The sequence below is a fragment of the Saimiri boliviensis genome, chromosome 2 (assembly GCF_048565385.1).
Source record: "Saimiri boliviensis isolate mSaiBol1 chromosome 2, mSaiBol1.pri, whole genome shotgun sequence".
In the NCBI taxonomy this organism is placed as follows: Eukaryota; Metazoa; Chordata; class Mammalia; order Primates; family Cebidae; genus Saimiri; species Saimiri boliviensis.
The window spans coordinates 72,203,329-72,275,417 of record NC_133450.1 but is presented as its reverse complement, the minus strand read 5'-3'; the positions used below and the strand labels follow the sequence as shown (position 1 = coordinate 72,275,417).

Genomic DNA, 72,089 nt, shown 5'->3' with positions numbered 1-72,089 from the left:
GTGGTCCAGCCCTCCCTGGATCCTACGTACCTGATCAAAGCCAAACAGCTGAGGAATGGTGTTTGACTTTCTGAGCCAGTGCAGATATGAATCAAGGTGGGATCTCGGCACAGATACACAGAACGGTCTGAGTGGGGAGCAAGTGCAGTGGAGACTTCTTCCTGTTCACCGCTGTATCTCCAGGGCCTGTACGAAGGCCTGGCACCTACCAGGTGCCCGTAAATATCTACTGCTTGAAGGACTGAATGAATTTAAAATGAACAAAGCTTAGACATTGCCTAGTTTAATGGACACTAAGTGTCTTTGAGACTCTGGAAATCTCACAAAAGTTGTGAACACTCTATTTTGAAAAATGCACATCCACTTCAATTTGACATGCAATTTAGTGGGTTCACAGCCCTCTCTCTCTCTCTCTCTAAAAGACTAGAAAGCTCCTGGATCCAGATTAAGAGCCTCATTCAGCCCCTCTTCAGGGTCTAGATGAAGAAACTCAGATATAAGAAGAGAAAGAGAGTGGCCCAAGCTTTCAGGATTCCCAAATGTCTCTGCATGGGGACTTGTCCCGCTTCCCATCTCACTTCTGTCTCCCCCGAATAAATACCACTCAAGTCCTCCTTCTCCTGCGCTCCCAGAATGCATAATCAGCCCTTCAGTTTGGCCAGGTGGTTGAGCATTTCATTCAACTTATATTAAAAGTTCTGATTTTAATTTTTCTAATATTCCAATTAATAACGTCTGTTTAAGCCATCAGCTGGTTGCCCAATGTTAAAATGTCTTTGAAACAGAAAATGAATGCAAATAATTAAAAGAAAAAAGTCTGAGAGAAGCTATCCATTTGTCAGGTTTGGAATAAAAAATGTCTTGAAATGCAGGGTTTGGGATAATAAAATATCTGAAGTTTTTTTTTTTTTTTTAAATAAATGAATTCCAGTAATCATCGTGTCAGTTTATGCAAGTTCCATCATTCTTTCTGGAAGCACCATGACAAATCTTTCATGTGCACAAAGACCTCTATTGAGCTACTGAGTGTCTACTCTGTGTCAAAATCCAGTCTGGGCAGGTACTGAGAAAACAGATGTGAATGAAAGATGCCTCAGCCCTCAGAAGGGTCCCAGTCCAATTAGCAAAAAAAAAAAAAAAACTACAAGACTTCAAAGAGGCATGGTCTGTGCCATGAGAGAGGGACACTCGGGGCTGGGTTCTGAAGCTCAAATCATCCCCCCACAGCCTCAAGTCAACATGCAAGTAGAACAAGGGCTTTGGACATGCTGTGGGTAGTCTCCAGTGGCCAGAGCTGAGAATATCACAGGATTTGTTGGACACAAGAAGGCTGGAAAGTTAGACAGGGCTAGTTTAAGGAACAGTCAGTGAACCTACCTGGACACGTTTCTAAGAGATAGCATGATGCCATGTGCTGAGCACAGAGACAGCACTTGGGAGAGGAGCTGATGGGGGCAGAGAAGGGGCAGGGGCTTTTCAGTAATATTCTACAGAGGAGATGAATGTGGAAGGTGCAGTAGGAGGGACCTGGCGAGGCCCCGGAGGGGCAGTGTCCAGCCCTCAGTACAACCCTGGCACTGTGAAGGTTGAGTCCCAACCACCCACTGTGACTTTGTTTCCTTTTGAGACAGCAGGACTATGGTTAATGCAACCATGCACTCCACAGGTATTTATAAAGGGCCGACTAAGTGCCAGATGCTCTTCCACAATCAGCCACCGCTCTCCTATTTTTCAAAGAAAGAGAAGAGATGGTCAGAACGTAAGCCTCTGTCTAGCAGTGGACAGTGTGGGAGACTGGTGGAGTTTCTGCAGTTGAATTGCAGAAGCCCATAGCTCCAAGTAGAGGCCGTGGACCCAGCTCGAAGGGAGATTTGCCCCACAGGGGAAAAGAAAGTCTGTGAGATGAAAGGGAGACATGCCCCTGTTAATAAGTTGCAAATCTCTTCTCCATTCCTGCCCCTACAGCCAGCCATGGGCTCATGCCTGCCTCAACCTAGGTGCCCCCAGCATCACATCCACACATAAATATTCACACATGTATGTGCGCTTCTGCACACACTCCTACACATGGACATGCATGCTTACACACTGACACACATGCAAACATTCAAGTACACTCATTGGCCCACACTTACATATCCATATGCACCCTCACACACACAGTATGTGCATACACTCAGCACACACACACAGGTACACACACAGATACACGTTCATATATTCAAACACACACTCAGCATGCACACAGATGTGCACACACACTCACACATGGATATGCTCTCACTTTCACCCATGTGCACACACACAATCACACACAGGCATGCACATATTCATACACACTCATGCACACACACATACACACACAAACACTCCTGCTCATGTGTTCAAGCACACACTTAACATGCACGCATATGTCCATGTACACTCACTCTCACACATGGATGTGCGCTCTCACACCCTCATTCATATGTACGCACACATTCACACTCACATGCATGCACACATTCAAACACACTCAGCATGCACACACACATACTTCCATTCACACTCCCATACTCTGACACATGTGTACACCCTCATACACACACATGTGCACACATATATTCACATAGTCACATACCTGCACACATCCAAACACACTCAACATGCACACACACATACTTGCATACCTACTCCCATGGGTATGTACTCTCGTACACTCACACACATGCACACATATAATCACATAGTCACATACCTGCACACATTCAAACATACTCAGCATGCCCATGCAGGTGCACACACACATACACGCACACTCATGTATGCCCCTGATGCTGCTTCTAATCCCTTGCTTGGTCAATCCTTTCTACAAAGCCTTCTCAGACCAGCCCCTGCCCTCTCCTGGGCTAGCATCCCTCCTCCGAGCTCCACTCCAACTTGGGCAAACCTTCGTGACACGCACCACCATTTGCCTGCCTGCATGTCTGTCTCCCACACCAAACTCTGAGCTCCTTGGAGGCATGCTTTGCTTGCAGCTAGTTAGTAGGCAGTAGGCAAATAATAACTGAGTAAACCAGTGACTGAAGGGTAAGGCCATAGCCAGGTTCACCAGGATTTTCAGTGAAGGGGCTGGAGCATCCAAATTCCCCTAAACTTATGCATGGTGACTAGCGTAGGACCAACCATGTTAAAAACTCATTATACAGGGAGACAGTTAGTTACTAAGGGAGCTGGTGCTACAAAAACCCTTCTATTTGGAAATCACAGAAATGTACCATTTTGTTGAATTGCAGAAGCCCTTTGTGTTGCCCGAAGCTCGGTGCCTCGCACCCTCACACCAGAGCCAGGCATTCAGGTGATCCTCAACGGACTCTCTCCAGTTCTTGCTCCTTTTCTCTGCTGATTTTCCCTTTTTGTGGTCGATAGCATAAAACGCAAAGGTGACTGACTGCCTGCAGTCCCCAGGTCGCTCTCTCCATCTCAGCAGCTAAGAGAGGTATTTGCCCAGGCCCTGAAGCAGGCTTGCATTAGCCAGAAAAGCCAGCATTATCAAGCCTGAAATACCTAAATGTGCTTTCTTTTTTTCTTTTTTTCCCTTGCCTTCACATTTGCATGGAACAAGTGAAGCTTTTAGCCTCCGTGGCTCAGGCAAATGCATTAAAAAGATGAACATTTTAGTTAATGTTCTAAGAAGATTTCCAAAAGCAGTTTTGATTGTGTACTATTAGCATTAATTAATTTCCAGACTGGGACCAGCCACTCTATTAGGGGAATGCATATTTTAATCAATTTATCAGTGCTGCTCCGTGCTGGTTAAAGGTAATTCAGTGAGCTTTGTCTGCTCTATCCCTTTCATTTAACCCAATGCACTATAGATGCCCTGAGGCTTATAAATGCAAGGTGCAAAGGCAAAGCTGACCACAAGACAAGAAGTCACTTATGAAGAGTTACTGGGAGCCAAATGGCTTTCTTCTGGGATGCGAGCACCTGTTTCTACACGAGGGCCTGGCTGAGGTATCTTGGACAAGATTAGTGACTGTGCTTCCCTTAGCCCATAGGGTAACTTTATGCAAATTAGAAGCCCCCAATATGCCTTTTCGTCTTAAGCAGTGCAGTCCCACATCAAGTGAATGGATTGAAAGGTAGAGAGAAGATTTGATGTTGGTCTAGCGCCCTTGCACAGTGAATTCCCTGTGCAACTGTATGTGGCAGCCTTGGTTGGTAAACAGGGCCTTTTTCCCTGACCTCTGATAGGATGCTGTCCCAGAAAACTCCAATCACCTTTCCAGGAGGATGTTCATCTGAAGCTTTGTGTCGTGCTTTATATTGGTTTCAGTGTTTCTTAGATGACCATGTGTTCTCTCTTTTTTTTCTTCCCCTTGGAAATTGTAAATTCCTTCAGACTCCAACCCCACATCAAATACCACTTAGAATAGCTAGTACGTTTTACACAGATCATAGGTAAACTACTATTCCCTGAGGGTAAAGCCCAAATTGTTTTTTATGCATGACACTATGTAACCTGTAGACCTCCACCACTTCTCCTTTCCTTCAGTCTGTGTGTGTACAAAAGAGATGCAAATGTATGCAGGCAACTGTGTGTTAGCACATGAGCAGATACACATTTGAATCTAGCAGAGAAAGAGACATGGGCATATACATATGTATTTAGGCAGGCATGTGTGTTTCATGTGCCTGTCTTGTATGCTTCTGTAGATCTGTACGTTTATGTTGAAATATATACACTTCAACAAACAAAAAAAGTACCAATCATACATATATATGAGGTAACATCTGTGTGTGCACATATATGACCATGGACATGCTTATGTGATGTGCAGAAGTGTGCTTACACATACAAAGGCCCGTGTGTTACAGATGTGTGGGTACATTCACAAGGCACCCTAGTGTTAAGAGGGTAGCATGTCACTTTCCCAATGGGAAGAAGGAGGAAATACAAGGGTGCAAGGGGGTGCATGCCAGTTGAGTCAACTCATCTTAAAAAGAGCACTCACAAAAGCTTTACACCACAGCCTCTGCGCACGTGCCATTAACTTCGAAGCTGCTCCATGAGCTCTCCCAGCCAAAAGAGAGCCTGGGAAAGGTAAGGCTATTCCTATTCCAAATGAATCAGAGAATATTCTCACTACAGGAGGCAGTGGAAAGAGACTTTGAGTGAGCAGCTAACAATCTGGCCAGACCCACTCTGTATCTCTCCACAGGACAAAATCAGATATCGTAGGAAACCTATGTATCCAGGGTCCTTCCAGAGGGCTGCACAGTGTCATTTATCATGCCTAGATTTTGATAAGGATTGGGAAGGCAACAGGATGAGGTCGTGTGCCCTGGAGAGGCTTGGAAGTCTCCGCTGTGACTCGGGTACAGAGTGTTCTGTTCATGTCTTTCTGTGGGTGGTGGCTTATCAATTTGTACACGTGTGTTTTTCTCTGTCACATTTTTCAAGGAAAAAAAAATCGCGTCCTAAGCTCCTCTGCATTGTCTTCTTCCCTCCACTGTCTGTGGTCATGGGTATTGCAGGGAAGACGCCCCGGGAAGAGCAGACTGCTCGGCTGGGCTTTCCCGTGTCTTCTCTCCAACCCCAGCAGGACCCAAAGCCAGGAGATAAAAGTGAAGAAAGAAGCAAGGCTGGGGCAGGGGTGGAAAGGAGACATAACCCAAACAAACCAACCAAAGCCAGACAGCGGCCTGCTTAATGCTTCCTCGCACCACTCCAGCTGCCCACACACATTTCCTGACCAACCGCTCCCACCAGAGCCTATTATTCATTTCACAAATCCATTATTTAACAGTATACTTAGGAGAGAAGGAGAGACAGGAAAAGTGAAACCAAAGTGTCTCACAGGCTCTATTTGAAATTGTAAGCAAATTTACTTCTTGGAAAGGTTGCAGATGGGTACCCAGAGACTAAATCCCTCAGCTTGTCCACAAAAAAAAAAAAAAAAAAAAAAAGGAAATGGCAAGCAAAGCTACTTACAAATGGCAGCACCCACAACCACTAACAGGGGGATGCCTTGTGGTTTGGGTAAACCTAGTTGAATCTCCAGGCAGCTTCACCAAGGAGTGCCTTCGTTCCCAACAGTAATGAGATTGTCCATGTAAGCTGTTCATGTATGAAGATCACACACAAAAAGGTCTTCCCCGCTATGACAGTTAATCTTATGTGTCAACTTGGCTGGGTCAGGGTGCCCAAATGTTTGCTCAAACATTGTTCTGGATCTTTCTGTGAGAGTGTTTTCGGATGACATTCTCATTTAAATTGGTGAACTTTGAATAAAGCAGATGGCCTGCCCAGTGAGTTTTATTCAGTTCTTTGAAATCTGGAATAGGATGAAGACTGACCTCCTCTATGCAAGAGGGAATTCTGCCAACAGGCAAACTTTGGACTTGAACTGCAGCCCTTCCCCGGGTGTCTAGCCTGCCCACCTACCCTGAATATTTAGGACTTGTGCCTACACAGTCACGTGAGCTAATTCCTTGAAATAGATCTCTTTCTATACACATATCCTGTTGGCTCTGTTTCACTGGGGAATCCTAATACACCTACAGACTGAAGTCAGATTCAGAAGTAGCTTCAGTTGTCCATGGAGTGAATGCTTCTTGAATGCCTATCAAGTGACTCACTAAAATACAGAAATGAAAGGGGTGGCTTCTGATCTTAAAGAATTCCCACTCTGCTGGGAAGGGAGGTGAGAGAGTCCTGAATCCTGTGGCAACGTGAAAAGATGATGTCATGGAGGGCAGGGATGTGATGCTAAGAAAGCTTAAGAGAGGGACCTGAACCCAGCTCAGGAGAAACAGCTGAGCTAAGCCTAACACTGTTGGTGCAAGTGTAAATTAGTTCAACCATTGTGGAAGGCAGTGTGATGATTCCTTAAGGACCTAGAAATCGAAATTCCATTTGACCCAGCAATCCCATTACTGGGTATATATCCAAAGGATTATAAATCATTCTACTATAAGGACACATGCACACGAATGTTCATTGCAGCACAGTTTACAATAGCAAAGACCTGGAACCAACCCAAATGCCCACTTATGATAGACTGGACAGGGAAAATGTGGTACATATACACCATGGAATACTATGCAGCCATAAAAAACGATGAGTTCGTGTCCTTTGTAGGGACATGGATGAACCTGGAAACCATCATTCTCAGCAAACTGATCCAAGAACAGAAAATCAAACACCGCATGTTCTCACTCATAGGTGGGTGTTGAACAAAGAGAACACATGGACACAGGGAGGGGAGCATCACACACTGGGGTCTGTTGGGGGGAAATAGGGGAGGGACAGTGGAGTGGGGAGTTGGGGAGAGATAGCATGGGGAGAAGTGCCAGATAATAGGTGATGGAGAGGAAGGCAGCAAATCACACTGCCATGTGTGTACCTATGCAACAATCTTGCATGTTCTTCACATGTACCCCAAAACCTAAAATGCAATTAAAAAAAGATTTAAGACAAAAAAAAGTAAGTCAAAGATGCCCAGGTTATAACGTGGCTCACAGGGAAGTGAACAGCACCAGCTAAGTGTTGAGGCCATGTTATTCTTTCCACGAGATAGACAATGGGAGAGTGACAGCTGAGGATTGGAGTGGAGTAGACTGGCCCATAGAAGCTGTCAGTGCTGCTGAGCATGTGGCTCATTTTCAGGTACTGGACGAATGATTCTCTCAGTGCCGAAGCTGGCTGAGTGTTGGGGGCTGAATTGTGTGAACCTCAAATTTGCATGTTGAAGACCTAACCCCCAGTACTTCAGAATGCAATTGCATTTAGAGATCGAATTTTTAAAGAGGCAACTAAGTTAAGAGGTGGTCATTCGGGTAGACCTCAACTCAATATCACTACTGTCCTTTTAAGAAGAAAAGGTTGGGGCCGGGCACGGGGTGGCTCACCCCTGTAATCCCAGCCCTCTGGGAGGCGGAGGCGGGCGGATCACCTGAGGTTGGGAGTTTAAGACCAGCCTGATCAACATGGAGAAACTCGTCTCTACTAAAAATGCAAAATTAACCAAGTGTGGTGGTGCACGCCCATAATCCCAGCTACTCAGGGGGCTGAGTCAGGAGAATGGCTTAAACTCGGGAGGCAGAGGTTGTGGTGAGCCGAGATCGTGCCATTGCACTCCAGCCTGGGCAACAAGAGTGAAACTTCGTCTCAAAAAGTTTAAAAAAAAATTTAAAAACAAGAGAAGATTGGGACACAGACAGGCACAGAAGAAAGACCTCAGGAAGACACTGGGAGAAGGTGGCCATCAACAAGCCAAGGAGAGAGGCGGCAGGAGACGCCAACACAGCCGGCACCTTGATCTCGGGCTTGCAGCCTCCAGAACTGTGAGGAAATGAATTTCGCATCTTTAAGCCCCGCCGTCTGTGAGATGCTCTTACAGCAGCCCAAGCAGACTGAGTGTGCCTGTCCTAACCAGCCACGCAGTTATGAAATATTTTCTGAGCATCTACTTGATGCCAAGCCTGAGCTGAGCAGCAGTGGGGAAGACTGGCATGGTCCTTTGCCTCCAGGAGCTTGTGTTCTAGTCAGAGAGAAAGACAGAAAGAAAGAGAGCTGCTGAAGAGCAGATGATTTCAGATGGCAGCAATGGCTGAGAACTAGGAGGAAGAGGATGACGCAATGGAGGAAGACGTGGGGAGGGAGCTGCTGTAGCCAGGAGCATCAGGCAAGGCTTTGATGATGAGAAGACTGTGGATCTGAGAGCTACGGGACAATATGGGGCCACCAGGTGCAGATCCACGGGCACAGAGATCCTGGGAGATAGAAGAGGACTTCAACGGGGAATGATCTTCATGTGTTTCGGTCACTGGAAGTCTAAGATGGTGAGAGCATAGTGAATGAAGAGTAGAGGGGTCACTTGTAGACTCTAGATCTCCTCCAGTTGAAAAAACAGTGGCTCATTTGTCTTTGTGTCCCTTTCCCTTGGGTCAGTGAAGAAAAGAAAGAAAAGGGGAGGGGAGGAAAGGAAGGCAAGATGGAAAGAGAAAAGAAAGGAAGGAATGGAAGAAGAAAAGATGGAAGGAAAGGAAACTTACTTAAAGGATAAAGTGCTTTAAGTGGGGTCAGATTAAAGAATACCTAAATCACAGGGTAAGTTTGTTTTTCTGAGTTGTAAAGACCAGGGAAAAACAAAAGAGAAAGGAGCAATGAGACTTTGTAAGAGAAATGCAAAAGCATCCCCCTCCTGGTACAGCCTGGGGGTTGTCTAATGAGGGCTCAGCCAATGCAATATCATGCACCAATCTGGTATTTATTAATAAGGCAAGTCATGATTTTTTTTTTTTTGAGACGGAGTTTCGCTCTTGTTGCCCAGGCTGGAGTGCAATGGCGCGATCTCGGCTCACCGCAACCTCTGCCTCCTGGGTTCAGGCAATTCTCCTGCCTCAGCCTCCTGAGTAGCTGGGATTACAGGCACACGCCACCATGCCCAGCTAATTTTTAGTATTTTTAGTAGAGACGGGGTTTCACCATGTTGACCAGGATGGTCTCGATCTCTTGACCTGGTGATCCACCCGCCTCGGCCTCCCAAAGTGCTGGGATTACAGGCTTGAGCCACCGCGCCCGGCGATTTTTAACTGATTATGGTGCACAGACTACTCCCATCATTAATATAAATGAAATAGGGGGAATGGTGCCAAATGTTGCAAATGGGGACTGCCAGGAGACTTTATGGTGTAATTAGTTGAAAACACTAAGTATATCAAAGAACTGGTCTGTGAGTAGAACGGTTCAGTGTGTCAGGAAGGAAGCAGACGTGTTTATTGTAAGGAGACTAGACACGGAAGAAAGTCAGCTTAGAAGGTGCTAATAGTGGGCCGGGCATGGTGGCTCACACCTGTAATCCCAGCACTTTGGGAGGCTGAGGCAGGCGGATCACAAGGTCAGGAGTTCGAGACCATCCTGGCTAACATGGTGAAACTCTGTCTCTACTAAAAATACAAAAATTAGCCAGGCATGGTGGGGCGCGCCTGTAATCCTAGCTACTCGGGAGGCTGAGATAGGAGAACTGCCTGAACCTGGGAGGCAGAGGTTGCGGTGAGCTGAGATCACACCACTGCACTCCAGCCTGGGCAATAGAGTGAGACTCCATCTCCAAAAAGAAGGACAAAGAAAGTGCTAGCAGTGTGGGGCTCGCACGTTCAACTCAGAGGAAACAGCTAAGGCCACCGTGTTATCTAGAATATTTTAGATATCACAGAGTAGACTGTGTCCCTAATGAGGTATATTCACAGACATATTCTACCTGGGTTGCAAAGAAGGACACATTAGTTGTTGCGTGACTGTTAGTTTGGAAGGAAATACCCTTCACATTTATTGAGCAATTACTATTTGATAGGTGCTCTACATGTGCAACTCATTTACTCCTCTTACATTACTAAAGTACATTTTACAGATGAAAAACAATGCTCAGGAAGTTCCAGGAGCTTGGCTCAAGACCAGGTTTCAAACGCAGGAGTGCCTAAATTCAATGTCTGGTTCCCTTCCTCCAGGCCACACTGCCTCTGTAAAGACTCTGCTATGTGAAGCTTAAAAAGCACCCTAAAAAGTCTGCAGTGGAAAGAGACCTCACCCAGCATCAGAAAGCAAGATTGCAAGGTCAGGCATGGCTACCGAGACCTGTGTGATTGCATCTTTAAGCAGGATATTGACAAACAAAGGTGAGGACTGACTGTTTTCTGTGGCGAGGCTGTCTTCTAAAGAGTCTACATGTCTTAGCACATTTCAGCATCCAGTTATTTTTCACATGGACAGACAGCAACACTGCCCTCCATTTTAAAGACAAAGAAACTGAGGCATTCTGTGACCCACTCATACTAGCTCATGTCAAATATAAAATCTTCAGAAATTTTACAGTCCAGTTGTTAAATACAGATGTTATTTAAAATTAAATTATATAAGCTTATGTTTAAATAATCTGCTTTAAAAACAGAGATAATAAGCATGCCAGACATAACACTTCCTAATTATTTTACTACAGTTCACTATTAGCACTGCCCTTGAAGATGTTTGTATCTGTTGTGTGTAATGTACCATTGTCTACCTCTTTCTAACTTCCTGTTCAGTGACATGACATTGAAGTCTTGGAATCAGCCACAATGTGAGCATTTACACTATGGAAATTATCAAATCATACATATCAGGGATTTTTTTTTTTTTTTTGGAGAATCAGTTGTTACACATTATCCAGCACACTGCTGAGATAGACCATTCAAGGTCAAATCCATATAGGAAGTATGTCAGTTCGACTAATTCAAGTCACGTTTGGGTCATCTTGGTGGAAGGAAGTTCCTTATGAAGATGTACAAGAAAGGAATAATAGAATAAATGTTACATATTAAGTAAAAATTAACGATTATTCTTAATAGAGAAGAAGCGTGATTTATTATCTCATCTTCCAGACTCAACCTGAACATAGACAAGATATATTTCCTAAACTTTTCCTTATGTTCAATTAATTATATTTTTCATCCTAAGTATTGATTTCTCTTATCAAAGGAACAACAATGTCTTCTCTGTTCCTACAGGCCTTTGATGTGGGGGAAGACTATTGTCTTTACTACTGACGCCTCCAAAGAAGATAAGGCCATTGTCTATTCTCTCCATGTTTTTGAGCATCAGGGATGCAATCTGAAGTGGTGAGACCTCAGCCATGCTGCACTTTCAGCAAGGTTAAACAGCTATGACTCTTTCTGAACCATGATCATTTTTACACCATTCTGTGGCTGTAATTGTAGTAATTGTAGTTGGTGGTGGTGGAGGACTGTGAACAAACACATATCATACAGGTGATGAAGGAAGGACAGGGAAAGTCATAGCAGGTTGGGTCTCCCACTGATGACTGTTCCTTTGCAAGTGTACAGCTAGGGTACTCACTGGTGGTCAAACTGATCTCTCAGGCATGTTAACCTTCAGGAATTTGTTTCCTGTGTAACTCTCATTAGAAAAGCTTTCTTCTAATGGTTTTATAAAAGCATTTTGGCATGTGCATAAGGAATGGCATGGTGCCAGTGCATCACAGCAGGCAGAGTCTGTAATGAAAATGTCTGGGAACAAGGTACCGAATGATGGAGCCCCAGCCGATGAACCAACACCAGGTCCAAGCACATTATCTTTTCAGCAGGGGCCAGGAGAGCTACCTCTTCAGTAATGGATTTGAACGCTTAGGCGTTCGCCTTACATTTCAAGTTAATGTTCTCTCATTTGCTTTTCTTTTAGGAAACCACAAAGCCAAGGTAGCAAGAAGCAGAATGGGGTAATGGAAAGAGCATTGGTCGCCGGGCGCGGTGGCTCACGCCTGTAATCCCAGCACTTTGGGAAGCGGAGGCGGGTGGATCACAAGGTCAAGAGATTGAGACCATCCTGTTCAACATGGTGAAACTCCGTCTCTACTAAAAATACAAAAAATTCGCTGGGCATAGTGGCGCATGCCTGTAATCCCAGCTACTCAGGAGGCTGAGGCAGGAGAATTGCCTGAACCCGGGAGGCAGAAGTTGCGGTGAGCCGAGATCGTGCCATTGCACTCCAGCCTGGGTAACAAGAGCAAAACTCCGTCTTAAAGAAAAAAAAAAGAGAGAGAGAGCATTGGTCTGGAGTCAGGACACCTGGCTTCCAGTACGTGCTGCACCTGTCTCACTGACAGGCATCACACAACATCCCTTCTATTATCTGGGCCTCAGTTTCCTCATTTGCTAAGAAAGCAATCTGACTCAAAATTTCTGAAGACTTACTTGATTTGGACACACTGGCATAAAGAACCATGACAATGCAAAAGACTTTTTCCTTCCATAATTAAAATGGTGACTTGAGCCCTTAAATGCAATTTTTGGCTTACTCTTAAAATTCACATAAATGTATTACCATCCAAGTGTTGCAGGAGTTCCACAACTGCCGTTGTTATGGACACAAAACAATATACTCTCTGAGCTGAATGAAATAAGATTTTATTAGTCAGTCCCTAATTGCTACACATTTTGTTTCTTAGAAGACATTTTGGGGAGTCAACTCAGCTCAAAAGAAAATCTCCCTTCAATGAGAGCTTTTTCATCCCCAACATCCATAAGGAAGATTCCTCTGGCATTCATTGTTTTTACCAAGTAACCAGAACTTCCTGACTACAGTTGATTGGTCCAGGGGTGAACCCCCAACTTTAACTGTGTCAATCAGATCATCTCTTCTTGGAATAGGACTTGGATCATGTGCCAATATGTAAGCCAGTCAGGTGGATGGACTCGGAGGGAAAGTCCTCTGATAGGCTTTTACTGGTGACAAGCCCACCACTCTGAGGCTATGGTGGCGAGGAAGTCAAAGGCAACATTGCCAAGCCACCCAATCTAAGCAAGAGTATTACGGAGTTGGAGGGGTGGGGGTTATTTAAAAGAGAAATCTAAAATCAGGGGTGGGCAGCAAGGCAAAAATTGATGACTATTCTATGTCTTTTTATAACAAACCCAGAGCCAGAGGAGAATTACTTCAGATCAATTGTTATGACTTCTACTGCTATCTTCGATGTGAATTTTAATTCTTAATTTGGCATATTACGTTGTTAATCAGTCACTGAACTCAATCGATCAATACACCATATGTGCATATATGTATGTGCATGAGTGTGTGTGCATGTGAGTATGTATATGTGTGTGGGGGTGTGTGGGGTGGGTGTATCTGTAATGCAGACACAGAGCATCATCTCCAAACTCTGATCCTGTGGGTCTAGAACAGGGCCAAGGAAACTGAATTTTACCAAAGGTTTCCTTCCACTCCAGGTGATTTTGACAGCTAACTACAGTTTGGAATACATCGCTGCTGATCGTCGGGATCTGTTGAAACTACCCTTTTAGGTGAGTTATCCTAGTGTATTCTAGTATAATTGTAAGGATGGATTGAGGAAGCAGAAGCAGCAAAAAGTAGACTACTTTTCCTAACACGGGAGTTGATGGACCAGGCCAGATCAAACCAATACAGCACAGTTAAAGGAAATACAATTAAGAGGTCTCTAAGATTGCATGCACACTTGGGAAGGCTGTGATGATTCTGGCCTGGCCAGCTGGGCAGTCATGCTCTGCTATCAATGAGAAAACAATTGGTGAAAGAGGAGATGCTGCCACCATCTCCCTGGCAGCATCCTATGATCCAGCCTTGTTTTCACTAAACCCACAGTTGTCTTTCATGCCTCCATGCCTTAGAATGTGCTGTTCCTTCCACCTTTCCTTTTAGTCTGCCTAGGGAATTCCGACATATCTGTCACACCTAAATTTCAGCACTAGACTACCGGAAAGCTTTCCTTCATCTCCCGGCCCACTGAAGCCCCCCCACAAGGCCTCCCATTTTTACTTTAGTGTAAGTATCTGCTCACCTCCTGACACGGCTGTGAGGCCCTGAGGGGAGAATTAGCAGCCACTCATCTCAGAATCCCCACCACCCAGCAGACAGGCTGGTGGCCCTTGTTCTGAATAACCACTGAAGTCACTGCCTGCCCACCTGAGTGCCTGCATCATGCTGTGTGGGAGAGGGAGTGGAGGTCAGGGCTCTGCACAGACACATCCTTTCCCTACCCCATGAGCTGACTGGCCATGCGGGTCTTTGCCGAAGACAGAAAGTCTCAAGGCAATAAGCCCTCTCCCCAGAATGGAAGTCTGGGGGTAGGCTAGATAAATGCAGTTTTTCAGGATTTCTGTTTATCTGATTGAAGCAAAGCAAAGTTTGCCACAGGATTGGGTTCTGCATTGTGAGATAGCAGCCTTTGATAGCAAATAAAAGCTACATCAAATGCGTATTTTATAACATCTGTGTACCTGGGCTTAACGTCCATGCCTTTTAGTTTGTGGACTGGTTGAAACATCCCCATGTGTTTTAGAAGAGTCTTCTTTTTAAAGTATAAAATGTATAATATTTGATTTTCTTGAGAACACCTATATAGGCAATGCACACATTGTTAAGAAAGAGTGATGGAGAACGCACACCTACCATGTTTCAGAAATAATAAAATTCCTAATTTGTGAAGAAGAGAGTTGGGGAAGGAGGGTGCATCAGGACGTGAGGAAAGACTTAATGAAATGCTGAGCTTCTTCGGCAGCAGAGGCAAATGTGTCTGTATCATGGCCAAAATGATATAAAACATTTAATATCATCTCTGAGCACATCGCAAGAGCTCTGAATAGGATCCCAGAATTTCACAGCTTCTTCTCCGGAAACTCAAGAGTCTGGGACCCAGGGAAGCCTACGTGCTGCAGAGTTGGCATCTCTGCGATTCCTCCCTTTGGGAAGAAGAAAGCTGTCGCTTCTGTCACCTGGACTATGGAAGGAGGAAGCTGCAGTGGCAGCTTTGCTTCCTGAATCCCATCCCACCTGAAGCTTGGAGAAGGAATTCCAATAGTTGTGTCAATACAGAAACTCTGCTTCCAAATCCTGGAGTTCTTACCTGTAAATGACTTTCACATCAAAGGCAAGAGAGATCAGTTAACACACTATTTCCCCAGTGAATGAAAATCACCTGATTATTTTCCAAGAGAAATATAATTATCTCAGTAATTTTAAGTGATGGAAAGAAATGGCACCCAGTTTTTCAGCCGCCTGGATATGGGGCATTTGGAGGGAATAAGAATAGCAATGGAGGAAATGGCTTACGCCTGCCCAATTCTTACTATGTGAAGCCAAGTTCTGAGAGCTGTGCTGACATTCACCCACTTAGTACTTTCAACCCTCATCAGCAGTGGGCAGTGCATTGCCCCCGTTCTAAAGAGGAGGAGAGTGAGCCAGAAGAAGCCACAGCTATGATGGGGAATGGTGACTGTAGGAGTCAGCCATTAAGTGTAGGAACTGCAGAGGGGAGGGTTGTGGGAAACTCAGAGAAGTGAAGGAGCTGGCATTTGGCTGTGCAAGAGGTTCCTGAACTTCAGTGAACAGCAGAATTACCAAAGGAGCTTGCATATTCATTTCCTCCACAAGACTTGGAATAAGTCATGCCCATCACAAGGACTCTAGTTAAATATGCTTTGGGACAGCCCTAGAATGGAACATTAAAATGGGGTGGCTCTATTCTTACAGATAGCAATGCTTTCAATGACAGATGGGTCAGGCGCAAAGGCACGACACGGAGCGATGTGACCCGGTGCTGCCACTGGCTTGAAACATCAAACATCCAGTCAATGAAAGGCCGAACAGCAATGGGACAACTCAGGGGGGACGCACATGACACTGGGAGTTTCTCTGTAACAAAGGAAACTGCTGGCTGGGAGATGTGAGGGGAAGCCGGTCATACTTTACTGTTCATCCCATTTTCATGTGTTTTGAATTTTGTGCCAGGTATGTGTATTGTTTTATCAATCAATCAAGCAATCTATACTCTGTGTGTGTGTGTGTGTGTGTGTGTGTGTGTGTGTGTGTGTGTGTGTGTGTGTCTGTGTGTGTGTGTGTGTCTAATGCCAGCACCTGGCCCATCCACAAATCCTGAATCTGAGTGTGGGTGAAGGAGCAGTGACAGGAGTGAGATGGGACGTGGGCCCGGTGCTGTGAGGAGATGGCTGCTCCTTGGGGCTAAAGTGGATTCCCTGGGCCAGGCACAGTGGCTCACACCTGTAACAGCACTTTGGGAGGCTGAGATGGGTGGATCACTTGAGGTCAGGAGTTTGAGGCCAGCCTGGCCAATGTGGTAAAAATCTGTCTCTACCAAAAAAAGACAAAAATAAGCCAGGTGTGGTTGTGGGCACCTGTAGTCCCAGCTACTTGGGAGGCTGAGGCATGAGAATCACTTGAACCCAGGAGGCAGGGGTTACAGTGAGCTAAAATCGCACAACTGAACTCCAGCCTGGGTGACAGAATGAGACCCTGTCTCAAAAAATAATAATAACAATAATAATAAAAGTAAAGTGGATCCCCTGGACACTTTCCTGTGGAGGCTTCGAGGCCCGATGTGGCTGCATGTGCAGCAAGGATGTAATTAAGGTTAAGCAAGGTCATGAGGGTGGAGCCCCGGTCCCACAGGATTAGTGTCCTTAAAAAAAGAGACACCACTGGGCATGGTGGCTCATGCTTGTAATCCCAGCACTTTGGGAAGCCGAGGCAAGCGGATCACCTAAGGTTAGGAGTTCGAGACCAATCCGGCCAATGTGGTGAAACCCCATCTCTACTAAATATATAAAAAATTAGCCAGGAGTGGTGGCACACGCTTCTAATCCAAGCTGTTCGGGAGGCTGAGATTGGAGAATCACTTAAACCCAGGAGGCAGAGGTTGCAGTGAGCCAAGATCACTGTATTCCAGCCTGGGTGACAGAGCAAGACTTCATCGAGAGAGAGAGAGAGAGAGAGAGAGAGAGAGAGAGAGAGAGACCCCAAAACACCAGAGATGATTCCTGTATGAGAACACAGCAAGATGACTGAAAGCCAGGATGTGGCCCTCACCAGAAACCAATTAAGCCAGCCCTTCCACCTTAGCTTTCCAGCCTCCAGAATGATGAAAAGGAAATGCTTTCTTCAGTCCCCACTCTGGTACTTTTGTTGTGGCAGCTGCAGCTGACTGATACAAGGGCTAAGGGAGGAGGCTGGAGCCCATACCAGGGAGGTGCAGCCAGCCTAAGGTATTCGGGAGAGACAGAGGACAGCAGGGACTTCAGAGAGAGGGCAGCCTCCTCACCAGAAGAGCCCTCCTGCTCACAGAAAGTTCCAGTGCCCATGGGATCAGGGAGAATCAGTCATACTGCTCATCTCAGCAGTCAGTCCAGGCCTGCATGACTAGAGGCCACTGGCGTGTATTCCTTCTTCCCCTGGTCATCCTGGCTGGCCTGCCCCTCTATCCTGGGAGGGGATACTCCCTTGAAGGCTCAGCAGCAGCTTCACCTGCTGGTGTGGACTTCTACCCAGCCTGGGAGGGCCCCTCTAATGTCTCCTACCAAAGGCCATGCCCACTGCTCCCTTTGTGAAGCCTCTCAGTGGATGCAGTCAATTCTCCTGTTTGTCCAAGCCTTGGTGAATGTTTATCACAATCTTCCAAGTATATCAAGGGCATGCTTTGTCTCACCACAAGACTGTGAGCCCCTTAAGGGCAGTAAATGGATTTAATTTGTCTCTAAGTTATTGTTCCTTAGCATAGTTTCTGTTACAGTGGAATGGCCACAAATACTTGTTGAGTGAACAAGGGATGGTAGGAAGGGAGGGAAGGAAGGAGGAAGGAAGGGAGGAAGGGAGGGAGGGAGGGAGGGAGGAATTGACAGATTAAACCAGGCTATTGACCCTCTTAAAAATGCTCTTTTAGCATAAGGGAGCAAAAAATCAAAGGAACATATTCCCCAGGGCTTGGAGTTGCAATATTAAATCACAAGTCAGGGAGATTCATGCTGCCTTTTTGTCCATGTATGTTTTCAGGGTATAAAGCATGAAAAAGGATTTACTTTGTTTCTCTCATATTTGTCCATAACTGCATCCACCCAGAATTGCCCACTTACTGGAATTTAAGATTTCAAACAGAAAGATGAGATGTTTAAACCTGGCTTAAGAAGAGGTAGGAGGCAGAGATGTGGATTAGTCATGGCGTGGCTTGGTGACCTCGAACTTTTCACTTGGTCTTTCTGAGTTGACTTCACCATCTGTAGAATGGGGAGTACGGCTCTTGCTGTATTCACAGGAGTGAATGTGTTTGCAAATGCCAAAGGGCCCTATTAATGTGACAGTATTTTTATTTCTCTATTTGGCATTAATAAATAGTAAACACATGGAGGAGAGTGCTAAGACATTTCCCTCACTGGATCCCCAGAACATCGCAGAGACTCCAGCAAAGAGTGTGTCCTCAGTAAGTGCTTGTGGAACAGAACTGGGAGGTCTATGTGTGCCTCAGTGTGTAGGCATATAATCCAATATATAGACATGGATACAGAGGGGGACACATACACACAAGATAGGATTCTCACGGCCATCTCACACTTACAAGGTGGAAGTCCACCTCTCTGGCAAGCTAAGCAGCCTTAGAAGAGTCTAAGCCCCATGATGTTATGACATCATAGGTCGGGACATAATTTACACCCTCCAGAGCCTCAAGTAAGAGACGTGGACCCGGTCAATGGCTTCCCTCCTGGTCACTGTCATTGTCTGAACTTGCACATACTAGTACAATACCCATGGATGGTGCTTTGGTCACACTCGTCTCTAAATTCCAACCCGTGGGAAGGAAGACCTGTATAAGAACCCAGTGTCTCTCAAAGCCCCCACATAACTCTTCCATTTGACTCCCTTCCCAAACTGGAGCATGCATATGAACAAAATTGAATTCTGCCCATTAATTTGAAATCATTCTGTACTGATATAACATTTCAACCCTGCCAAAACAGTTTCTATTTCTGAGTAATTCTTTATTCCAAATTCTTCCAATTGGCATTCTTTTTGAAATGCTGGGCTCCAGTCTCTGTGGAGGACTGCAGACTGCAGATGTCCCCAAAACATCTTTGCTTTCTTCAGAACTTCACCAAGAACTCCTGTGGCGCCATCCCTGTTCCATTACGCTCAGCAAGCATTATCTTCTGGATCTTTTCACTTCCAATTTGAGTCTGGTATTTATCGTTTTTGTTTGGAGTTATTTTCACCACTGGGAGCAAAAAAAAAAAAAAAAAAAAAAAAAATCCCTCCTTGACCCACGCCCAGAAACAAGTCACAAAAAATAAAAGACACAGAGCACAGAGCAAAACCCACTATAAAAATATTTCAATTAGTCCTGATCTTTTTCCACCTTTGCTTTTCTCAAAATAAGTGATTCTCTCTGCCCTTATGAACACTTGTTTCAGTGCAAGTACATTGGGTTAAGCAATATGAAATTTATCATCCAAAGCAGGATACTTTTGAGAGTTAAGTTAGTTGCCATTATTAACTACAGCAGAATAACAGACATAAAATGAGACTGCTCTGGACACATCAGAAAATATGTTTACCCTAGTATTAGCACTTCTTTAGGTATAAGTAAGGGAAACCCAATATGAAGTAGCTTGACAAAAAAAAGTATAAATTTAGTATGCTCTTGGCTCAGCATTAAGCTGGATTCAGTCACATCAATATCCCATGTCACCAAACTCATTTTATCTTGCCGTTCTTCTTTCTTTTGTTTCTCACTGCTCAGCACCCTTCTCTCCTATTGGATACAGACTTTCTTCATGTGTCAGGGGAGATAACTGTTTCATGCCCCAAAAAGGAAACTCTCTTTTCCTCTAGGAGAACCCCTGAGATGAACATAGATTGTCCTAGCTGGCATCACCTGCTCACTGCTAGAGCACATGCATTCGTTGGGGAAGAAGACACCATGATAGAGCAACTACAATGTATTTTGGTGGAATTAACAATTTCAAACAATATAGAAAAATAATTATGCTGTATGGACTTAATAAACTGGATTTAAAGCAATGCTTCTGAATAGTAATGAGGGAAAGAAAAAAAGTTACCAAGCTACATCCTACAGACTCAGAAGCCAATCTAGTCTCTTAATTTCCCCATTCTGTAGATGAAGAAACTAATGGCCAGAGAGGCTGAGTATCTTGCCCAAGATCACATAGATAGTAAATGGAGCATCAAGAAATCGGATTTGAACCCAGGACTCTCTGAGGTGAGGCCTTTAGAGCTCATTCCTCTTCCTCTGCCCTGCACTGCCTTGATTGTGAGACCTAACTCTCTCTTAGTCAAGACTGACTTTGTTTTTAAGCAAGAAAAAAGTAACCCAGGATCGCTTAGGCAGGAAGGGGGCTCACCTCCTTCTCTCTCTTCCCTCTTCTTATGTGCCCCATGCTCAAACAGGGTTCGGATTGGCCCAGTCTGAGTCATGTGTCCACAAGCAACCAATCAGATGTCCAGAGATGTGAGGAGCTATGATTGGTCCAACTCCAGTCCGGTACCTACCATTTAGCCAATCATTGTGGCTAGAGTTACAGGGTGGATGAAGAAGATGGAAGATTCCATCAGGCCAATAGGAAAATGGAAGGAACTTACAGTGTCCACTGTGGATTCTTCACAAAATAGTCAAACTGGCTCTCAAATAAAAATTTGGGAAATAAATATTTTTGAATCATTTTGTATGCATACAACCATATATGCACACGTTTTTTCGGAATGTGTTTTTGCCCAAACTCTGAATTTTTACTTAAGTGCAGTAAAAACTCATCTTCATGTATCTCAAGGCAAATTGTTGAGCCAGTATTTAAGGATGGCATCAGCTGTAGCCTTAGCTTTTGCCATATGTCCTAAATTTTGCAAGGGCTCCAGGCCCTTTAACTCTGTTGCACAATAGAACTTTGGGTAGCATGTATAACAAAAGAAAAAAAAAACTCCTAGAGACAATGGGGCAGTATATTTGAAATTGCAGCTGCAGTGGAAACCCTGGGCTGAGCTTCAAGCAAAATGTGGCAGAATATTTCTGAAATGTAAACTAAAGATTTTTTTCCTAAAAATTCTCTCCCCAACCCCCTTCGAACAGCCAGACTTGTCTTTTGCTTGTTGCCTCAGAGATAGAGAACATCAAGGCAGGAATAAAATATGCTGCTTGTATTTCCCTGGCTTTTGTCTTCCAAAAGCCTGGATCCTTAGGGAGACAGTGAGATAGACAAAAGCATAAAGGGTTGAAGAAGGTACAACTTTCTCTCTCTTGTCTCCTGACCTCAGCCTAAGGGGAGAAGGAAGGAAGGAAGATGCAAGGGGAATATAAAGATGTGGACACTGCTTTTATTTAGTGCAAACAGTACCTTGACAACGTGATTAAGGTCAGCAACATCAGTGATACCATGTAGATACTATGTACCCCATGCTCTGATGGGATAAAAAGGGTGCTTAACCTTTGTGATCTCCTCTCCAAAAATCCATGGGCCCAGTCTAATCATGAGAAAACTTCACACAAACCGTGACTGAGGTGCATTCTACAACATACCTGATGAGTACTCCTCAAAGCTGTCAAGGTCATGAAAAATAAGGGAACTGAGAGACTGAGGAAATGGAAAGACATGATAACCAAGGGCAACGGAGTAACGTGGATTGAATTATGAATCAACAAAGATATTAAAGAAAAGCTCGGTGAAATACAAATAAAGTCTAAAGTTTTGGTAATAGTAACTTACCAATGTTAGTGTCTGTCTTCTGAAAAATGTACTAGAGAAATTTAACACTAAGGGAAGTGAACCTTGGCAAAGGGTATATGGGAATTCTCCATCTTACCTTTGCAACTTTTCTGTAAATCTAAAATTATTCCAGAATAAAATGTTTATTAAAAACAAACAAAAATCAGAAAGGGCACTATGCCTTCAACTCCCACCTAGGTTCATGGAATCTGAAAATAGAGACAAGTTGGGACAGTTTTCTATGAATCACTCCAGGGAAATGTGGAACTCCAGAGAATAAATGGCTTCATGAAATACCTAAGCCTTTACTGAGGGCCCTGGTCAGCCTCACCAACTCTCTGCACTCAGCCTGACCACAGAAAGATTCCCCTGAAACTGAGTGGACAAGAGGTAGAACCCATCCACGGAACCAAGTAAGATGCAAGGAGAATATCCAAACCTGAGAAAGAACAGAGGCTGGAAGGAAGAGAGACTCTCTACATTGGCTGAAATTGAATTGCGAAAATAGAAATTAACTTTAGCCATAGCAGGAAAAATATAGATATACTTGTATTCTACTCCCACGTGAGTTTGTAGATTAAGCTTTGTATTTTCTGTAAAAAGAAGATGGAGGAAGAAGAGGAAGGTAAAAAAGAAATGATCACTTAGTCTATGCACACTTAGTCTGTGCTAGGGATAGGTCAGCTCTATGTGCATGTATTGGTTTTCTATGGCTGTGTAACAAATGGCCACAAACATAATGGCTTACAATTCCCTTTATTATCTCACAGCTTCAGTAGGCCAAGAGTTCAGGCACAGAGCAGCTAAGCTCTCTGCTCAGAATATCACATGCTGAAATCAAGATGTCAGTGTTCTGTTTGCGTAAATATTATCTTTGTTTATCAGCATCTATATTAGTCCATTTTCATGCAGCTGATAAAGACATACTCAAGAATGGGAAGAAAAAGAGATTTAATTGGGCTTACAGTTCCACATGGCTGGGGAGGCCTCAGAATCATGGTGAAAGGCACTTCTTACATGGTGGCAGCAAGAGAAAGTGAGAGAAGCAAAAGCAGAAACCCCTGATAAATCCATCAGATCTAGTGCACCTTATTCACTATCATGAGAACACCACAGGAAAGACTTACCCTCAAGATTCAATTACCTCCCCCGGGTCCCTCCCACAACATATGGGAATTCTTGTAGATACAATTCAAGTTGAGATTTGGGTGAGGACACAGCCAAACCATATCACCCTACCCCTGGCCCCTCCAAATCTCATGTTCTCACATTTCCAAACCACTCTGGCCTTTCCAATGATCCCCCAAAGTCTTAATTCATTTCAGCAAAAGTCCACAGTTCAAAGTCCCATCTGAGACAAGGCAAGTCTCTTCTGCCTATGAGCCTGTAAAATCAAAAGAAAGCAGGTTACTTCGTAGCTACAATGAGGGTATAGGTATTGGGTAAATATAGCCATTCCAAATGGGAGATATTGCCCAAAACAAAGGGGTTACAGGGCCCATGCAAGTCCAAAATCTAGCGGAGCAGTCAAGTTTTAAAGCCCCAAAATGATCTCCTTCAACTCCAGGTCTCACATCCAGGTCACACTGGTTCAAAAGATGAGTTCCCGTGGTCTTAGGCAGCTCCACCCCTCTGGCTTTGCAGGGTACAGCCTCCCTTCTGGCTGGCTGCTTTCACAGGCTTGTGTTGAGTGTCTGTGGCTCTTCCAGGTGCATGGTACAAGGTATTGGTGGTTCTACTATTCTGATGGTGGCCTGGAGGACGGTGGCCCTCTTCTCACAGCTCCACTAGGCAGTACTTCAGTAGGGACTCTTTCCTGTGGTCTTTCCAGTGTGGGGGCTCTGACTCCACATTTCCTTTCTGCACTGCCCTAGCATGAGCCCCCTACCCCTGCAGCAGACTTTTGCCTGTGCATCCAGGCGTTTCCATACATCTGAAATCTAGGTGGAGGTTCCCAAATCTCAATTCTTGACTTCTGTGCATGCTCGAGCTCAACACCACATGGCCGCTACTGAGGCTTGGGGCTTCCATCCTCTGAAGCCACAGCCCTAGCTCTACATTGGCCCCTTTCAGCCACAGCTGGTCTGGGACACAGGACACCAAGTCCCTAGGCTGCACACAGCACGGGGACCCTGGGCCCAGCCACAAAACCACTTTTTCCTCCTGGGCCTCTGGGCCTGTGATAAGTGGGGCTGCCATGAAAGTCTCTGACATGATCTGGAGACATTCTCCCCATAATCTTGTGGATTAACAGTAGGCTCATTGCTGGTTATGCAAATTTCTTCAGCCAGCTAAAATTTCTCTTCAAAAAATGTGTTTTTCTTTTCTACTGCATTGTCAGGCTGCAATTTTTCTGAACTTTTATCCTGTTTCCCTTTGAAACAGAATGCTTTTAATAGCACCCAAGCCACCTTTTAAATGCTTTGCTGCTTTGAAATTTCTTCTACCAGCTACCCTAAATTATCTCTCTCAAGTTCAAAGTTTCACAAATCTCCAGGGCATGGGCAAAATGCTGCCAGTCTCTCTGCTAAAACATGACAAGGGTCACCTTTGCACCAGTTCCCAACAAGTTTCCCATCTCCATCTGAGACTACCTCAGCCAGGACCTTATTGTTCATATCACTATTAGCATTTTTGTGAAAGCCATTCAACAAGTCTCTAGGAGATTCCAAACTTTCCCACATTTTCCTCTCTTCTTTGGAGCCTCCAAACTGGTCCAACCTCTGCCTGCTACCTGGTTCCAAAGTCACTTCCATATTTTTGGGTATCTTTTCAGCAGTGCTTCACTCTATAAAGTGAGGTGCTAGGCAGAGGATGTACACCAGAAGGCTGGGGCTTAAGGGCCATCTCTGATTTCTGTTTCCACAATTCCTCCTTATTTCATTCATTCTCAGGGTGGTTCTATGAGGTAGGTGGCATTTTTCTTCCAGTGACAGACATGTTAGGGAAACAGGGGCATATCGTACAAAAGTAATTGTGGCTTTTACATTATTGAAATTTGCTATTTGATATTGGAGTATACTTGTTTTTATTATACTTTAAGTTCTGGGGTACACATGCAGAATGTGCAGGTTTGTTACATACGTATACACATGCCACAGTGGTTTGCTGCACCCATCAACCAGTCATCTACATTAGGTATTTCTCCTAATACTATCCCTCCCCAACCCCCACCCCCCAGCAAGCCCTGGTGGGTGATGTTCCCTTCCCGGTGTCCATGTGCTCTCATTGTTCAACTCCCACTTCTGAGTGAAAACACTCAGTGTTTGGTTTTCTGTTCTTTGTTAGTTTGCTGAGAATGATGGTTTCCAGCTTCATCCATGTCCCTGCAAAGGACATGAACACTCTTAAATGAATGCAGTTGTGTTATACATCACTTTAATGCACACTTCTCACTTTGTGTTTTTTCACTGATGACTTATTACTTGCTCTTTATTTTATATTTATTTTAGACTATGGAAACAATGTTAGACAAAAGTAAATTCAAGCATTTTTTTTTCTTTGAGACTGAGTCTGGTTCTGTCACCCAAGCTGGAGTGTAGTGGTGCAATCTTGGCTCACTGCAACCTCTGCTTCCCAGGTTCAAGTGATTCTCCTGCCTAAGCTTCTTGAGTAGCTGGGATTACAGGCTGTACCACCACACCTGGCTAATTTTTGTATTCTTAGTAGAGACAGGTTTCCTCATGTTGGCCAGGCTGCTTTTGAATTCCTGGCCTCAAGTGATCTACCCACCTTGGCCTCCCAAAGTGCTCAGATTACAGGCGTGAGCCACTGTGCCTGACCAGTTTTAATATTCAACTTCAAAATGGATTGTAAAGCAGCAGAGACGAGTTGCAACATCAACAACACATTTGGCCCAGGAGCTGCTCACAAACGTACACTACTGTGGTGGTTCAAGATGTTTTGCAAAGGAGAAGAGAGCCTTGAAGATGAGGAGTGTAGTGATCAGCCATTGAAACGCAACAACGACCAATTGAGAGCAATCATCGAAGTTGATCGTCTTACAACTACCCAAGAAGTTGCCAAATAACTCAATGTGGACCATTGTACAGTCATTTGTAATTTGAAGCAGATTGGAAAGGTAAAAAAGCTTCATAAGTGGATGCCTCATAAGCTGAGCAAAAATTTTAAAAATCATTGTTTTAAAGTAGCATCTTCTTTTCCTCTACACAACAACAAACTTTCTGGATCAGACTGACCTGTGATGAAAAGTAGATTTTTTTTCTGACAATCAGCAATGACTCAGCTAAGCTCCAAAGCACTTCTCAAAGCCAAACTTGCACCCAAAAAAAAGGGTCATGGTCACTATTTGGTGGTCTGCTGCTGGTCTGATCCACTACAGTTTTCTGAATCCCAAAAAAACCATTACATCTGAGAAGTATGCTCAGCAAATTGATGAGATGCAGCAAAAGCTGCAATGCCTGCAGACACCATCCATTGGTCAACAGAAAGGGCCCCATTCTTCTCCATGACAACACCCAACTGCCCATTGCACAAAGCTTCAAAAGTTGAACAAATTGGGCTACAGAGTTTTACCTAATCTGCCATACTCATCTGACCTCCCACCAACCACCACTTCTTCAAACATCTTGAAAACTTTCCGCAGGAAAAATGTTTCCACATCCAGCAGAAAGCAGAAAATGCTTTCCAAGAGTTCATCGAATCCTGAGGCGCAGATTTTTATGCTATAGAAATAAACAAACTTATTTCTCATTGGTAAAAATGTGTTGATTGTAAGCATTCTTACTTTGATTAATAAAGATGTGTTTGAGCCTAGTTATAATGATTTTTGCGCCAACCTAATCTTTAAACCTCAGAAAGATTCATAATTCAATTTTATACAGATTATTGAATAACTATTATGTGCCAGACACCCTACTAGACCAATATAAATCCCCTGATCGCCAGGGCTTTATAATCTACTATAAGGGCAACTATGTCATAATGATAGTGAATATCAACTAAACACTTTCCATGTACCATCTCTTCAAGGGACAAAAGCATGTGAAGTTGGTATTTATTTTTATGAGCTTTCATTTTACATGTGAGTAAACTGAGGCTTAGAGAGTTTAAGCAACGTTCTCAGAGTTGCACATGTCTACATTCTGAAGAGGGAATTTATGCTCAGAGCAGTTCACCTCCATGCTCCATAAGGTTAATAAATATGAAATGCTGAGTATCAATACAAATATTCTTGTCTCATATTCAATAAGAACTGCTAGAAAAGAGAGTGGAATCAATGGTAAAATGAATTTTTTAAAGCAACTACAGAATACAGAAGAGGTAATGTTTTAGTCCATTTGGAGGCTGCTATAACAAAATACCGTAAAATGGGGAGTTTATAAACTACAGAAATTAATTCATTGTGGTTCTAGAAGCTGAGGATTCTAAGATCAAGTCACTGGCAGGTTCAATGTCTGATGAAACTGCCTTTCCTGATTCACAGTGGCCACCTTCTTACTCTCTTCTCACATGATGAAAGGGATAAACCAGGCCCCTTGAGTGTATTTATAAGGACACAAATTCCATTCATGAGGGCAGAGTCTCATTGTATGAGATATATAGCATTTTTTTTTAATCATAGCGACAGACATTTTAGTGAAACAGAGGCATGTATTTAAATCACCTCCCTGAAGGTTCCATTTTAGGGTAGAACTACAACGTACAAATTTGGGAGAGCACAAGTATTCAAGACCATAGCACTCTGCCCTAACCTCCCCCATTGACGTTTTTCTCATACGCAAAGTGCATTATTCCCTCACAATAGCCTCAAAAATTTTAACTAATTCCAGTGTCAACTGTAAAGCCTAATTTCAATGTCTCATCTAAATATTATCTAAATTAGATACGGATGAAACTCAAGGTGGAATTTATCCTGAGGCAAATTGCTCTCCAACTGTGACCTGTGAAATCAAATAAGTTACGTGCTTCCAAACCAAAATAGTGGAACAGGAATAAGGCATTCCCATTCCAAAATAGAGAAACGGGAAAGAAAAAAGACACTACAAAAAATTTTTCAAAACCCAACAGGGCAAACAGCATTAAATCTTAACTCTTCAGAATAATCTTCTTTGACTCAAGGCTCTGCCCTCCAGGCCCACTGGCAGAGTTCCCACCTCCTAGATGCATTAAGGCAGGGGTTGGGTCCCCAAGACTCTTGGTGTTCCTCAACAGTGTTGCTGGGTATAGCCATGCTGCAGTTCTCATGGGTTGAAGTCACATACTTGTGGCTCCCACAGTCTGGAATCACAGACCAGTAACTCTACTGGTCCAGAGCCCTGGGACAGCTATGCCCCGGAGCTCTACTAGGCCTTGCCCTGGTGAGGACCCTTTCGTGGCCCTGTCTCTGCAATGGCCCTGTGCCTGGATCATGTGCCCCAGGCTCTAGGCAGCTTCAGTCTTTAAAATCTAGGTGGAGTTAGCCATATCCCCACAGCTCATGCACTCTGTACACTGATGAATATGGCAAAACATGGACACTGCCGAGGCTTGCCTCCAAGGTTTACTGCCCGAATGTCTACTGAGGCAGCCACAGTGGCCTGCACCACACGTGGGCTGACTGGAGCCACACCTGGGGCAGCCAAGGAGCGCTAAACCAAAATACAGGAAGCAAAGTCTTTAGGTGGCCCGAAAGCCAATGTCCTGCAGGCATCCTTGGCCCTTCCTCTTAAATGGATTTACCTCTTAAGGCCTTTGCACTCTAGGCTTGTGTTAGTAGGAGCAGCACCAACAGTTTCCAAAATGCCCTCCTGTCATTTATCCGTTTTCTCGATGAATAGCACGTGGCTGATCCATATGGTCACCTGGCCACATCCTTGGCATTCTCTCCAGAGCATGCTTTCTTAATTTTACAATGCAGAAAGACGAATAATCTTTAAGATTCTTAAGGTGTACTTCTCTTTTGATTAAACATGTTATTTTTAAGTTGTTTCTGTCTTCTCACATCTTAAGATAAACAGTCAAGAGAAGTCATGCCACACCTTCAACACTTTGCTTAGAAATTCCTTTAGCCAAATATCCAGCTTCATTTTTCACAAGTTCTACCTTCCACAAAACACTAGGATGTTCTCATTATAAACTTATAATACAGCCAATTTTTTTGCCACTTTTCCACGAGGATGATGCGTTCTTGATTGTCCAATGATGTATTCCTCCTTTTTGCCTGAGACCTAATCAGAAGGATCCATACCCTCCATGTTTCTACCACCATTCTGTTAACAACCACTTAAGTATTCTCTAAGAAGCTTGAGGCTTTCTCTAAAGCTCTTCTCCTCCTTCTGAGCACTCACCAGAATCGCCCTTAATAGTCTGTTTTTAAAAATGTAGGCTTTTTTAAGTATGTACTTCTAAACTCTTTTAATTTCAAAGCCACTTCCCTATTTTTAGGTATTGGTTAAAGCAGCATGCCCACTTCTCAGTACCAGTTTTTGTCTTACTCTATTTGGGTATTTTTAACAGAATGCCATAAACTATTGCTTATAAACAACAAAAATTTATTTCTCACAGCTCTAGAGGCTTGGAAGTCCAAGATCAAGGTGACAACGGATGCGGCGTCTAGTGGGGCCCATTTTTTGGATTATAGATGATGATTTCTCACAGACCCCTCATGTGGCTGAAGGGGCAAGGCAGGTCTCTAGGGCCTCTTTATAAAGGCACTAATCTTAGTTATGAGGGTACTGCTGTCATGACCTAAAAGCCCCACATCCTAAGACTATCACCTTGGAGGTTAGAGTTTCAACATACACATTTTGGAGGCAGACAGACATCCAGATTATAGCAGAGCACGTTTCACCAAAATTGGTAACTGTCTCATGTAAGAGATGGGATTGGAGCTGGACCTTAATGAATAATTAGCAGGACTTCGACAGACAAGAATGCAGAGAGGCAGCAAAGAGAAACATTCAGAGGGGAACAGATGCAGAAACAATGGCTGGAGGGGTTGGTGTTTGGGGGTGAGGGGGATGTATTCTGTGTCTTAAATCTGTGTGTCTCACTGTAGGAACGGGATGGACTAATTCCACTGAGTATCCCATCCTAGCCCTAAGGAAAGTTTGAGACCTGGTAGGACATGACACATTCCAAAAGCTATACGGTGAAAAATTAGCTCCTCTTTCCTGAGGAGTCCAGAAAGCTTCCCAAGAGGAGTGTTTCTCAATATTTTGCCCTCCAAGGGACATTTTATGAGACATTTTTGGGTCATTTTTGATTGTCAGAACTGGGAAGATGAAGATGGTACTACTGGAATCTAGTGGGTAGAAACTAGGGATGCTGATGAACTTTACAGAGGGAATGTTTGTGTGCCCCCAAATCCACGTGTTAAAACCATAACATCTCAATGTGATGGTATAAGAAGGTGGGGCCTTTGGAAAGTAATTAGGTTCAGAGGGTGGAGCCCTCATGAATGGGATTAACGCCCTTGTAAGAAAAGCATAAGATCTCTCTCTCTCTTTCCCCACTTTCTCCTGCATCTGCAAACCAAGAAGCCAGCCCTCAGTAAACAACAGATTTGCCAGCACCTTCATCTTGGACTTCTCAACCTCCAGAACTGTGAGCAAGAAATGTTTCTTGCCTATGAGTGAGAACATGCGGTGTTTGATTTTCTGCTCTTGTGTCAGTTTGCTGAGAATGATGGTTTCCAGGTTCAGCCATGTTCCTACAAAGGACACGAACTCATCATTTTTGATGGCTGCATAATATTCCATGGTGCATATGTGCCATGTGTGTACCTATGCAACAATCTTGCATGTTCTTCACATGTACCCCAAAACCTAAAATGCAATAAAATAAAATAAAATAAAAAAGAAATGTTTCTTGCTTGCCATCTAAACAAGATGTATATTTGTTACAGCAGCCCAAATAGACTTAGACAAACCCCAGATTTCTATAGTGCCAAGGTTGAGAAACTCAGCTAGTGAGCCCACAAGGGATGTTACTCAATCAGTCCGTACTTTATGACTTCAAGTAGTGATGGAAAATTTATGTCATTAGACTCAGTTCTTCCTCTGTTTGCCATAGGTCCACAGGTGTGCATCATCTTAAAATCAAACCCAAAACGTAGTAGTTGCAGATTCATTCAGCAGATTCACAGGATTCCTGCTACTTGCTCAGTATTGCTCTAGCTGGAAAGGTGGTAATCAAATTCCCAAACCAAAGAGCACATACATCTTGTGTGTAAGAGTAGGGAGATTTGATCCTGCAGTGACAAATGTCCTCCCATTTGCCATCGGCAATATGGTTTGCTCAGTATGAGTCATGCTGCCCTTGCTAGGGTGATGGCTGGAATGATTAATCCACCCTCTTGGGGCCTAATCTCCTTAGGCTCAGTTCCCATCTGGGTCCCACCCAAGTTCCATCAAAGGGAGGCCTCTATCAGCTCATTCCTCATGCAGGAAGCGGGTGGAAAAGGGTGTGGTGGAGAGCGTGCTCACAATCTGTCCCCTTAGAAGCTGCAAGACCCAGCGAAACCAGAAAAGAAAGTGCCCTGTGCAAGCCCTGGGGAAGATGGGTTCAGCTTTAGCTCTGGAAGGTGCCAGCCTGTGTGGGCAAGTCCAACATGAGACTTGGCAGAGCCTCGGCTCTCAGGCAGTTAGCCTGAGACAGCCACCATTCCAGGCGGCCTTCCCCGAGGTCTTCAGCAGCGTTCCCACAGTCTGGGTAGGGCCCTGCAGGGAGACAGGAGTTGAACAGGCTCAGCCCACCAATCTCCTAGGATTGCCTCTGTGACCTTGCCACCTTGGGGGCAAACCCCATGTCCCCACCTGGTAGGTGGGGAGCAAGAGATCACACGGTCTGCCTGGGATGCAGGTGGGATGGACACCCAACCAAGTCCTCACCAAGCCAGGCAGAGACTGAAAGGTACAAACAGGCAGCTTGTTCATTCCTTTATTCGAGATAAGTATCTACTTAGCCCTACTTTCTAAGTGCTGGGAACTCTGCCGGATTCCAGAATGTAGAAATGAATGAAGTACTCACATTCCCTACTGTCATGGAGCTTGCAGTCAGATCTACAAGCCACCGAGAGAAGCCCAGAATCCCATGAATTATTGATTATTGGTCAGACCTGCACTGATGTTCTCATTTAATTTTGTTGGCACAACATCCCTCCAAATATCCCATGTGACAAGGACACGAAGAAAGAGAATTTAGGGAGGTTGGGAGAACACCCATGCTCACGCACATGCCACTGGTCAGGGGACAGGTGGGATTTGAACCCAGGTGTGTCACGGCTTCCTTCAAGCCCCATGTCCCCTTCTGATTCATCCTGTTATGAGCCTTCCTCCTTCTTCTAGATGGAATCAGTTTCTTTTCACAGGAGAGGGAACACCCGGGGACTTGGAGACCATTATCTACTTGGTTTTTATATTTATCTATTTCATTTCTTCTTCCTTTCACTGAATTCTACATGTACACACTGGATGCTTACATCATGCCCAAAGCGTCACTGCAGCAGGTCACCCTGCACCTGGGTCACTCACAGCCCGTTTGAGGGGTGGCTCATACACAAGTACCTGGGACACAAGACAGACGATTATGCACACAAAAGGGGTCCAGACAAAGTCATTCGGGCACTCAGATGAGAAGAGACATGGGCATGTGGAAACAATCGGTAAGGGCTTCAGGAATGGGGTGATCTTTAAACAAAAAGGTAGTTAAGCTGTACCTGCTGGAAGGGACATTAATGGTCCCTGACTGTGGGTATGTATCAACTTTGTGGTCACGGCATGTGGGTTAGCTGGACAATCGGCACATTGTCTTACCTCTGATTAGCCTCACCTGTGGAAATGGAGACACAGTACCTAGGACTGTGAAGGAAGTGAAGCCACCTGCTTCTGCATCTGGAACATCTATTCTCATTAAGGCCTGTCAGCCTTTTTCCAAGCCCATGGAGGTCCCTCATTGTAGCACAAAATGTCCCTTTGCCCCATCTGGAGTCCTAAGTGTGAACATGCATGTGGGGACAATGACCAAGTTGATAGAGAAGAGTGACGGGGAAGCAGGCGACAACCCCTCCAGTGAGAGCCCTGACCACCCACCCAGCCAAGACCCACCAAACTCCTCTAGGCTTTCAGATGCAGGATCCTCCTCTGAAAACGTGCCAGCCAAAGGAAGGGCGTGTTGGGAGCAGACAAGGGCATGATGCATTCCCAGGTTTTTACCGCAGCCTAATGGCATGCTCTCACAGGGACACTGATTGACATGCAGGATCTGGACTTGCTGGCTGGCCTGGCTTGGCACTCCTTACCCACGCTTGCCTCGCCCTCTGGCCTTGCCAAATGAATGAGCTTTCCTGAAAGTTTTCTCAGGACTGTCTGAGCCCAGTGAGAGCAAAGAACGGAAGCCTGTGAACAGGTGAAATTCCTCTGCATCAATCCACACCATTTTTTCTCTTCCAAGTACTCAGTCACAAATAGGTCTACCTGCCCATTAGTCATATAAAGATCTTAGGGCATCCAACCCCCAACCAACTCCCTCTGACCATTCAGGCAGCTCCCGCAGATGGACTGGGGAATAATATTCATCTTGATCTTCAATTGGATGAAGGCTAGGCCAAGCCCAGGGGGCTGTAGCTGTCAGGCTTGGGCTATTGCCTGTTTTTGTAAACAAAGCTGTATCAAAATAATCACTCCCATTCATATCATGTGCTTTCTGAGGCTGTTTCTGTGCTACCATGGCAAAGTTGAGCAGTCGCCATGGGCTCTATGGCCTGCAAGGCCTAAAATATTTACTATATGGTCCTTTAGAGAGAAAGTTGGCCAATCTTCACCCAAAAGTATATCAGATTTTATACTGTTTTCATTCATTCAGGAAGTCATTAATTCAGTTATGCTACTAGTCTGTTTCCCACCAGGCTATAAGCAATTGGAAAGCAGAGGCTGCCTTGTCCATCTTTGTAACATCCTCAGTGCCAAGCCCAGTGCACAATAAGTTCATAGGAAATGTTTGTTGAGTGGATGAGAAATGAATGCAATAAATGCATAAGCAAATAAATTTTCGGTCTCTGCCATCAGGGAACTTAATAGTCTAGTGGGAAAGACAAACCTAAAAGCAAATAAGTAAAATAAAATCTGGTAAGGTTTACCAGAAGCACAGACGTATTTTCAGAGTAAAAGGCTCATCATTCTACAGTGGAAGCTGATAACATCAGAGTATGTTCTTGAAGAATATTAAGAGTTTGTGTTTCTTTTTTTTTTTTTTTTTTTTTTTTGAGACGGAGTTTCACTCTTGTTACCCAGGCTAGAGTGCAATGGCGCAATCTTGGCTCACCGCAACCTCCGCCTCCTAAGTTCAGGCAATTCTCCTGCCTCAGCCTCCTGAGTAGCTGGGATTACAGGCACGCGCCACCATGCCCAGCTAATTTTTGGTATTTTTAGTAGAGACGAGGTTTCACCATGTTGACCAGGATGGTCTCGATCTCTCGACCTCGTGATCCACCCGCCTCGGCCTCCCAAGAGTTTGTGTTTCTAATACTAAAATCCATGAGTTTTAGAATCAGAGGTGACTGAAGGGGAGAGGAGTCTGAGTATTCATAGGTCTCTGAGAAGGGAAGTGAATTCACCCACTTTTTCCACCAACATTCACTGTGTACCTCCTAAAGTCCTAGCCCTGACACCCTCATCCCTCATTCTTCTCTTTGACCAGGAGCCAGGCTGTTTGACATCGCCTCTGGCCTCTGTTGTCATTTACGGCAGGATGACAGTGCCCCCCTACCTACTGGGTTTTATAGGAAGATTCAGTTCCTAAAACCTGCAATGCACTTGGACACGGAAGAACTCAGAAAGAGTCAACCTGAAACAGGATACATAATTTAGGGTTCACAGCTGCAAAACGGCAGCCTGTTTTTTTTGTCTGACCCACGTCTCACCATGCATGGGCAAAGCTCTTCATTCCCAGAGGCCTCCTCCTCTCGGGGGTCCCCCAAGGCCTTGCGGCTGATGCACTTTCCCGTGGGCCTGCTGAGGGTCTCCCAGCTTCTTGCGTTGCCATGAGAAGCACAATCTTATCTGCCGGCATCTCCATATTGCAAACTTCACCGGCAGCAGCCACACCTCCACCAATAAACTGTCTTTTCTGCTTGCAAAAAAGGACCTTAAAAAAAAACAACCACCAAAAAAAACGTGTTTCTATCTTTCTTTTCTTAATGGAAACATATAGAGTTACAATCGCATTCTGGTGAAATAAAATTGCACCCGGGGCAGAAGCTGAGTCCGAAGATCCTATTTTAATAAACAGACACCCTGCCTGACAGTCTTCCAGCCCTCCTGTCATCTCTCACCCCTCCCTCTTTGCCTTCTCCCCGTCTCCCTTCTTTCCCCTTACTCATTCCTTTTCCCCCATTCTCAGCACAAAAGTTGAGGGGGAAAGAAATCATGAGGTGACAGGTACCGCAATTGCCATGGGTATCTAGTGCCATATAGCTTGTCAAAAAATCAGCGTGCCCATTAAAAAAGAAGAAAGCAAAACTCAGGAAGAATGTGTGATTATCCCACATGCTCATTCAATTTTTTTTTCTTTTCTGTTTTTTTTTTTTTCTATTTAAATTTTACTGTATTTCTTTTTTTATCCTTTCCTGCAGGTCTGTATATATAGGCCACAATACACACACAGACACACACACACACACACACCTCACTCCCTCACTTCTGTCATTTAAAGTATGAAGAAACTAGCGAAGAAAAATCTATTTTCAGCTGTTCCTTGTTAGAATGCGTTTGCCACCTTGATGAAAGACGTGGATTTCGAAGAAAGTCAAGGCGCCGATGAAGAGGAAGGAACATTCTGACCAGCAGCCATCTGTTCTGTTAATTAAATCCTGTGCACATCAAGTAGTACGCTCTTACGTAACTAATAATTAAGAACTAAAGGGAGATATGTATGCAGCATCCACTATGAATACTTTAATATACTGAAAAATAAAAATAAAAATACAGACCCAGCCTTACCCTGGTCCATAGTCCAGAGATGATTAAGCAGGCATTGATCACGGCCTTCAAACACAAAAACAAGATTCAGGCCTCAGAGAACAAAGGTTTCCATCATATGCCTTTTCTTCTAATGGTCCTTGTGCAGTAAAAATAAAGTCCGAACACTATAATTTTACTCGCAGAAAAGTTACAAATACTGTAGGTATCTTTAGAAACAGCTGCAAAAGTGGATTCACTTCTGACAAGATTGGTGTTAATTACCAGCAAGGACTTCAGTATAATACTATTTAAATCATTTTAAATTATCCCTCTCAAAAATTAATTTTTCATCAAAGATTACACACAAAAAAATCATGATATCATCTCTGCAGCTGCGATTTAGTAATAATTTCATCTATTATTACCAATGTCAGTTGGATAAAAGAAAAAATGGCACCCCACCGTGCCGATTCCAGCACAGGCCATATATAGAAATTTTTAACTATCACTTATAATCGCTTTGATGAGCTTAAACCTCCTCTCAATTAACACCCTAAATGACACTGAGACATCTTAATGGGGGATGTAAGTAAGGGAAAAGACTTTAATCAAAGAATAAAGAGAAAAGTGCCAAGAGATAGGAGGGCTTGCCGAACACCTGTTCGTGTCCAATGCCATTGAAGTCCTTTATCGCGTTAGGGACCTTTTGTCATTCTGAGATTGAGGGGAAGTCTACGTGGCGGGGGTGGAAAGACACGTGGTTGCTCTATTCTCTTTGGAGATACAAAGACTTTTTCTAGGGCCCCCTGGCAGGGCATCCAGATGAGAGGATGGGAACTCTGGGATGCTGTCACTTGAACAACTGCAATAAAGGAGGGAAGGAAAAGGGAAGATATTGTTCTCTTAAGACCGTCCTCTGAGCCGTCCCAGGGTAGCAGTTTTGGGGATCCAAGGCACTCACATGTAGGCACCCCAACTCACTCTCAGCAGGGCCAGAGAACAAAATGGGTCCCTCTAGACACATTCGAATTATGCAAACTCACACAGCTGTGGGGACGTTCCAGAAGGACATTTCTCAGGCCGTTATTTTTTATAGTGAACTGCTGTTCCTGGGCTTTGGGAGGATTGGGAATAAAATGAAATAAAACAACTTCCAGATGAAAACTGACCAGCATGCTTTACTCCTTTGAAATCATGTCCGTGGTGTCCATGGTGATTTTTGTTTCCAATTAAGACTTCCTAATGAACATGTGTTAGTGCCCATGCTCTACTCCCAGGAAACAAACCAGGCAATTAATGGCACTGCAGGAGCCCCAGTCTCTCTTTTTTTAAATTAGACTTTAATTTCTGGGGTACACGTGCAGATCTTGCAGGATTGTTGCATAGGTACACACATACCATGGTGGTTTGCTGCCTCCATCCCCCGTCCCCTACATTAGGTATTTCTCCCAATGCTATCCCTCACCAATCTCCCCACACCCTGCTATCCCTCCCCTATCCCGCACCCCCCATCAGACCCCACTGTGTGATGTTCCCCTCCCTGTGTCCATGTGTTCTCATTGTTCAACACCCGCCTATGAATGAGAACATGCAATGTTTGGTTTTCCGTTCTTGCATCAGTTTGCTGAGAATGAGGCTTTCCAGATTCATCCACGTCCCTGCAAAGGACGTGAAGTCATCATTTTGTCCTGAATGGTATTGCTTAGGTTTTCTTCTAGGGTTTTTATGGTGTTAGGTCTTATGTTTAAATCTTTAATCCATCTGGAATTAATTTTTGTATAAGATGTAAGGAAGAGGTCCAGTTTCTGCCTTCTGCACATGGCTAGCCAGTTTTCCCAATACCATTTATTAAACAGGGAGTGCTTTCCCCATTGCTTATTAAACAGGGAGTCCTTTCCCCGTTGCCTGTTTTTGTCAGGTTTGTCAAAGATCAGATGGTTGTAGATGTGTGGCGTTACTTCTGAGGCCTCTGTTCTGTTTCATTGTTCTATGTCTCTGTTTTGGTACCAGTACCATGCTGTTTTGACTACTATAGCCTTGTAGTGTAGTTTGAAGTCAGGTAGTGTGATGCCTCCAGCTTTGTTCTCTTTGCTTAGGATTGTCTTGGCTATGCGGTAGGAGCCCCAATCTCTTGAGCCATATACACATATTGGATTGAAAAAGCAAGTTTGTAAAGTCTCAAAAATTATATTTGCAAAATTAAATGAAAGAAACTGGATTGTCAGATCAGCCCTAACTCTTTATATCTCTAAGCTACTTTAGCCTTCAAAAATGAGAGGCATGTCCTACTGTTGCCTGCCTTGTGCCAAGGTCTGAGAGAGGGTGACACATAAGCTACATTTTCACTGGCAAAAAAGATAGTTTTCTGGATTCTGGCACAGAGAGCTAACATCTGTATAGTACCTAGGGCTGCCATCCGTCAGGAGCCAGGCTCTACACCAAAGCTCCACATGGCAGGCCTCATTATCCAGAATTGGGAGATGAGAAACCAAGGACTGGAGAGTCTGAGAAATGTCCAGAAAGTGACACAGACATACAGTCGAGAAGCCAGAATGTAAAACCAGGCCTCATGATGGTGTGCAAACCAGAGAGAACCTAAATCAAGATCTTTCTCCAGAATAAAAAGGTTTGGGCTGCCTTCACCTTTTGCTTGTTACGTAGACATTATTCCTAAGCCCCTTCCCTCCTCTCACCCCACCAAACCTGGTGGTATTACATTACACTGTGTAGAATTTTAACTGTGTTTATTATGTTTTAGATTATGTTTTTACTTTGTTCTTTTTGAATATTATTTTAAACACACACGGACACTTGTGTGCATGGGTAAAAATTAGTGCAATAAAGTGTACTAATTGATGGACTCATCCTTAATATCCATATTTTTTAAAACATCCTCCTTCGGGTATCCTCTCAAGGACATTTTCAGAGAGGGTATGATGGAGTAGTAAGCCTTCTGAGTCTTTATTTGCTTAAAAAATATCATTATATTGCCTGTGTTTTAAAAGACAGTTTAGCTGGATATAAGATTACAGTTTAAAAGTGAGTTTAACACTTTGAAAATAATTATCAATTCAATGTTGCTATTAAGAAATAAGATTTTAATCTAAATATTATTTCTGTATGGGTGATCTGTACGTTCTCTCGGAGAGCTTGTTGCTTTTTCTTCTTCTTCTTTGATGTTCTTAAATATAATTATGCTAAGTGATTTTTTTCTTATAGATTCTATTAGGCATTCCATAAGAACTATGGATATGAATCTCTTTTTATTTTTTATTCTATTATTATTTGCTTTTTAAATACTTCCTTGCCTTAGTTTTTTCTCTCCTTTCATGACTGCCTATTTTATTTATATCAACAGGTATGCTTCTAGCCTCTTCTTATTTTAACTTTTATGCTTTTTATAACTCTTCCTACCTGCTCCCTGCCTTCTCAGAGTTCTTTAACCTGACCTTCTAGCTCACCAATTTATTCTTAAGTTATATCATCCATTGGGCTTTCTATTCCACTCCTTAAGCTCTTTGTATCCAGTATTGCATATTTTTTTACCTAGTTTTTCCACGTGATTCTGCTTTGTAACTGCTTGTTTCTGCTTCATCACCCAACATCCTTGCATGTTACAAGCAGTGTTTCTTTTACTGTGATCGTGCTCCTCAGGCCCTTGCTTCCAGCCTCCTGAAGAGTTGAAGGAGTTAGACACATGGCCCAGAATAGAGACCTCCTGCACCAAAGTCTGGGCTTGGCCAGCCCATTGGCTTTGGAATCCCAAAGCCTCACCTCACAGCAGTTTTCTGTCTACGTAGCTAGGCATGGGTCTTCCCCAGGAGATTGTCTCCCTTCCTCCATCCTTTGTGGATAAGGAAGGAAATGAAGCTGGAAGTCCCCAGCAGCCAAGCTCTCTGCCTGCACTGCTGGTTCAGGCATCTCTATCTTGCCCTCAGGGTGATACTTCCTCACTGACCCCAACATAGCTGAGTTGACTTTGCTTATTTTCTGTCTCAAAGAAGTCAAAGGGTTGGCAGAGCTATTCCAAGTATAATAAGGAAAAAATAAAAGATAAAATACACAAGCTCCCTTCTGATATCCACCCCATTAAATGTGGTATGCAAGCATCCTTGGGGCCATGCTAAGTCATAACTGCCCACAGTCTTCTCAGAGTTTCTCAGAATGTCTCTATTACTGTTCAGGTTTTTTCATCTATTCCTTAATTTCCTGACCTCTTTGGTGTTGGGTTCATGGGAGGGGCCAGTATTTGATGCTAACCATGTGACCAGAGCAGCAGATTCAAGACAGAAGTAGGATTCTCTGAAGAAAGGAAGCTGGGCAAAGAGAAGCACATGAAAAAAGCTGCTGAACAGAAACTACGAAGGAGCGGATGACAGCAGAGGAAGCTTCTTGTTTTTGTTGTGTGTTTGTTTGTTTTAACTCATCTGGAAAGCAGTTGAACCTACTGGCAAATTGGGGAGTTAGAAACAGAGGGAGTTCAGAAGATTTTGAGTCCTTGAGCTAAGGATGAGGTGAACAAGCAGTAGCAGGGGTTTTGTTAAATGGGGGCAGTTTTTAATAAGGAATACCTCAGGTTAATGTCACATGATAAATACTTGCACATAATCTCACCTATTGATTGTAACACTGGAAAGTTGGAACTGCCATACCCAGCTCTCTTAGAGCCAAAATCAAGGGTTATGTTGGTCACTTTCAACTCACTTTTATTTAGTGTTTATTTTGAATCTCTTATCACCAGGCTTAGGTCTTTATCTGTGTCCTCAGATGGTTGGTCTAAGAGTGGCTTCCAGAGGGAAGCAGGGTACATTTGACAAGGAATTGTGTTGGAATATTGCCAGATATTCCAATAATACCTGGTCATGTATTCACCTTGCCAGAGGTGGTGGTGTCTCCAGTGCATCACTAACCACCCAAAAAAGTCTTTCCTTTGGTTGTGCCCCTTTCCTCCCAAGGGCTGAGACTCCAGGAAACGGTGAGACCCAGGAGACAGAACCAGCAAATATACCAACTCACAGCTCTGTAGCTGGGCAGGACGTTTCACAAATACTCTCTCCATCGTCCTTCACTGAACTCAGGGAAAAGAGTGTGATTATCCGCATTCTATACAGGAGAAAAATCAATCAAGACCCGAAGAAATCAAGAGACTGGCCCAAGTTTGTGCAGAAAAGAAGAGCGAGACTTAGGGCTATAGGTTCAAAACCCAGGTCCCCCACATCACACCTGAGAAGTGGAAGAAAGAGATTGATTCCCATTTACGTCTTCAAATTATATCTGCGGAGTTTCTACTATGTTCTAGGTTCTGTACTAGGCACTGTTTACTCTCAAACCAAAAAGAACACACAATGCCCTACCCTCCAGGGAAAAGGAGGTGGTGACGCAGACGTGAAACAATGTCCCTGAAACGACATAGACACTTTGCACAGCATGAGATTTGGAATTCAAAAAGGAAGAAGAAAAAAGAAAATAAAAATAAGATATTTTAAGAGAGAAGGTGAGGAGTCTCATTTTGCATATAGGGTCAGTGTATTAGTCTGTTCTCACACTGCTAGGAGGCGATAACTGAGATGGAGTAATTTATAAAAGAAAATGGTTTAATTGACTCACAGCACCACATTGCTGGGGAGGCCTCAGGAAACCTACAGTCATGGTAGAAGGCAGAGGACAAGCAGGCACCTTCTTGAAAGGGTAGCGGGACAGAGTGAGTGCAAGCAGGGGAAATGCCAGACGCTTATAAAACCATTAGCTATCAGGAGAACTCATTCACAGTTATGAGAGCAGCATGGCGGAAATTGCCTCCATAATCCAAATACCTCCATCTGATCCTGCCCTTGACACGTGGGGATAATGGGGATTACCACTGGCAGTGAGATTTGGATGGAGACACAGAGCCAAACCATATCAGTCCGGGAAGCTGAGACCACAAGAATCTACATGAGCCTTGCTGCTGTATTACCACAGCACCTCAGAGAGCCATGTGCCGTCCCCACGCCTCAGTCCCCCCATCTTCATCTGCGGCTGTCAGTGACTTACTTCTGTGATGAGTGGTCTATATATATAATCTGCTTGTTATTTATGAATGCAACTGACATTGAAACTCTGACATTGGACCGTCCAACCAAAGAATATTGTTTTTTCAGAGAGTGGCACCAACGTATGACAAGGAGTCAGAAGACATGTTTAATGGCCGGCTCCATTTCTAAGTCCACATCCACATTTTCTCCACACTGCCGAGCTGGGAGGGGAGCACTGATGCTGGAATAGGTAGCACCGAGTCCAGGCCCAGGGATGCTGCTTCTTATCTGTAGAAACGTTTGTTCATCTCTCTGAGCTTCTGTCTCCACGGTGTACTTGTAACTCACCCTGTTATTGTGCCTAATAAAACAGACCACTCAAGTCTGCATACTGGCAACCACCACAGGGTAGCACTTTCATGACAACTCGTCTCTGTCCTTCCGACAGTGGATAAACCAGCTCTACAGGGATTCCATCCTGGTGGTCTGGTGGAAACAAACCCCACACTCTGTTACCTAATTGTTTCATTCTTTTTGGGACCTGGGCTTCTGTTCAGAGCCCAGAGCAATACATTGCACTGGAGGCATGAAGTGGGTCCAGCTCAGAGTTGCCCCCATGGGTACGGACCTTCCAGAGGCCAACCTGCCTCCAGCTCAGGAGAGGCTTGCAAGAGCAGCAGATGCATGCCGGAGCTGCACTCCACGCAGCTGAAGTGCCCTTCACGTTATCAGCACAATCAAGGGAGTCTAAATTGGCCCACAATGAGCGAGCCCAACACCCCGTTCACTTCTAAAATGAAGAGCTCTTAAAAAATGTGAAGAACTGAATTTGGAAAAGATCGAGGATTTGGGCACGAACAGTGCAGAACAATTTAATGTTATTGAAGCTTTTCAACTTTTTATTTATTTATTTTAGACAAGCATTTCATTTTGGAAGTGACTCGAATAATGCTCTATTACTACATTGAGCACATGACTGACTTGAAAATGCAATCACCCCACACTAAGAAATAAATCCCCAAAGTTCCCAAGCTGGGGAGAAATATGGAGGGAAGGCAGTACTCAACTCTTCTGTCCACCTAGAAATAGCTTCAATGACCCACTCCACCTCTCTAAACCCTGTGCTTTTAACCCCAAGCTTAAATGCTGCCTCTTTGATGCCTTTTAATTCAGATTTGCTGATGTGCATTGAATGCCTACCACCATCAACCCAACTTCTCACTTGTGGGGTTCTTTAATCCTCATGGCAACTCTGTAATGTAAGTGGCCCTTATCCCTATTTGACCCCTGAGGGAACAGGATCACAGAGGCACTAACCTGACCTCAGAATTTCCAAGAATTTCAGAGAACCTGTGAGCTGCTTTAATTCCTCATTCAGGAGAGGGAGAATGGGTCTATGTTTGATGAAACAAAGAACGGACTTTGCCCAACAAGGAAGACTTAACCAATTAAGAAGCAAGAGTCCTTGTCCTCAGTACCTCGAGATGGCATAGAGAAGCACTGAGATTTGAATTCAGAAAACCTGAGCTCCAACCACCAGAAACAGGTCATGTTCCTCATCTATAAAACACGGAGATCTGATGAGTGAATGGAAGAGGAGATGAGACAGCAGATGGGAAACGCTTGGCCCCGGTATTTGGCATTGACTCTTAGGCATTCACTGCAATGGAGCTCTACCTGAAGTTGCCTTGCTGTGAAACCCTGTAACCATGGGTGCCATCTACCCTGCCAGGCTCTGGGCATTCCACTGGATCCCCACCACCAGCCCCAGAAGATGACGTCTCACTCGATAGAGGAGACAGGAAATAAACACCTAAAGAAGCAAGGACATAGACACTCGGGAGTTTCTTATTTGTGCTGTGAGCAGGCCTGTTGCTCACGAGGATATGTCTCAGAGCAGTACTCCAGGGAATTGAGAGGGTTATGATGTCTCCTCTGTGCTGGGCAGTCACCAGCAGACCAAAGGCACAGCACACCTCTAGGAGACTCTCGATACCACGTGGCATGGCCTGCCCTCTGGACAGACAGGAGCTCTGAGGCCCAGATCAGGAAAAAGCTGCTGGTTCAGGTACACTCACTTGCACCAGGATCTACGTCTCCCGACTTCTAGACCTGGACGCCATAACTGGCCTCCCCTTGGGATATAAGAAACACTGATATTGTACAACTACTGTTTCTAAATTTCAAGGGCATTTTCTCATTAGTAAATAAAGTCCTTTATGGGAGCTATAAATATGGACATTCCACCAGCATTCTGTCCTGTTTCCTCTTGGTCTCCAACTCAGGACCTCTTCCAGGATGAACCCAGCCATGTTCATGGCTTCAACTACAGACTTCAGACTGGAAGCTTCTAAACCCATTTCTTTAGTTCAGATCTTCATGCTTTTGTGTCCCAAGAACTACTGGGTGTATTTACAAGGCTATGATACAGGAATTTCAAATTCAACATTTCTTAGAGGGACCTACGTTCTTCCCTCCACCCATGCTAAACAAGCCAACAAATAAAATCATTGCAAATGGTAGTGACAAACGTAGTGCTTCAAAGAAAAGAAAAAATGGGGCTTCATTCTCAAGTAAGAGTAAAGAGAAAGTACCTCTTCAACTTGAAGGGGTTTCAGTTGAGATCTGCAAGATAAGGAGAAATTAACCAGCTGAAGAGGAACCACTGAGCAGCGGGAACAGCATGGGCTGAAGGGTGGGAAAGAGCCTGGCGTGCTGAGGAAAGGAAAGAGGGCCACGTGCTTCCAGAGAGAGGGAGGGGAGCTCCTGGGGACCACGTGGCAGAAGACCAATTGTGCAGGGGATTTGGGAGCTGAGATATGATTTTAAAGACAATGATAAGCATTAAAGGAAGAAGACACTGACAGCAAACAAGTGTCAGAGTCACGGTGGATACTAGACACTTATGTTTCCAGACTTCTTCCCTGCACAAAGAAGTCTGAATTCCTCCGGACTTTTCCCAGCTGCTAGTCCTTTCTCTGCCTCTATGATCATCGCTTTTCCTCTCATCCTTTACACTGCTTTGCCTTCTCATCTGCCCTCAGCTCCAATGTCCTATTGTTTAAACAGTCCTGCGCTATTATGGGCTGAATTTCACTTCTTCAAAATGCTCACGTTGAAGCCCTAACTCCACTACCTCAGAGTGTGACCCTATTTGGAAATGGCATTTTTAAATGGCTAAAATGAAGTTAGCAGGGCGGGCCTTACTCCACCAGGAATCCTTATAAGAAAAAGAAATTTGTACACACAGGAACCACCAAGGATGGGCACACGCAGAGGAAAGACCATGCAAAGACACTGGAGAAGCCAAGAAGAGAGAGTTCAGAACAAACCATCCCTGCCCATGCCTCCATCTTGGACTTCCAGCCTCCAGAACAGTGAGAAAATACATTTCCGCTGTTTAAGTGCCCCCCGCCCCACAAACCCACTCAGTCTGTAGTATTTTGTTACGGCCACCTTGGTAGACTACAACAATGCTACCTCCCCCTCCCTTTCTGAAAGAACCGCTTCATTCACAGATGCCTGGTTGCCCCTAAAATATGAGCTTGCATGCCTTGGCCTTTGCCTGGCAAGGTGACACCATGGAGATGGGCTTTTCCAACCTTTTCTGGGTTGGTGTCCTGTTTGAGAAGCTTTTATTGCAAGTTCCTCGGCATGGACTTAATTGCTTAGTGGCAGTGCAGTGAGGGACTTCAGCGTCAGCTACCAAATGCCTATCTTGGGAAACAAACTCACTCCGGTCGACACAGATGGCCAGGAAAGGGGCTGATCTTATCTGCCAGAATATTTGTATTCCCAGCATCCAATGCTCACGTGGGGCGTCTTCAGGAATATGAAAAATAGATCAAGAGATTTTTTATTTTAGAGTCAGGGGAAAGGATGAGACTGGCAAAACATTGAAAGTTTCCTTGATACATAGTTTAAAATGTTTGTAAATATTTAACAGAAGCACCAAGCAATAAACTCAAATTATTGCCGAGTGCTGAAAAGAACTAGCGGGTAATTTATCAACGAATAGGGAGGGATGGATACTGTATGTTACTGGGGCACACACATTCTGACATACTAATGGGGATGGTGTCAGTTAAATGTTGACATGTACCGAATCATGGCCCAGTCTAAATGCCTTAGTCATGGCAGGGGGTTAAAAAAGAGAATATTTGAGAATAATGTGAATTAAAAAGGCAAGTTAGTTTAAATTTCTGTTTGGTACGCCCCCAGGCCTACAAGTCCAATGGGAATACATTCTAGCTAGGGCTTGATGAATGGCCTTAATGAAGTTGGACAAGTTGGAATACATGCATAAAATGATTTTAAATATTGATACGATGTCATTGTGTGTCTGAAGATATTGAAATGTTCATTCTCCCAGCAAGACAGGTTCCATCTAATTTATTAAAGGTGGAAATGATTATTTACATTTGAAAATGGAATGTGTGCCCAGATAGAAGCTGGGGCAATAAAATAATTATTGCATTTAGGGAAACAGATATAGTCCATCTTCTGGAAAGGGAAAAATTAAAACAGGTCTTGGTGCAAATGCCTTGGAGTTCATGGTGGCTGTTAAGAAAACAATTGTAATTTCTTTTAAGGTGATCATTTCAGGTTCCTATGATACGGATGCATGTCGATCTTTTAAGAATAGTTAATGAGGCTTAATCTGCTTATGTGGAGGAGAAGGCATGGTGGAAAGGCTTCCGGCACGCAACGGGAGCCACCCGCTTTCCCCCAATGTGTCTATTAGGACATTTCTGTGACACTGCCTGGCGTCTGCAGCCTGCTACGTTGCACACTGATGGAAGGAAGAGGCCTGGCATGGTAGTGGAAAGCTGAGCTCTGTTGTGATATGAGAATTTCTATGGAGAATGCCTCCGGGCAGCTGTCTGCCTCGTGTGTTCGACATTAGGGCTGTGTAGCAAGCCGGAGTAGAAGTGTATTAAAGCTAGCAGGCAGTGCAGAGTCAGCTGGAGGTTCGGAAGTGCTAACTAGGCCGAGGGACCAAGGGAGGACCCAGGTATAAAAATAAAGTCACCGCAAGCCTATTTCCTTTCCTGCCTACGCATCTTGTCTTGGAGAGCTAATTGCACCTTGTTGGATGTGAGGTTTTTGCTCGTGGAAAGCAGCCTAAGTGCTGTACTCACTATCCCATTATTTCCTATTAATTTCCCATTATTTTCACTATGCCTGTGAATGGATGACAGACAGGACTTACTGAAGCACCAGTAGCTTCCTTCATCACTGTACCCATTGCCACTACCAAATCCCTCCAGCCAAACTGCCCAACACCTGAAAATGGCAGCAGGAACACACATGGAGCTATAGTCAGGATCAACAGACAGGCGTCATGGCAATTCATCCATTCATTCATTCATTCATTCATTCCACATTTACTGAGCACCTACTATCATCTCAAACAGTTGTGTGACCCTGGGCAAGTTTTACTTAACATCTCTCTCCCCCAGTTTTCGCATTTGAACATGGGAAAAGTGACAGCAACCACATCGTAAGAATAACAGGAGGATTCGATGAGTTGGTGTATATAAGGCCCATTGAACAATATCTAGTTTACAGTAAATGCTCATAAATATTGGTGTTATTGTTGATCCTGCTATTATTAGAGACTGTTTCGGGCACTGAAGTAAATAGGGAAGGAAAATAAAGCCTCTGTCCTCGAGAAGTCCATGGTCGTATAAATGAAAATAAAACACACTTTGGTGGGATCATTATTATTACCATTAATTAAGCATTGATTACCAGACATCGTGCCAGAGCCCTACACATGCTTTGGCATTTGCCCTTGCCAGTCCTTCTTTGAGTTAGAAATTATGATCTCCCTTTGCAGACATGGCAATTCAGCCTCACAGAAGTCAAGTAACTAAAGTTGCAACAAACAGCACAACCAAGAACCTAGGTTTTTCTTCCCTTCTATGCCTCATTAGATCTCAGAAACTAGGAGAGGGGGAATAACGTGCCCAAGGTTCCTGCCAGCCCTGACAGAGCTGGTGCCCCTGCCCCACATGATTGCTGGTACACTGTGTTATCTTCTTTGAGTCTGGTGGCTTGAGGCTCATTTTGGGCATCCTTGGGAACCAGGAAAAGAGGCAACCAGTGATGGATATTTTTTTTTTTTTTTGATTTGGAGTTTTACTCTTGTTACCCAGGCTGGAGTGCAATGGTGCGATCTCGGCTCACTGCAACCTCCGCCTCCTGGGTTCAGGCAATTCTCCTGCCTCAGCCTCCTGAGTAGCTGGGATTACAGGCATGCGCCACCATGCCCAGCTAATGTTTTGTATTTTTAGTAGAGATGGGGTTTCACCATGTTGACCAGGATGGTCTCGATCTCTTGACCCCGTGATCCACCCGCCTCGGCCTCCCAAAGTGCTGGGATTACAGGCTTGAGCCACCGCGCCCAGCAGGATTTTTTTTTTCTAAATAGAATTTGGGAGCCTCCACTGTCTTCCCAGTATAATTAGGACAGCATAAATTTTAATCACATTGACAAAAGGACAGGGCTTCCAGCTTATGGTCTTCTGCGCTAACAAAAAACTCACTTTCACTTAAGGCATGGCAGAGGTCAGTGTCCTTCTTGTACCTTGAGCTCTCTTGACCTAGACATATACAACACAGGATGCAAATTGCATTGACTGTGGCCACTTCCTCCCATGCTGGCCATGGCCAGGCTGGGCTCCTGCTTCTTAACTCTGATTAGCTTAAAACAAAAAGTTTTCCAAAGCAACTCACTGCAGTATTAAACAATTATTGATGTAGAGAGTGAAGTGAATCAATAATATTATTATAAAATAAATGATTAAACATCTCTGATGAGGCAGGGTTTGCATACAAGCAACTCATTTAACCCTCAGATAGGCATGAAGCATGCATGTGCACCCATATGTAACATGATCACCAAATTCATACATGAGGAAAAGCTTCACATGTGTCTGAGGTTGCTCAGTTCTGCCATACTGAAAGTGGGTTTTAATTCAGTGTCTAAAATCCAGAGCCCGAACCCAAAGAACTTCACTTTCTAAGATTCAGGGCTTTCGGACATGAGTTCCTGTACTGTGGCCAAGTGACAGGATGGTCAGGGTGAGTTGCCTCTTCTCTTGACCCCAGGCCATCCACTATATAGTTAGGGAGTTGATCACGATGTTGCTTAGGCTGTCTGTGCATCCATGTAACTGGCATACGCTATGAATGTGTATGCCGAAGAGAAATAAGTGGTTGAGGTTGACCTTGAAAGCCAGACAGTACTGAATTTTAGCCATTGACCTTAGACAAGTCATTTCTCATCTTTAAACCTAGTCACCTTTTCAAGGTAACAGGGACAATATGATGCCCTGATTACCTGTTTCATGCAGTTGGGGTGAAGATCAAATGTGATAGCACTTAACGCTTTGTGACAACTCTGAGTACAATAAGTCCTCAATGAAGAGATGCTATTATAATTAAAATAGTTATTAGTACTGGGTGCTCAAAAATATTTCTGAAATAATCATTGAATGCAGGTAGAGTCTCCACTTCAATTTATTCCCTGCTTAAATAATTAAGTTTTTATATCTCCCTCAATAAAGGAGCTGTCCTGCTACTAAATGAAAAGCAATTTATACCTACTTTAATTATATCCACAGTATTTATCTTAAATAATCATTGTGTGATTCATAGTATCGTGCTACTCAGTAACATACAAAAGTGCTTCTTCTTTTCAACAAATGAAAACAACTCAACATGTCATATTTACAACAAAAAATTATTTTCTGGTGCCTTTCTTGATTTTGCAAGCAGAGGCACATACAAATTAGACCATATATTCATGGCCTAATTTCTAAAACTCCAGACAATGACAAAAAGATAGAAATAAAAATTAGAGAAGAAATAAGGAGAGAAGGAAAAGAACTTTAGAAAAACAAAAAACAAAAAACAACAAAGAAAAACAGGTCTTTGGGCTGTGTTTGTCTCAGATATACACAAAACAATACATCCTTATCCAAGCCAACATGAAATTGGTCCCTAAGGAGGAGAGAAAGAAGGAGATTAAAAAAAAACATTCTGGAGAACTTCTGGTCATAGTTGGTGATGAAGACCCTGTTCTCCAGCTATCACTTATTAACCGTATTGAATACACGTGGTGGATCCAACCTGTTTCTTTAAACCGGAAGCAATCCTTCATAGGCTCCTTGCTTCAGTCATCATCTACTGAGTCTGTTTGATGTCACATACTGTGTTTGGGCTGTCTGAGATGGGATAGACACAAGTCAGGATAAGACACAATGAAGAAGAAGACATCAAGTTACTTACTTGAGAAATAGGGGAAGGGGTGGCTGTGCCCCCACTGACCTTCAACAAATCCTTGGCTTGTTACAGTTTTCTACTATATGAAAAGTGGACCCAATAGCCTCTGTCTTATAAGACTGCCGAGAGGTCAATCAGAACCCATATGTAAAGGTATTTGAACCTAACAGATGTGCAAAAAATTATCTCTCATTTTCCCAGTCACCTTGCACCAGTTTTGACCTTTAAACTACTCCACTTTTTCTCTTGTATTCCTGTTTAATTAATGGATTCCCTTCCTGTCATTTAGACTAGACTAGGACTTTTTCAGGACCATGTGGTCGTCATTAGGGCTGCTTACCACATGTTGCCAGCTCTCCACTTCCGCAGCATATTGCAGGATTGCACTTCCTCACCGCCTCGGCTTAGAGTGAGTCTGAGTGATCAGTTCCAGCTTTTAAGATGAGTAAAAGTCATGAATGTTTCTTTCAATTGCTAGGGCCAGATCCCCCAGAATTCTTCCCTGTGAAAACCAGAAATTTGAGATAACGGTGGTTACTTCTTCAACCCAGATCCCACAGTGAGTGAGAAGATATGGAGCCAACCCATCTAATAACAACATACAATCAGCCTTTGGCTTTATAAGTTACTGAGATTCAGGGGGTGTTTGTTATAACAGTATAACCTACCTCATCCTGACTGATAGAGACAGCAGTATATTAATCATGCCATGGAGTCCAGCTCAGGCCATGAGCAGAGTTGCAATAAAGGGGACCTAACTGGCTGAGGAGCAAGAAGGAAGGTACATAATTAAAACCTCAGAATTTAGAGGTTTAATTATGGGATTTAATACACTTCCAGATGCCAAAGTATCAATGTCAAAGAAAATTTAAACCAGATAAATGATGCTCCTACCATGTTCCAGATGCTGTGCTGAGTGCTGGGGACACACTGAGGAAAAAGACACCATCCTTTCGGCAGGAAAATCAAATTTTAAGAAAAGTCAGAATGGCAGAATAATCACCAGGAACATGTAAAGCAATGGAGGGAAATATACCCAGGGGTTAAGAAGACACAAGTCACATCAATGCAGTATGGAATCTGTTCACACCGGACTGGCTGTCACTACCATATGCGAAGGCTCTGAGCGGGCAGATAATCATCCCAGCCAAAGAGCAGTTCGCTAAAAGGTTATAATGACAATGTTCTCCTTAATGCATCTGAATGACACCACTGGCCCGTCCATCAGAAGTGTGTCCTTTTAAGTTATGTTTCCAGTATTAGGACAGAAGTTACGGATCTTGTTCTCAGACTGACACTCTGGTGACCACAGGCATGACCATACTAATTCTAGCCGTATCACTTATAGAAAAGGCATCCACATTTACACTCACCCAAACCTCACACACAGACCTGAAGAAATAAGGAATTGGAGTCCAGGGGAAGAGATTGACTTGCTGGTAAAGATCTTAGGTTCTAGAGCCAGAATTTCTGGATTCAACTCTTGGCCTTGTCTCCTACTGACTGTTTGACATGTGGCTAGTGACTTGACCTTTAAGTGCCTCTGTTTCTTTATATGTAAAATGGCGATACTAAGAGTAACTAAGAGAGATGCTATGAGGACGTAATATGTTCATGCATGGAAGACACTTAGACAATATTAAGCACATGCTCAAAAGGTATGAGCCACTAGTATTGTAGTTGTTGTCATTATGCTTATTGTTATTATTAAATCATTAATTCTTAAGGTCATTCAGGTGGTAAGTGGAAGAGAGAAGACTCTGACTACATTGTGTCCTGGTGGATTCTGAAGAACCAGGGTGAGAGACACGGGTTGTGACCATGGTTACCTAGCAATTGAGGACAGGCACAGGAAGGATAAAACCTACATTGTCTGGCCTCCTGGCCACCATGTGGAACCATGGGTTGCTGACCTCTTTCTATGTCAAGGCATCACCATCAAGCCCCACCATTCTTAGGCAGTTTAGAAGTGTGGCTTTTACTATATCCAATCAACCTCTTCACGTCCTCAAGCTCACCCAATCCTAATTAGCCTAAGGAGAGTCATCCGGCTAAGTTGAATACCAAACTCATCAAGAAACTCTTGTACTGATTATAGGTGCTACGAGCAGCCATAATAGCTCAATGTCTGTCAGGGAATTCCATTGATTATATGCAGTAACTGATGAAATAATAAGAGATGGGAAGTTGTTTAGGGTGTTTCTTTTCTTCTCTCTCCTGTCTCTCTGTCTCTCCCTCAGTGATTGCAAGTAAATGAAAGAAAAATTACCCACTGTATGTCATACACACCATAACATTACTTCCATACTGTCTGCCAAAGACTAAGAGGCTGACATTTGAAACCAAGAAGCCTCACAGATTGGTGAGAGACTGGATGAGGATTCCTGAAGAGCAAGTCATTAATGTTGGGGGTGGGGAGGAGATGTGCACATATCATTTTGATTTGTAAATTGCCAAAGAATCAAAAGTTGACTGAGGAAAGCTGGAGACTTTCCCCCATTGACTTACCTTATATACAAATTTCCTATTGACATCAAAAAAGCAGTTTCATTGATCACTTCCTAGTGATTTGACTGGGAGATTTACACTCAGGGCAAACCATTGATTGTAACGGCAATTCCTATTGACTTAAAGAAGTGTTCAGCTCTGATTGGAATCCCAGCAGATGAGCAACTATCCACTTTCAATCATCGACAAATCAACTTGCAGTCATCATGCACTGAAAAGCTCCATCTAAGCACTTGGCACCAAGTTTCAAACTTTCCAAGGAGTCTTTTGAAGACGTGACAGCAATGAGATGCAAGGTTGGGATCTCCTTTCGTGGACCCTTGGCCTGGGATGTTCCCCTACTTTGTCCCCTGGAGAACTCTTAATTCCCCTTCAGGGCTCAGGTCCTGGTAGGCATAGGAGAGTCAAATCCATTTGAAAATAGGAGCCAGAAGAGACCAGGTTGTTGTCTAAGCATACTAGACCATGGCATCCCATTGAGTGGTTTTAATTCCATTTATCCTTCCAACAGTGGTCCATTTTTATTCCCTCCAATACCTACTATATGATAAGCAATGTTCTCATAGTTGAGGATACACCTGTGAACAAGGCAGTTAAGAAGTCCAAGTTTACATACATTTTATAGGGGGAGACAGCAGAGAAGTAAGCAAATAAAGGATGAAGATATTTCAAATGGTGATAAGTGCAATAAAAAATAATAAGATAGCTGCTGTTTTGTGATAGTCTCAAAGAAAAATGAAGAAGAAGGAGACAGCATTATGAGCCAAGAAGGATATGGCAATAACTTAGCCTGGGTCATAGAAAAGTAGAAACTCTGCTGACCTGGATAATTCCATGTTTATCTATATCCTCCTTTTGCTCTTTCTGCCATGGGAGCCCATTGCTTTGTGCTGAGGAACAGCTAAGATATTTTTATAACAGCTTTTCTTGAAGATGAATGAGAAAGCTGGGGCAAGCAGGCTGGCCCAAGAGGAAGGGAATGATGAGCTATCCGTAGTGGGGGGTTCCATGTTGCCTTTCTTTTCATCATGAACACATTTGAATTGACTGTGTTCCCTTTTTTTTCCTATTCTACATTCAAATTGTCTTAAAATCGCCATTTATTCCTCTATAATAAAGATTTTTTTTCTTATTATTATGCAAAAGATAACCTTCCCCAATACAAGAAATTTATTAGGCCACAAATGGCCCATGGTGTTTAGTAGAGATGCTATAGAAAGGGAATTGACAGATAGGGGTCTTCACCCAGGGGGCTTTAGAGTCAGGTACTATTACACACACTGGACTCTGAGTTAAGAAGCTCTACTTTTAGTTCCAGTTGCACAGCCAACAGCACAGTATGGTAAAGGAGAAGAAAAATAATCAATTTTTGCTTGAGACAAATCTGAGTTCAAATCCAAGCCACGTCCCTCACTAGTGGCATTGTGGCCTTGGAAACTTTACCTCTCAGACCTTCAATTTTCTCATCTGTCAACTCAGAGAAAGTATTCCCTCACTGTGAGACCATTGTGAAGACTGGAAGCACTGTGTGATGTGCCTGGCCTAAAACAGAGGCTTCATACGTGGGAGCTAATATTTGTGTTAACCATGTAGGCAAGTCTTTTTCCTTCTTTGTATCCTAACGTCTTAACGGAAAACTGGTAGGAGACAGCATAGTTGAAATAGATAATATCTTTTAAGCTGAAAGTTTGCTAGTATACAGTAACTCGATTTCTTTTGCTTCCTCCACATCTTATTATACTCTGCTTCTAACTTTTCTTACTCCCGTCTGCACACTGCATTCATAAGTCTACCCATGTGTCGGCCCTTTCATTTGGGACCCCAATGAGCCAGGTTATTAATTCATGAGCTAATGTTTACTGAGCACCTTCTGGACTGCAGGTTCTCTGAAGGCTTCTCTGGAAATGGAGGTGGGGTGAGTTCACATAAGGGAGCATGTTGCTCCAACCTCAGCTCTCCAGAAGTAACATCTTAAATAGGCGAAATGACATCTATATCATGATCACTGTATGAGAGAAAGAACCAAGGGTCACTGATCTCCAGAAGCCTCCCCTCTACAAGGGGAGTGAGACTAGATCTTCTCTAATAGACTGAAGTTGAGGATTTAATGAAATGAAAACAAGTAAAGACCTGGTATAGTACCAGGTGGGCTGCAAGAGTCAATTGAAGGGACATGTGCTGGAGCCCCTGTGAAATCTAACCTAGTGTGATATAAGCTCAGAGCTGCTGGTCGGCACCCTTTCAATCTAAGTCTGAGAACGCCACCAGTGACACCTGGAAGTAAGGTGAGACACCTGGATGTTATCACTCAAACACCTGGTTCCCACTGAACCTGAAACCAGAGAACCTTAGACTTTCATGTTTCGAGAGTCACTGCTTCTCTCTTTCGCTTAGGCCAATTTAAATCGATTTTCTGCTGCTTGCTACTGAAAGCCCTAAGTAATATAGAAGTACTGTCATTCTTCTAATCTCAGATCTTGAGCCTGACTTGCTCACATGAATTTAATTCCCCAGACTGAGACGGTAATGACCAATGAGAAATCTGAGCTCTGATCATGTACTTTGGAAGGAGGGTTGCTTCATGACTCACGGGGACCTGAGGTGCTTTTGCCTTGCTTTGTTCTTCCTTCATAAATATGTTTGTTACTATTATATTTATATTTTTCTTCTGACTATCAAAGAAATTAAAAACATTTTTGTGGGCCGCAAAAGTACTATGGACTTCTTGCATCTTCCTCCGATACCTAATGGGGCTGGTGCTCTATTTGGAGTTTCTGTGTGACCCATCTCAAGAGAACTGAGATTGTGGAAGTCCAACCACTTTGCGCCTGTTTCTCTGATGTCATTCATTTTTCTGATTGTTGCTCTTTCCTGAGTACGTATGTCTGAGTTTTATACCTGAGATCATCTTCCAGCCTCCATCCAAGAACCATCAGAAGTTGGTGGTACACCCATTTCTGCTGCTATCAATTGGTGTGATCCTTGGCCCTACCAAGACCCCTTCTCTTTTAAATTTTTACTCATCTCATCTGTGAAATGAAGGGAATGAGTGATGTCTGATGTCTTTTTCCATGCTAACTGCCTTAAATTTTACCTTTCTTTAACACTCCTATTTTCATATCATACCAATTCCCTTAGCCCAATATATACTTAACTCACCTTCTCCACTCCCCACAAGAATATATTTGTCTAGACCTTCCTTTAAAATGTGCAAATAATCAGAGCATAAACTAAAAATCAAAAGAAAAAAAAAAAGAAAGAAGAAAAATGCAGAAAAGAGTAGCTTTAAAACCAGGACCCTTTCATTATTTTCAGTCTAACCTTCCTTGCAGAGCTCCCACCTTGTTGATCGTACTTGGATTGTAATTCCCCTGGGCAAGCAAGCTATCTGCAATTTCCAAAGTGCCTTCTAAATAATCAGTAATCAAGAAATGCCAAGTAATCATGATCTCCCATGTACTTATTGAGGGTCACTCTGAAACTGGGCGTCAGAGCCTCCTATCTTAAAGTGCTGCAGCTCCTTGCTTAAATGCTGAAATTGATGTGTCAGGGTTAGCATGGAAGCCCGCCCCCGTACATTACCATTATTATTATTTTGTGTTTCCCTAATACTTTCATTGAAAGATAATCATGTTATGAATATTAACTTTTATAGGCTGCATTTGTAACTGCTTATGTGTAAAGAAGCAGCACTTTCTGAAATCAAAATGACACTAATAATTTAGTCAATTTACTTTTTCCCATCTCTGTGTTTACAGTCATGTTATTTTGTTACTGCACGATCTGAATTTTGATATAGTCATCCTGGTAATGAGCCTTTCTGTTCTTCATATTTAAAGACTCATTTGTCACATAGAACAGAATTGTTTTAAATACATTAATTTAATAAATAGGTATTGAGTACCTACTAGGTGCCCAATCCCATGCTAGACAGATGCTGCTTTTAACAGCTACGCAGAGGATAGTGAGGAAGACAAATGTATAAACCACAAATCCACAAATAATAAATGATGTGACACACATAGCAATGGAAACATGCAGAGGGCATTTTGAGTAATTCAGGTGGGGAGACCTAATCAATTCTTAGGTTCAAGGAGTGTTCTCTGAGTTTTTAAGTTTGAGGAAAGTGGGATTAGAAGAGAAAAAAATGAATGAATACATAATCTGTCCAGTGTTTATCAAGATGCAGAAAAAGAAAACCTTCATACCTATTAGAACAGCCATTATTAAAAAAAAAAAAAAAAAAAAACGCACACACACACACAAACACACACACACACACACACACACACACACACACACAAAACCAACCAGAAAATGACCAAGTATTGGCAAGAATGTGGAGAAATTGGAACTCTCTTGCATTGCTGGTGAAAATGTAAAACGTGTGCAATGTGGTAGTCCCTCAGAAAATCAAACATAGAATTAGCATATGATCCAGCAATTCCACTTCTGGGTATATCATCCAAAAAATTGAAAGCAGAGACTCAAACAGGTATCTGCACACTCATGTTCACAGCAGCATTACTCAAAACAAACAAAAGGTGGAAGCAACCTAAGCATCCCTCAATAAAAACATGAATAAAAACTGTGGTAGATAAATACATAATAGGTCAGGCACAGTGGCTGATGCCTGTAATCCCAGCATTTTGGGAGTCTGAGGCAGGTGGATCACCTGAGGTCGGGAGTTCGAAACCAGCCTGACCAACATGGAAAAACCCCGTCTCTACTACAAATATCATCATAATAATAACTAAATATATAAACGAATGCACAATAAGATATTGCTCAGCCTTGAATAAAAAGAAAATTCTGGTACATGCTGCAACACGGATGAATGTTGAGAACATTATGGTAAGTGCAATAAGCCAGTCACAAAAGAACAAATACCGTATAATCTCACTTACCTGAGGCACTTAGGGGAGTCAAACTCTTACAGACAGAAAGCAGAATGGTGGTTTTCATGAGCCGGGGAGAGGCAGGGTGGGAATGCAGTGTTTTAATGGTTGGGTATAAAGTTCTGTTTGGAATGATTAAGAAGTTTTAGAGCTGGATGGTGGTGGTAGTTGCACAATTGCCATGTACTTAATGCCACTGAAGTGTAGACTTCAAAATGGTAAATTTTGTGTTACGTGTGTTTTACCACAATCATAATAAGAGGTTCAGAGACCCACACCAGCCTTCTCTAACTCTGAATTGTGTGAGGCTGGGTATCCAAGGACAGTCCAACTCCCTGCCCGTTTCCTACAATGCTGTCTTCCTGGGAGCCACCGCTGTTTGTATGTCAGCTTTATTTGTAAATACAATTAAAAATCCAACCACAAAACACCATCATCCAAGGGGTAAATGTTCTCGGGCTCTAAAACTGAGTGCTGTCATTCCCATTAACGGTAATGAGAGTCCCATGGCTAAACCTCCCCGCATCATGCTCAAAATTTACCCCCTAGAGTTTGCAGATGGAAATAAAAAAAGATTATCTTATGTACAGACAGAACACAGAAAATAAAGCCAGAAATGGCATTCTGACCACAGAGATGCCACGGGGGCGATTAACAGGCAATCTGGTGAGGGCTGTTTCACGGAGACCTAAAGAGGGCTTATGCTGAAAAGAATGCCCAATCCTGGTCTCCGGAGCTCTTGCACATTTCAGAGCAATCAGGGTTACTGATGGCCCAAAGTCAGGCGCTTAAGTTCTGACTCTGATAACAAAACCTTTTTTTTAACCGAAAATATCCTCTGGAGATGGATGAAAAAATAGATCTATACTTACTGTGCCATCTAAAAGTCCTGAAATTTTAATTTCAAGTGAATTTCTAATCGAGGTTTTTAAGAGTCCTGGTGCATTCCCATAATTAAAGACTTCAAGTTTTTAATTCCTTCTCTCCACTTTGAATTTCCCCTGGAGCCTTTGTCATGTTCTATGTTGTGAGGAAAAGTAATCAAATTAACATAAGGGGCTTTATTGGAAGTCAGTTTCTCTTTCTCTCTCTTTCTCTTTCTCTGTCTCCCTCTCTCTCTCTCTCTCTCTCTCTCTCTCTCTCTCTCTCTCTGTCTTTCTGGGTGTTTCTCTAATCTCTGTCTGTCTCCATCTCTGTCCCTCTATCTGTCTTTTCTCCATGACACTTCAGGGACTCTCGTCCTGACTCCTCCCCACACTGCTTCATTTTCCAACTTCTACCTGAGAAACATACCGGCTTCCTTTGCATCCTTGTCAACATTTAGGTTGACAAAAATGGCTTCCATTCCATATGGTCCCCTCTTCCAGTACCTCTAATGCCTGACTACATACAACTCTGAGACTTATTCAAACTTTCCACAAAAAGAGTTTGATGGATCACCACCTTGCCAATGCATCAGATACTTTCTCGTTAAGTTCTCACCACTTTCTTAGGCAAGCTGTGGTCAGGATTAGGGGAAGGAGAAACATTGTATGGTATGCTCCTATTGCTTGAGGAACAAAGAGCTGGAGCGAAGCCCTGAGAAGGGCATGGGAGCACAATAGGTCAACCAACCAACCAACCAAAATGTCTCGACTTCAGTTAGAACAGCCATTGACAAAGACTGGTCTGTGACAAAGATGCTGCCAGGGTGTCTACAAGGTCCAAACTATTCCCATAGAAGTAGTGAGACATTACTTGCCTCGTTTCACTCAACTGGGATTTGTGCCCATGGTACAAAAGTTGAACTGACAAACCAGCTTCATTTTTTCCTGGGAATCAGTCCACATTTTATTTTGTTGTGCATTTATATAAGTTCCAGCATTTCCAAGATAATCAGGTCGCATTCAGGTTAGCACTGCTGATAACAAAATCATACAACTACCTATGGTTTCAAAAACAACATAGGGAGTCCAGGCACAGTGGCTCATGCCTGTAATCCCAGCACTTTGGGAGGTCGAGTTGGGCAGATCACGAGGACAGGACATTGAGACCATGCTGACCAACGTGGTGAAACCCTGTCTCTACTAAAAATACAATAAGTTAGCCAGGCGTGGTGGCTCATGCCTGTAGTCCCAGCTACTCAGGAAGCTGAGACAGGAGAATCGCTTGAACCTTGGAGACAGAGACTGCAGTGAGCCAAGATCACTCCACTGCACTCCAGCCTGAGCAACAGAGACTCTGTTTAAAAAAATACAAAATACAGTGTTGCACATTAATATCTCTTTCCCTTAAATACTGCAGAATACAATGTGTCCCAAAATAAAATCTCTAAAATCACATGCCTCTTGCAATCCACTATGAAGGCATATTATTTATGTTAAACTTAGACCATATGGAACATGAGTATAAAAAGAGTTTGAAAGCTCTCTAAAATTTCCACCAGTGCCATCTTTTTAGCAGGAACCAAGGCCATGGCAAAGACTCTTCTAGAAGTCTCTGCATTACTCACTGCCACACACTTGAAGTTAAAAAACCAAGACCAGTTTCACTTAACAATGCTCTCAATGAAGCAGTAAAAAATATTAATTTTATAACATCGAGGCCCTTATGGGTACTTGTTTTTGATATTCTGTGTTACAAAATGGGAAGTATACACAGCATATTTCGGTTGCACCCCAAAGTATGATGGCATTGTGAGGAAAACACGTGTGATTACTTGCTTGTTTGCTTGAGTTGCAAGCTGAACTAGCCACCCTTCACACAACAACATTTTTACTTAAATGAACAACTAACAGAAAAATTATGGCTATTTGAACTAGAGTACTTAGCAGATGTTTTCTCAAAACTGAATAAAATGAGACTGTCATTTCAAAAGAAACAACTGACAGTATCAGAATTCAAATTAAAACATTTGAATTTTAGAAAATGTCTCTTTACCACTGTGAACTGATGGAGAACCGATACTCGGAAACATTTTCTGATGAGATTGCCGGTAACTACTAATGTAGATTTTAAAATATTTTATATACTTACATGTATCAACATTTGAAAGATTTGTGTAATTACAGTGAACCAATATTTTCCAAAAGGCCAATGTATGAAGTTACAAAATCACACGACTCTGCCATCAATTTCACTGAAGTTCAATATAGACAATAGATTTTAATACAAAAATAGGAAAAAACTCATTGATGTCATTACGGATTTCACATTACAACTAACCCTTAAGAAACTAATTGGCAAATGGTGTACCGTCAAAGATAACTACCCAAAGTTATCTGAAAAGACTATTAAACTACTTCTGACTTTTCCAACTACATGTATGTGAGAGGCCAGGTTGTTTTATATCCTTCAACCAAAATAGCATTTCAATAGACAGAAGAATGTACAGATTCTGCAGTTTACTTGTTTGCTTGATGTTGCTTGATCTATTCACTGCAGAGCATGTGGCTCTAGCTTATACAGGTTTACTGTGCTGTAATATTCTATGCAGCTACCACATCAGTATATATTTTTCCATGCTGAGAATAAACATTGAAGTTGTTGCCAATTTTTATTTGTATTTTTTTACCGTAATGAACAATGCTGCTGTGAACATTCTTTTTATCTGTCTTATTAGATACATTTTTTTCCTTGGTTTCATTCCTAGAAGTAGAATTGCTGATTTATGGAGGAAGAGATTTTTTAATGCTGCTAACACAAACGTCTTCTATTGAGTTTAAGAGCTTGACATAGCCAGGCGTGGTGGCTCACGCCTGTAATCCCAGCACTTTGGGAGGCCGAGGCGGGTGGATCACGAGGGCAAGAGATCGAGGCCATCCTGGTCAACGTGGTGAAACCCCGTCTCTGCTAAAAATACAAAACATTAGCTGGGCATGGTGGCACGTGCCTGTAATCCCAGCTACTCAGGAGGCTGAGGCAGGAGAATTGCCTGAACCCAGGAGGCAGAGGTTGCGGTGAGCCGAGATCGCGCCATTGCACTCCAGCCTGGGTAACCAGAGCGAAACTCTGTGTAAAAAAAAAAAAAAAAAAGAGCTTGACATAATGTTAATTTATGTAATTCTTAGAACAACACAGTGAGCTAGATCATAGTATTCTCCCCACTTCACACATGAGGAGAGTGAGATGCAGAGAGATTCAGTCACCTGCCCATGATCACAAAGGTAATGGGAGGTATAACTGAAACTGATTCCCCTCAGGGAGGCTGCAGCGTCCGTGTTCCTAACCAGTGTCCTAGCACATTGCTCCACAAAAGACTGACCAACTTACACTCTCACCAGAACTGTGCAACAGTATTCTTTCTTCGTGTTCTTTCTAACACTTGGTATTATCAGACCTTTTAATTTTTGTCAATTTGACAGGTATTAAATGATGTCCTATCATTGCATCAGCTTACATTGTTTTGGTTACTGGTTCTGAGCATCTTTTCACATGTTTATTGACTGCTCAGAGCTTATCCTTTGTTGTCATTCTTATAAATTTGTTTTTTTAAATGGATTCTTTGCATTATTCTTGTTCTATATATGTTGCATATGTCTTCTCTTAATCTGTGGCTCATCTTTTAGCCCTTAAAATAAGGATATTTATTAAGGATACACTATGGAGAAAGCTCAAACTCAGCTTGAAGAAGAAGTTTCAAGGCCAATCAAAGGGACCTCTCTCCCAGACTTCTTACTCAGTTATGAGGCTGCTTATTCAATATCTCCACTGGGATGCTCAAGGCAACTGAGCATCTGGCTTACTCCATACCTACTGGCCTAGCGCAGCCTTCCCCCTCCATAATGACGGCATCTCCATGCTTTTAGCAGATCCACAGATAATCTGAGAGCACCACCTCCACCTGGCTCCAGATACCACCATCCCTTACCTGAATCATCTCAGTGGCCTCCACACCAGCTTCCTATTTCAGTCCATGAACCCTGAAATCACTTTTCAAAGAGAAATCAAGTAAGCCACTCCTGCTGTGAACCTGGCAATGAAGTTCTGAAGGAACTAGAAAAGCACCATTGGAACATCATGTTAATAAATGCTGCGGGCCAGGTCCACAGATGAGTGCTAAAGTTAATGAGCAAAGCTTTAAGGAGCAATAGGATATTTTCATCATCTCAAAGTTTCTCCTCCCAAATTTTCTAATGAATGTGGTGGTTTTAATATATGACTACAGATTTCTTGAAATCCCTCCTTCCAGGAGGCAGAACTTAAATCTCCTTCCTTGAATGTGGGCTGGATTTAGCAACTTAATGCTAATGACTAGAGTATGGAAAAACTAAAAACAGTAACTTTACAGTGGAGAAGCCTGGCCAATACCACCTTAACCAAGTGACCAAGATGACATCACCAATGAGGAGTCTTGTAGTTCCTAGGTATCCCCCAAGGAGATAGTGGAAAAACAAGAGCACAGAATCTCTTTGGTGTTCTTCCTCAAAATCCATACCCTCAGAGTATACATGAGAAAACGTCAGCCAGACTCAAACTGGGGCACATTCTACATAATACTTGAATACTTTTGAAAAGCGTCAAGGTCAAAAAAGGACCAAGAAAAAGTCACAGATTAGAGGACACTGATGAGACACGAAACAGAAAATCTGGCTTCTGAAGCAGGAAAAAAACACAGGTCATTAATGGAAAACTTGGGAAACCCAAAGAAAGTATGCAGTGTACTGAGTAGTATTGTACAAAAGTTGATTTCTTAGTTTTGATTAATGGAGCGTGGCTGTGAAAGATGTGGCCACTAGAGAAAGCTGAGCGAAGGGTGTAGGGCACACTTGTACTCTCTTGGCCGCTCTTCGCTAAACCTAAACATTATTTCAGAACAAAAGTTTAAAATAAAAACAACAACAACAGTAATGGCTTCCCATTGTATTCAGAAGAAAAGTCAAGGAGCTTATCCACAGGGGCCCACGTGACCTGCCCTTCCCACTTCCACTCTGGCGTCAGCGCATAACTCAGTGAACCAATATTTTCCCAAAGACCAATGTATGAAGTGACAGAATCACACGAGTGTGCCATCGATTTCATTGAAGTTCAACATTTACAATAGATTTTAATACAAAAGTAGGAAAAACTCATTGACATTATTACAGAAATGAAAATCATCATTTCCAAAACGATTAAGTCACTAAATTCAGCCCACATGCCAGGAAGGAGATTGAAGTTCTTTTGTACTTCAATTTTTCTATAGCTGCCATAGATATACTTCAATCTTTCCAAAGCTTTCCACAGCTGCCTCAACCTTTCTCACACTGGCCACTTCACTACTCTGGAACCTGCTCTCACACTCACATTTGGTTCTGCCTCAGATGCTGTCCCTCAGGTATCTCTGTGGCCAACAACCTCACTTCTTTCAAGTCTTTGCTGAAATGTGCCCTCCTCAGTGAGGCCACACCTGATCGGAATTCCGTTAGATACAACTGCCCTCCGCAACCGCTCCTGACCCGCCTCACTCTCCTCTTTCTCTGTTTTTCATACCATGCATCCCCTTCTAACACCCCAGTTCACCTCCCACTTATTATGGCTCTTGTTTATTATTGGTCTTCAGCTCTATTAATGTGATCTTGTCTTGGTTTACTCTTGCATCTACAGTGCCTAGAACATGGGGTTCAGCACACTGTTGAGTGAATAAGCTTGCCTGTGTCAACCCTAGCACTTAGCTTGACTTATTAATTATCAATGCACCTGAACCGAGGAGCTCACCAAGTGGTGGAGGGAATAAAGACCTATTTATTTTGCAGAGGAGGCATGGGCAAAAGATCCCAAATAGTCCTTCAGATCTGGGACTAAGAAGGGAGTAGAAGCCTCTTCCCATCAGTACAAGAATAGCAACGACTTCCCTTGCTCCACAGAATGCCTTCGTGTGCCTGGAAAGACGGATGAAAAAGTAAGCCTGCATTTTAGGCACTCTTTAAGCCAGGTTGAAAGTTATGAAAGATATGGGTAAGCTTCTTTCTAAGCACCTTCAAAATTCCCAGAGGGCTTTTCTTATGCGGTAGGTATTATAATGAAAAAAGACCCAGACATGACAAGAGACACATGGGTAAAGACAGCTATTAAAGCAAGAATGATTGATTTCATAACATTCCAAGGTAGCACTCTTTAACTCCAGATACAGCCACCTCTCAATGTCGGGCTCCCTAATTTGCATAGGTAATTGACAGCTTGTTAACAGCTCATTAAGAACACTGAAAACCATGTGACAACTACAATCGTGTGCATAAATGGGGATAGAATCTGTGACTTGCAGGATATTGAGAACTCAATCAGATCTCAGATTACAGGTCAGGAAGTTAGTGAAAAAACAGGGACACTGACCAACTTTTTTTTTTAGAACTTTATTTAACAGTCCTGTGGTCCCTCAGTTCATAAACACAAAGCTGGGCCATGGAGATTTTCAGAATTCAGCACTAACAGATGAGACGATGTAAGTTCCAGTTTTATACATAATAAATACTTACCGGCTGATCATTCTCACTTTCTAAAAACACCCATTAAACTGCTTATGCAGTTTTAAAATTTGTTCTTAAAATTCACCTTTTTCATAAACACGAGTCATTTAGACATCACAATCTAATATTCTGCAAGTGAGAAAAATGTAAAGTGTAATTTGATTTTAGCCTATAAAAAGGAGATAAATTTCCTGATTTGCACACAGTTACTATCCGTAAATTTGGAGGCTGCGTTTTTTTAAAAGAACATTTGAATATAAATAGTGCAAATAATTGTTACATCAGCAAATCTCTTCTGAACATAGATGCCTGTGCAGAAACCTTCGTTTGCAAACTGTCTCTGCTGGATGTAATAAGTAGTTTAAAGGCTGTCTGCAGCCGCAGTGGAGAGCAGCGAGCTCAGTGCCCTGCCCCAAAGTCACCTGTGACCGATGCTGATTCTTATTTTTTCTCTAGCTGCCTGTAGATAGCAGGTGTGGACTTAGGGTCCAGGAAATGCTGTCCCAGGCTCAGTCCTCTGGATTCTGAAAACACCTTGCAGTTGTAAGACAGCCTAGTCTTCCATGCTTCCCAGCTCTGACCGACTTAGCCAAACCCACTCTACACACCTCCTTCTCCCCCACAGTTACCTTCAACTGAAAAGGACTAATGTGGGTGGCTCTGTGTCCTCACGCAAATCTCATGTTCAATCGTAATTCCCAAGGTTGGAGGAAAGGCCTTGTGGGAGGTAATTGAGTCATGGGGGCGACCTTTCCCCTCACTGTTCTCCTGATAGAGCTCTCCTGAGATCTGTTTGTACAAAAGTGGGTAGCACGTCCCTTTTTGCTCTCCGTCTCTCTCTCTCTTGCTGGCCATGTGAAGACCTGCTTACTTCCCTTTTGTCTTCTGCCATGACGGTTGAGTTTCCTGAGGCCTCCCCATCTGTGCCTCCTGTACAGCCTGTGGAACCGTGAGTCAATTAAACCTTGTTTCTTCATAAATTACCCAGTCTCCAGTAGTTCTTTATAGCAGTTCAAGAACCGACTAATACAAGGAGTTTCTTATCTGGTTTGGTTTCCCACTCTCTGTCCTCTCTGCATGGCCAATTCCACATCACCCGGTCAGGTCCAGCTTAAGGGACTCTGCCACAACAGTGGAGCCACGTGAGGAGAAAAGAGCACAGAATCAAGATTTAGGAGATCCAGGGGTGCCATCCGGAGCCCTGGTTTTACTATCGCTAAAAAAGTACTTCATTCTGACTTAGATGTTTAACTGCAGAAGGTCTCAATTTCTTCGCCTACAAAATGAAAGTGATACTACAGAGATAGGAGTCATACTGTCTACAGTTGACTCTCAAACAATGTAGGGGTTAGGGGTACTGGCCCTCTCTACAGCCAAAAATCCATATGTAATTTTTGACTGCTGAAAAACTTTACTAATAACCCTCTATTGAGCAGAAGCCTTACTGATAGCATAAATAATTTAGTAACATATATTTTGTATGTTACATATATTATACGCTGCATTTTTACAATAAACTAGAGAAAAGAAAATCAAGAGAAAGAGAAAATGTGCTTACAATTTATTAACTGGGAGTGGATCACCATAAACGTCTTCATCCTCGTCATTTGAGAATGAAGCTACATGTTGAGTAGATGAGGAGGGGGAAGAAAAGAAGGAGCTGGTCTTGCTGCCTCAGGGTGGCAGAGGTAGAAGAAAGTCTACATATAAATGAATCCTCAAATTCAAAGTCATGTTATTCAAGGGTCAACTGTACTTAGAAATCTTGGCAGTGTTGGTTAATTGATATAAAGCCATGGTACAGGATGGAATCATGAAAAGATTAAGAAAGATAATTAATCTCAATCACAAAAGTCTTGGTATTAAGACTACACCAAAGATGTCAATCAACTGGATCTAGGTGGCCACTTTGACCCAAGGAAATCCTATCCAGAGGCTGAACGGAGATATGTAATGCAGACTAGCAAGAACAGATGAACTGGACAAGACACAGTCTTCATCTTTGGAGTCTAAACTGGAAAAAGATGATGGTGATGTTGAGAGCTGAAACTGAAAGTCCCCAATGTAGTGAGAGCTTTGAGACTATCCACAAAAGGCCTTCTGCGAACAGAAGGTATGAGGAATCAGACACCTCGTGAAATACATATGGGGAGAAGAACACACAGAGTGTAGGCCAGGTGAGGTGGCTCACGCCTGTAATCCCAGCACTTTGGGAGGCCAGGCGGGTGGATCACAAGGTCAGGAGTTTGAGACCAGCCTGATCAACATGGGGAAACCTCGTCTCTACTAAAAATACAAAAATTAGCTGGGCGTGGTGGCACACGCCTGTAATACCAGCTACTCAGGAGGCTAAGGCAGGAGAATTACCTGAACCTGGGAGGCAGGGGTTGCAGTGAGCCAAGATAGTGCCACTGCACTCCAGCCTGGGTGACAGAGTGAGACTTCGTTTCAAAAACAAACAAACAAAAAAAAAGGACACAGAGTATAGGGAGGAGATGAGAAGGTAGAGAACAGTGAGCAGAATAGACAGAGAACCATCGACAGAGGGGCCACTTCTTCCACCCGAGCTTCTGCTGTGTAACCTTGTCTGGGAGTTGACAAATTTCTTCTGCCAAGGGCCAGATAGTAAATATTTTAGGTTCTACAGACTTATGGTCTCTGTTGCAAGTACTCAGCTCTGCCATTGTAAAGCACTAAAGCAGCCACAGACCGTGAACACTTTTGAAACTAATGAGCAGACGTCTAAAAACTGGAAGATGCCACAAAAGTGCAATTCATTTTGTCTCAAGAAAGTAGACAATGAAGCTCCCAGGGCTATTTCTCACATGGTGGCCATCGGCAGGACTTGGAGGTGGCTTGACCATGGCACCTGCTCTCCAACATTGCCCACTCAACTTGCATGGACAGCTGAGTTTGGGAACTTGCAAGCACCAGGTACTGTAACCACCACGTTAGAACCATTATCTGTAGTCCTTCGCCAACTTACGAAGTTGGTTTCAGCAATACTCTTTCACAGAAAAGCAAGCTGAGGCTATGGTGTTAAGGCGACCTTTCCAAGATCACACAGTTGCTAAGTTGCTGAACAAAGGTAAAACTGCTGGAAACAAAATCAATGCCTTAGAAGGTTTTGGAATAACTGTTCTTTTCCCTTCTGTTTCCAGTCCTCTTCCTTCTGGTCTGGCCTCCAATGCCTTTTTGCTGAATCTCTTTAATTTCTTCAGGAAATAACTCCCAATGTGAAAGGAGAATACACATTGCCTTTCCTCTCTCTCTAAATGCCATTTTCTTGTCTCAGATGCAACAAATTCCTTTAAGAGTGGAGATAGTACCTCAGGTTTCCTTTATTCCTACAGAGAGCTTATAGCCAGGGCAAATAACAGATCCTAAATATAATCAATCATGGTGATGGTGCAGGGAGGGGGTCGTTTAGCTTTAGCATCGGACTTGAACTTATTACTAATAAGATACAATTAGATCCAGGCAACTAACTCCTAAAGTTAGTTGGTTCTGAGAAAAGAACCAAGAAGAGAACCAAGAAAAAAAGGTCATGCTATAGCCAAAGAACCCACACAAAAATCCACGCAATCTGCACAGTGAGAAGGACGGAGGAGTTGGGAGATTTGAGTTCAATGGCCAGATCTGCTGTAACACACTCCTGCTATCTGTGTTGTGGTCAGACCCCAGTAGCCAGAAAATCACCCACAAACCAGTTAGAATTGATCATTCTAGGCCCCACCCTAGAAGTACAGAATAAGATTCCCTAGAAGTAGGGCCAGGAATCGGTGTTTAATGATCTATTGAGGTGATTCTTAAACACACTGAAGTTTGAAAATAACTGACTGCATGTTGCTGTCTCTGGGGGAGCTTTAAATGCTTAGTATTGTCTGGGTTGGGGTTGCCAGATTGAGCAAATAAAAATACAGGTTGGCCCAGTAACATTTGATTTTCAAATAAATGAAAAATAATCTTTTAGTATAAGTATGACCCAAACACTGTATCTTATCTTGCATCCCAAGCCCGTTTCTACCGTCAGGCATTCTCATCTCATTGGTCTGAGAGCGGCAGGGGCTTTCGGATGTTGAAAGCTAGTGAGCAGCCAATGTTGAGAATGGTGGCTGGCCTGAGGAAGGCCCCACCTTGCCTCATTCCCTCCTGAAGGCTTCTCTCCCTCACCATGTCACCTGGATTCTAGCTCTGGGGTTGAGGAACAGGGTGACAGTGCAGGATGTCAATTTTCCTGGGGTACAGCAGGTTGTGGATTTTGAAAATAGGCTAGAACCATCAAATATGAAATCCACTTCATGAAATCATGACATGAAGATATCTCATGATTTTCTTTATTCCACAACTGAGGAAAAATTGCCACTATTGTCTTCAGGAGAGACAACAAAACCCTACTATCCAAATAAATTTAAGAAATCAAAGGTTCTCGATAGCGAGTTACATGGGCCCTTGGGTGAAAGATGGGAAGTATTTGGAGGAAGGACATGGACAATTATTTGTAACACTGTGGTTTGAAATTTACTTGGGCACTTGGGCTAATGAATCAAGTAAACCTGATCATCCCAGAAATGCAGATTCTCTTGATATGTTCTTCCTCTCTTGGAGGCTGGGACTCTTGTTCCCAATATCTCAAGCTTCTAGAGCAGGCGTCCCCAAACTACGGCCCGCGGGCCGCATGTGGCCCCCTGAGGCCATTTATCCAGCCCCCTGCCGCACTTCAGGAAGGGGCACCTCTTTCATTGGTGGTCAGTGAGAGGAGCACAGTATGTGGCGGCCCTCCAGTGGTCTGAGGGACAGTGAACTGGCCCCCTGTGTAAAAAGTTTGGGGACGCCTGTTCTAGAGGGAAGTAGAGTAAGGCATGGGTGGGAGAAGCTCAGTAAACAAAAGAGCGTTTCCCCCATGGCAGAGTCAGCTGCTTTACACAAGGTCTAGTCTCAAGGCTTCAGCAGCCAGAACTTGGTGCAAGCTGAAGGTTCTCCTTTCTTGGCCATGAACTTGGCCAAACATGGTGCTCCATTCAGCAATATAAAAGAGGTCATTCTCTCTTTGGAGGGAAAATTTTCACCCTTTATCCAGTGATCTGTACTTTACAGGATTGTAGAATAAAATTCCAGTCTGGAGCAGCCACAAGGATTCAATCATTGTATTCAGAAGTACTAATGATACCCAGGGACTTTTTAATACAGGGATCTATTTTTACCTTGGATCAACTTGAAAAATGTGTCTTCTACTTTTTAATTCTTTGTGTCCTATTTTTTCTAACTCCTCTGCTTAAATCTCTCTACATATATAAGTACCCTTATGTTCCCATCCCTTTCAAAGTAATCTATCAGTTCTACTTCTTGAGGTGCCCTTTCTTCGGCTTGCTGTGTCTAACTCCCCATCCAGTGTCTTCTTTCCTAGTACAATTTTCTCTTTTGTATTGAGTTTGTCTTCCAAAGAGCTTTGGTTTAGTTTTGCTCTGTCTTTAAACCTATGAGAGTTTCATGTGGTCCAAGTTTCAGAATGTGTTCCTAAAGAAACTATTTTGCATTTCTTTCTGCAGGGACCCTAGACCTATGTCTAGTTTTTTAAACTTGGAATCACAATCATAAGGGTAATGGAAACTTGAACCCTCCTCCCTTGTATTATGTGAGCTTGTAACTTTGATTTCTCATGAGAGACATGTTTTCCCTACCCAGAAACCAAGCTACAAGGCAAGCTTTCTCGTTGCTTCTCTTGGTCTATCAGATCTTTTAAAGGTGCATATCTCATGCTAGGGATTCAGTTCTGGTTCCCACCATATACAGATTCAAAGCTGCATCTCTTGTCTTTTAGAAATTTTGGACCCAAAAGCTATAATCAGTAGCTCTGAAGGACAGCATGATATCAGCAAACTGAACTTCCATTTTAAGTACCTAACCTTCCCTTTCTTTGAGATTATGTGTTCATTTTAAAATATTATATGTCCCCAGTATTTTTGTGTATTTGTACGAGAAAGGGGATGCTTATTGGCTCAGTCTGCCATGTTGTTAAAACCAGAAGCCTGAAAGTTACTCTTGCAATCAAAGAGCCAGAGACTGTGAAATCTTTCCAGTCCACTCAGGAATTGTTGGCAGCAAAACAAAGGATATGGATAGAGAGTCTAGATGTAAATCAATAGGATATAAAGAGCTGTGGTTGTGATTTTGCAGAGATGTTCAAAAGCTACTCAGACAAAGTAAAGCATGGAACAGGCAATTCCAACAGGGTCCTAGCATTTTGTAATTATAATAAATTATTCATTGTAATTGATCAATAGCTATTTCTGCTTAACAAACTATCTCAAAACTTTTGGCTTAAAACAGCAATCAGATCTTATGATTTTGTGGTCAGAAATTTGAATAGGGCTCAGCTGGGTGGCTCTTATGCCACACGTGATGCTGACAAGGGTTGCTGAATGGGGTTCAGCTGGTGAAGGGGTTGGACTGGAGAATCTAAGAATGCTTCATTCATATGGCTGGTACACTATGGGTCAGCTGGGATTGTTGACCAGAACAATAACATGTAGCTTCTCTAGCATGGTGGGAAGATATGGATTTCATACACGGCTCAGGCCTTTAACAGAAAGTTCCAAAAGGCAGGAAGTGAACACTGCTAGATTTTAAGTCCTCAGCATCTCTTCTGCCCTATTCCTTTCATTGAAGTAGTTACAGAACCTATAAGAGGGGCCTTTTGGCAGGTGATGTACCTAAGAATTTGGGGCCATCTTTCACCTGCCACGATAAGGCAGAGTGCATGGGCTCTGATGTCAGGCAGGAACATGGAGAATGTTAAGGCTTTCTAAGCTCCTTCTTACTGGCTGACTCCAAGACAGCCTTTGAGCTTTTGTTTTCCTCATCTGAAAAAGGGAAATATTAATATAGAATCAGATTGAAATTTTTCAGCTACATTAAATAAAATAATGGTAACTTAAAAGTGAAGGTCATGAATTTGAACAGAGAGAATTGGAA

General features: G+C 43.2%; 1 pseudogene; it reads left to right on the top strand.

Annotated features, from left to right (window-relative positions):
• The first annotated feature begins 12,072 nt into the window (after positions 1-12,072).
• LOC141582209 (histone-lysine N-methyltransferase SETMAR-like) lies at positions 12,073-26,833 on the top strand (annotated as a pseudogene).
• The last annotated feature ends 45,256 nt before the right edge of the window (positions 26,834-72,089 follow it).